Source organism: Mixophyes fleayi, chromosome 5 (assembly GCF_038048845.1).
Source record: "Mixophyes fleayi isolate aMixFle1 chromosome 5, aMixFle1.hap1, whole genome shotgun sequence".
Taxonomy (NCBI): domain Eukaryota; kingdom Metazoa; phylum Chordata; class Amphibia; order Anura; family Limnodynastidae; genus Mixophyes; species Mixophyes fleayi.
In genome coordinates, this window is record NC_134406.1 from 238,625,324 (window position 1) to 238,697,412 (window position 72,089).

The 72,089-nt window shown below is 39.4% G+C and overlaps 1 protein-coding gene across 1 annotated transcript; it reads left to right on the forward strand.

The window, feature by feature from the left end:
• The first annotated feature begins 18,422 nt into the window (after nt 1-18,422).
• On the forward strand, nt 18,423-59,905 carry STMN2 (stathmin 2). The gene is made up of 5 exons (XM_075213692.1): nt 18,423-18,569; nt 49,376-49,471; nt 54,699-54,871; nt 57,000-57,191; nt 58,592-59,905. Exons 1-5 carry the CDS (start codon nt 18,551-18,553, stop codon nt 58,649-58,651), a joined length of 540 nt encoding a protein of 179 aa, XP_075069793.1. The 5' UTR covers nt 18,423-18,550; the 3' UTR covers nt 58,652-59,905.
• Nucleotides 59,906-72,089: the final 12,184 nt, after the last annotated feature.

The following is a 72,089-nucleotide window of genomic DNA, read 5'->3' on the forward strand; positions in this document are numbered from 1 at the left end:
CTCAAATAAACAGGAGAGCCTCTATTTCTTAATATTTGCATTATCCAAACAGCATGTCAGAGGTACTTTATTCTTTAAAATCAATTTTAATACATTTGCAAAGCAAATCACTCTTCCAGTTAAATCTGATATACCTGCTTTTAACGCTGATGGGATCCAAGTATTACCGACATCTAACACTGAGTCATTTCACATTACTAATACTCAGCAAAGACAAAGATGCTTGTAAATAAGACTAGATGATCTGGATAACAGATGATACAATAGTAATATAAAGATAAAAAGCCTCATTGATTCAGTAGAGCAATCCACTGTGTGCTCCACCATGGTACAACTTTTGCAGTATATTTACAAGAACACTGCCTCCTCCTGTGACATTACCCTGGATAGGGTACATAGGGCTTTGAGAATGTATGGGACGGAAACAGAGTGTCCCACAGATGTCATCTGTGGTCCATTTATATCAAACCAAAGAGAACATACTAGCTAAAGCATGCAGACAAGTTACAGTGTTCGGATGTCCAGATATACCCTGACATCGCTTAGTCAAAGGTTTTTGTAAATTCTTGCACAGTAGACCAACTGCCTAAACAAGTGTATCATGCCTTTCCATAGGGGTTACCCTCTGCATAGGCAAACAGAGAGGGGGTTTCCTAGTGCCTGGAAACCCCCCTCCAAGCCTCGGGCACTGTATAATTGAGGTGGTTGGACCCTGCCCCTGCTTCCCACAGCTCTGCTTGAAAAGGGAGAGCTGCGTGTACCTAACAGTAGTGCATGCTGAATTGCCCATGTATATTATAGGGATAGAAAGAGTTGGAGAGCAGCCAAGCACTGTCTAAAATTATAGCCACCCCCCATGCATGCTGGTCACGCCCACTGGCGGAGTGGTGTGGAAACCCCCATCTACAAATCCTGCGTTTGCCCCTGCTCTGAGTGTAATTATGCATATCTAACCTCCTGACTCAGTGTGTGTGGTCCATGGGTAGGTGATGCACCTCCTCACCTGAGCTTTCTTCTCTGCCCTGGTTAGTTATTGGGTGTGGGCATAAGTGACTGGAAGGTCCCCACACATGCAGACTTTACAGCAATGTGCTACGTGTGGACACAGCTGTTGTTGCGTTGTGGTGCGGTGTAATAGATGTCACAGTAAGTTGGGCACCAGACCATCTCTTTATTGCAAAATAGAAACTCCTTTACACGCCTTCTTCACTCCAGCACAACACATCCCCCTCTGCGGGGTGACTATCCATTTATTTGGGCTCTGAGACTTACTTGCAAGTGTTTTCTCAGCCCTGCTAATCCCTCCTCTGTGACGGGTAGTGTCACTCACTTGTTTGGGCTCTGACATTTACCTGCTATTGTTCTCCTGTTATATTCTGAGGTAATAAGACATAATCCCCCTGGTTGGGCTCCGTTCTCTATCATACAGCCACATTCTGAGGTAATTTATCCCTCATATCTGTCCCATGTCACTCATCCTCTCTCTGTCACAATGTACTTTGGCCCTGTGGCAGCAAACCACGTATCCAAATTTGGGGGATCCAGGTACCTCCTCTCCTCCTCCTCTGGCTGCCACTCTCTCACCACACAGCTTCTGATCAGGGTTACCAACTCTGAAATGAAAAACAAGCAACCGCTAAGTGGAAAAACAAGCCCAAACCAATCCTTAAAAGCCCAAAAAAAGCCCAACTTACAGAGGACAGGGGTGTTAGTGTACTGAAAACCACAACGTGTATTTATTATTAAATACATACATATAAAGATTTCTACAAACTGTCTTCAATGTTTCCTCAATAGAACATTGGATAAAATACCAATAAAATAATATACCATGTTTCATACAGTATCTGGTACAGTAAAACATTGACCAATTGTGTTCTCACTGCTATTAAAATGCATTGAATGAGAGTTAATAATTCCAATACTTTATTCATCTACTATGAATGGTGACCAGTCAGGGACAAATACAAGATTAAAAGTGCAGTGGCGCATGCAGGGGGGTTTCTGAGTCTCCAGAAACCCCCCCTTGCTCTAACTAAGTGCCCACCATAGCGGCACCGTCCTATACCGTCCTATAGCAGCTGCGGTGCTGTCAAAGAAGCGTCCGTGGCGGTGCTGTACAATAGAGCAATTTGACAGCGCCGCGGCTGCTGTGTAGGACAGCGCTGCCGAAACGGAGCTGTGTGGGCGCATGCGCAGCAGCACTCTCTCGCGTCATTTGTTTTTGGGGTATTTTTGGGTCAGGGGGGGAAACCCCCCCTGACAATTCTGCGTGCACCCCTGAAGTGAATGTAAATAGAATAATACTCGGTTCCATGCAGTTTCACCTTAGGCAATTAATATGTTAATATGTTAACCCTTAAACAAGGTCACATCTTAAATCCTGGAATGGTCCCGACTGTGCCCTACATCTGCCAGGCTCAGTGATACTAGTATTTTACATACAGACAGAGCACATATAAATATAATATACAGTATACATAGAGAATATCCGGTACAAGATACATACTATAGACAGATGTACCGACACAAGTGACTCCTTTCTCCATTTTGAACTTACTGGTTACTGGGACTCTCAGCTATACTCACCCTGTGCATTCCTGCACAGGTTCCCCACTAAACCACACATGGAGATCTGAATTTCACATGTTCTTAAATCCCCAGGCTTCTCTCACCTCTTCCTAGTTCTGCTGCTTCCATCAGCTGAGAGCTCCTGATAACAAACACCTGCCAACAGCTCAGGTCACGCCCACTTAAGAAGAGGCCAGCAGCGTCCAACACTGAAGCGTCCCTACACTCAACAAAGCAATAAAGCTTTTTTAAAAAAAAAAATTAAAAAAAGTGCCGAGCGTGGAAGCCCAAAAAACCACAACCCGCGGCAAAGCAGAAAAATAGCGCAACTCAAAAATAAAACAAGCCCAATTCCGCTTGTTATAAGCGGAATTGGCAACTATGCTTCTGATAAGCTCATACCAGCCTTTTGTTGCTAAGTGACCATTCCTTGTGTGTCTCTTCTGGGTCCTAGTGCCCGTGCCACAATTCAATCATCAGGAGGTATAAATAGCAACTCCAGAGTGGGCATCACACAAATAACAGAAGACGGCATGCTCTATGCAGCTCTGTGAGTCTCCCAGTGTTTCTACAGTAACTGGGTGGTCTGAGGTAGAGGGAACCCCAATGCCTTTAGAGGGTAAAACATTTCTGTTTTATCCATATTATGTAATCCCTCTTAGCTAATAAGCCATAGATATACTGATAAGGCCTTTTCAATGAACAAACACCAGACGCTTCTAACATCCACTGAATTACAATTACATCTTTGTTCAAGAGATATGTACAGTTTGTTTTCATCCGGCTTTTAGAAGTTTCTGTATACCAGGTTATTACCAAATGGCAGGAAATGTATAGAATTTATAGAATATTAAAGCGCTACAGGGGTTCCTGTGTTTGTGGAACTGGCCTTCTATCAGCTGTGAATTGACTTTTTAGATGGGGTTATTTTATCTCTTACAGATAAACTTTGATCTTCATCTCCTGACATGTGAAGATGCGTTAGAAGTTCCCCTTTGAGATTTTGCTCTACGATGTGTTTGATCCATGCTTACTCCATTGGAGAACCGGCCTATTTGGCATATCAGGAGGATAGAAAATTATTAATCATGACTTCCTGACATGTCCTCTCAATATTAATTTTGTTGTTTGTTCGTTTCTTACATGTTTTTCTTCACTGACCACAGTTTAGTCCCAAGAGTTAAACAATTGAACACTCCTGTGATGTCCCTTCAAAGTGGAAATTGTCCTTTGTCTTCTTTAATGTAAATCCTTCCAGGAAGGGGTGGTGGCAGGACCAGATTAAGGGCCAAATGCTCCTGGAGCTGACAATGATGGAGGGCCTACTGTGAGCAGTAGCATGCTATGGACGGGATGTGGTCAGCATAGTGGAAGGCATAGGGAGCACCCATCTCCCTCTCCTCTTCCCATACATCATGCACACACAACTAACTGGTTCACGCAACGTTTGAGGAAAGTGGACTGCAGCCAATACCCCCCAACTCTTCCTCATGTACCTGACTGAGTAGGGCAGTCCCACAAAGTTGAGACTATCCTTCTGGAATCAGGACAGTTGGGAGGTAAAGTTATGTTATTTTACTGACCATGAATAATGACAAAAGAGAAACTGCAAATAAATGCTATGGATCAAATTAATGAGAAGTAATTAATTTCAGTATAGGCAGGAGACTGTACATTGCATCCTCAAGGAGAAATAACAGGGTTGTATTACAAGTAAGACAAAGCAGCTGTTAGAATTTTATGCATAATAATTTCTGCAGTACCAGTATAATACTAAGAGCATCATATTCAGGTGCAGGCTGGGCTGGCGGGGAGGGGGCTTCTGCCCCCCGGGCCCATCCCATAATGGGATTTTTTCTCTAAAATAGGCTGCTGAGTCGAGTCTTGCCCCCTGAGCTGAAATTTGCCAGCCCTCCCCTGCTCCTATTGACTGATATACAACACAATGTTTGACATAAAAATAATAATTCAGCTCAGTATCCATAGATCCCCACAAAACTATAGTAAGCAATTCTGCATGGCTCTGACTATAGCGGCTACACAGCTATGTTCAGTCAGTTGTCTGAGACAGATGTACACTATTCTTTGCCATTATTTCACCAAACCAAAGGTTTCAATGAATATAAAGGGCAATGCTCATCTATGCCACATTTCCCTTATACCAGATTTGCAAAACATGCTTTAGGATTTGTCACATATTCAACTAGTGATGAAACATGTTCATAGAGATAAAGAAAAAGACACCATTATATCTGCTCAATGCGTCAGGTTCACTGGCAGAAAGGAACAGCAGGCAACTTGCGGTGTCACTAACATAGTGTTTCTATACTGAGTGGCAGCTGATTGGAGTTAAACGAGTGTAGAACTATGATCAATGACAAAACAGGTTTTTATGGTGACTGAAATGCATTACAAGTGAGTATACAATGAGCAGTCTAACTTGCCAAGCAGCTGTATATGGTGGGAAAATTATTTTACATTATTGACATGCATATGCTGGGTATTAGGAATAATTATGTTGATTATAGTTCCTGTGTATGCTGGGTATTAGGACATAGGCGGGTGCAGCAAATTTCATTGGGGTGTGCACCCAGGAAAATCTAAAGAGGCATACTCTGCAACACAGCGTCTGGCACCTTGTAGGGTGGAAAGTGTCTAGAACTGTCCTCCCAGATCATTATATGCCACACAGAAGTGCACCCAGATCATATTATGCCACACAGAAGTGCGCCCAGTTCAAATTATGGCACAGTAGTGTCCCCAGTTCATATTATGTCAAAATATTTCCCCCAGACCATATTATGCCACACAGTAGTGCCCACAGTTTATATTATTATGCCACAGTAGTGCCCCCAGATCCTATTATGCCACAAATAGTGCACCCAGTTTCTATTATGACAACAGTAGTGCCCCAGTTCAAAAGATGCCACACAGTACACACTCACATTGCACAATTATTAAGCAATAATATCATTTCACAATGTCCTATATTGGCGCATTAACTGTGCAACAGCCAGAAGGTTTAACTTGATCCTCCTTTTTTTCTAGCGCACAGACAGTAAGCAACGGGAAGGTGCCTGTTATGCTACCAGAGCGCCTCCGGGGCTGATGATTACCTACAAGTGAACCCAGCTAGGCAGGAGGAGCATAAGTTATGTGTCATAGCTATGACTGATAACTGAAGGGCCTGCCCGAGAGGGACTTTCCTGGTCCTTGCTCTAAGTAAAAAACAGCATGTAAAATAAAATAAATGCAAAATTGCCACAGATCGCCAAGGGCCCGTTTCAATGTGGAGGCCTGGGGCTGCAGTCCCAACAAGCCCATTATTATTCCGGCCCTGGGTGGTGGTGACAGCTCATGATTTCAATTTAACATTGGCACCTCCTCCTGACTCCTCTAAAGGCTCTTCAAGTATAACTCAGACCACTTTACGCAGAATTAAATTTACGTTAAAAGGTGTACAACTTAAAGACTGATGGAGAGTGTTGCAGTTCCCTGATCGCGATTACTCCTTTTTCTATAATCCACATCACTGTTATTTCAGACTTGGTTATTTCTTTTTAAAACATCACCAGATCATGTAAAATCCATTTCCTATTATTTGGGAAAATGCTCTTTGACCATGACTATTGACACCTCGTATATAATGAAAACAGAATGAATGTGGAGATTATTGTCCTCCTTATTATCTGATGTTTCAAACAAAGACACAATCAGAGAAGAAATAATCCATTTTTTCCCCGAAAATGTTTCTGATCATCTTTCATAAAGCTATTTATGGAATTAACTAATGACCTACTGAAGATTAAGGCTGGGTACACACTACAGGTTCTTCAGCCAACCATCGGACCACTCACACGATAAACAACCGTTGAAGGATTATTATTCCAAAGCACACTGTATCTTTTGATTTGATTTTTAAATCAAACTAAAAATCTCGTTCAACGATGACACAATGTTGTTCCAATTCTGCAGTGTATATGCACTTAGAACCAGCAGTGTCCATAGATCTCTAATCACTGTGCAGAGTCACAATCTTTTCAGCCGATGGTTGGATGGATGACACATGAAGAGCACAGATCTGAAGGTAAATCTTGTAAACGTGTTTGGTGTGTACACATGAATCGCATGCTGATCGAAACTTTTGGTAAAATTTTCTGTAGTGTGTACCCGGCCTAAGACACATATACAAACCGTTAGTGATAATATAGAGGTCACAATAACATTATGCATGCCACACATACACGTACACACAAACATTGTCACTATTTAGAGAAACATGAGAGAGAGATACTTCAAGAAGTACAAAACGTTAATAATTTACTTGCCTTTAAAAATGGTGATCTTACAAGAAAAACAGCCAAGTGCAGACCCAGCACAAACACAAACCTGTCCTTTCTTTATCTACTCAATATTATACACTATACAACATTTCCAGTTTATCACCAAGTGCATGCAATTGCGTTCTTTAAAATACATAAGATTAATGATAATGAGCTTTGCACATTAACTATTTTGACACACAACACCACCGTGCCATTTGCAGGTAGTATCAACTTCTACCATCATCTATGCACATGGCCCACTGAAGCTATGTTGTTTTGATGGCTCATGGCTTAGGTATTAAGCAGCTACAAAAAGTTTAACCCCCTGTTGTCAGTTACTGATAGCAGCTCATTTTATATAATACTTTATTTATAATAGTCAAATATATTATACAGCACTTTCATGGTGTTTTTTTTTTTTAAACAATCACCTCAGGCCCTGTCCCATTGACAGTTTAAAATGGGCATCACGGTGGCTAAGTGGTTAGCACTTCTGCCTCACAGCACTGGGGTCATGAGTTCAATTCCCAACCATGGCCTTATCTGTGTGGAGTTTGTATGTTCTCCCTGTGTTTGCGTGGGTTTCCTCCAGGTGCTCTGGTTTCCTCCCACACTCCAAAAACATACTAGTAGATTAATTGGTTGCTATCAAGATTGACCCTAGTCTCTCTCTCCATCTGTGTGTGTGTGTGTGTGTGTGTGTGTGTGTGTGTGTGTGTGTTAGGGAATTTAGACTGTAAGCTCCAATGGGGCAGGGACTGATGTGAATGAGTTCTCTGTTCAGCGCTGCGGAATCAGTGGCGCTATATAAATCAATGGTGATGATGATGATGATACCACACTAACATAAACTAACCAGTATTTTTGGGCTATGAGAGTAAATTACAGCACCTAGAGGAAACCCATGCAAACATGAGAAGAACATACAAACCTTACACAGTTGGTTCCCTAGGAGTGGAACCCCCGGCTCCTGCGCTGTGAGACAGCAATGCTAACCACTGCACAACTACGCTGCCCTGTACATGAGTTACACAAACGTTGTTAGACAGGTAATCTCCGGCATTCAGATGAACATAAAGACCAGCCTCAATGGCTAAGCTGCAGTCTCAATGGCAAGCTATAGTCTTTAGCAATTATTCTAGTGTTCAGAAAACTGAAAATGGAGCACTTGCCAGGGGCTACAGCACAGAGCTTTTTAATCAGTACACCAGCACATTCTGGTTAGGGAGTTGATCTCCAACTCATAATAGCAACATTAGCCCTCTAGAAATCTAGTGTTGTACTATAAATATTCATTAGTCTTCTGTAAAATAGCAGAACTTCCCAGTTTAACGCAATGAGCACAACCTATTAAATAAAAGGCAACTGGTTAATTAATACGTTAATGTTAGTGTTCAGAAAGGTGGTGCAGTTTAAATGAAAACATAATATATTCAATGTGAATGAAAGTAATCATTAGGGATCGTTTTCTGTATCATATAATAGGTGCAAAAGTACAAATATGCTATAAACCTGATTCACTGCTGGAGCACTTCTAGGGGGGGGGGACCACATTTAAGAAATGCAATGCATACGGGCTGCAATTCACCTTGGTTATGCACCCATGTGCCTAGATGATCTGCCCTGAGCTTTCCACTCACAAAAGACACCTGTCAAACTGATAGTGTCAAAAGTGTAAGTGTCACATCAAAGTCCAACCACCTAAAACTTTAGAATCACCCCTTTCAGTAAATAAAACTTTCAAATTCAACGGGTATATTTACTAAGCAGCGTTTCCGATGAACAGTCGATTCTTGATGAATTGCTGTAATTTTTTTAAAACGGCAATTTTAGTAAAGACAAAGCCCATTTTAAAAAATGATGACAGAGCGCAGAGAGACCGTCACTTAGTAAATATACCCCCAAGTGTTTTTGAGGAATCAAAAATATAGGTCCTTCAACGCAGCAAGAAACACCCCTAAAATGCACCATCTCCAACTCTTTATATCATTACACTGGTGAAAAACCAATGCAATTTGTGATACCCATCTAGTGCTATTACATAAATGTGGTCAACTATTGGCAATTTATGATCTCTTGCTTTAAAACAGAAAAGCTGTATAGTGCAGTACCAAAATATACAGTTATAGTACATGAATAAATATAAAAAAATTATAAGTATTAAAAACATAATCATACCAAGGGGTATATTTACTAAACTGCAGGTTTGAAAAAGTGGAGATGTTGCCTATAGCAACCAATCAGATTCTAGTTATCATTTATTTAGTACATTCTACAAAATGAAAGCTAGAATCTGATTGGTTGCTATAGGCAACATCTCCCCTTTTTCAAACCCGCAGTTTAGTAAATATACTTTAAAGGAACAAAATAGTTTAAAAAATGCAGATTATAAAAGGGACCAATCATTCAAGTACAATTTGGATATGATTGTACATAGTAATAAAAAAATGCAGACAGCTTTCGAAAAATATCCTTGTATGTGAGTCTGTCCTGAACCAAAACCCACTTTTTTACAGGGCTTACATGTATAATGAAGCAAATTAAATGCAAAAAATAAATGTGTCAATTACTATAAGTGCTTTAATAGTTGTTCTGTTACAAAGAAATTTGATTTTTTGACTAAGGGATTGTGAAATTTGCTGCACTGGGGAATTATTAGATGATTTTGTTTTTCTACAGCCTTACTTAGCATAGTATTTTCCATGCTTACATAATGTGGGAAAATGAATAATTCTGGATATAAAATCATCAAAAAAGTTACTTTTTAAGTCTTTGCAGCAGATCATCTGTGCAACTTATACAATTATATTAAAGAGTAATGCAACTTTTTTCCTCTCTCAATTGCCTATATATATAATGGCACTTGCACCCTTCTAGTGATGAGCAAACAGACAACGTCTTGTTGTATAAACAACACTTTTGTCGTTCCATCACAATAAACGGCATACACTTCAGGCTGACACTTGGGCAGCCTAACACTGAGTAGACATTTTTTTCCTGTCTGGTCACTGCCCACTGTTTAGAATCAGTCGCCATGCATAGTAGCACAATACAGGTTTTTACCCTTGAGACTCCTCCCACAGCCCTAGCTTGATGGACAGGTGACACTCCCATCTTGGCTTAAACAGAGAGTTTTCTGCAGGTGTTCTGTAATAGCTCTTCACTGCAGACACACTGTCAGCTTTGCTGTTTGCTGTGGAAAAGACGTTGTCAAACCATTTTCAAAGTATGCAGGGGCGGATTGGGAACTTAAAGTGGCCCTGGAAAAAATTCTTGAAGTGGCCTCGTGTGGGCTGGATCAAATCAACTGTAGGTGGGGCCAACACAAAAGTAGGCGGGATTTAGAACTACTGGAATATGCCCAGTGATTGTTGGTGGTTTGAATCAATAACAGTGCAAGGAGGGGTGGCAGAAAATGGCATAAGTGAAGGGGAGAGCTATTCCAAGGGATTGCTGGAGATATATTAAGTACAAAGGAGGCAAGATTAATGATATTGTCAGTACAATGGGGGCTGGCTATATGTTCAACTGATCGGAGAATGGGACCAGTGCAAAGTAAAAGGCAAAAGGCAGAAGGCAGGAATGAAATCAATACAAAAACCACTAAAGTATGACCAGAGCTGGTACAAGGCTCTTGGGGGGGGGGGGGGGAGTTTGGGGCACTTAAAATGGAGGGGTTATCATATTAGATACATTTTAGACAAATACACAAGCAAAGCTGTGTGCACTACTGTTAGTTGCACGCAGCTCTGCTTTCACGAGCAGTACAGTGTGAAGCAGGACATACCTCCCAACTGTCCTGGTCTCTCCTACCTGTTCTTGTCACTTTTACCACCGGTGGCTGTTGGTGTCTTTAGATCAGTTGCTGCTTGTCTGGATCCTGGAATGTTGGAGGCCCTATTTGTAAAAAAAAAATGGGTACATGAAATTTAGAAAACTCCAAACATTCCCGGCATTAAATCAATAGCATCCACATTTAATAATTAGGCCTCCCTCTAGCCCCAAAATTAAAATTATAGTATTCACATTAATAAATAAACCTATTTCCCTCCCTTCAAGCCCCAGCAATAAATTAGTAGCATTTACGTTTAATAACTATACCCATTTCTTACAACCATCCCAGCATTAAATAATTCATATTCACATTTAATAAATAGCCCTCCTTTCTAAACTCATCCACACATTCAATTAATAGCCCCAAACAAACTCAGCATTAAATTAGCCATATGCCCCCCTTGCCATCACACACACACACACACACACACACATTACATAGCCACATGCCCCCCTGCCATCACACACGCATCCACACATTACATAGCCACATTCCCCCCTGCCAGCACACACACACACACATTACATAGCCACATTCCCCCCTGCCAGCACACACACACACACATTACATAGCCACATTCCCCCCTGCCAGCACACACACACACACACATTACATAGCCACATGCCCCCCTGCCATCACACACGCATCCACACATTACATAGCCATATGCTCCCCTGCCATCACATCCACACATTACAAAGCCATATGTCCCCCTGCCTTCACATCCACACATTACATAGCCATATGTCCCCCTGCCATCACACACACACACACACACACACACACACACACAAATTATATATCCATATGCCCCCCTGCCCTCACACATTACATTTAGAGGCCCCCTACACAAACATTACATTACATTAAGAGGCCCCTCTAGACAAATATTACATTACATTAAGAGGCCCCCCTAGACAAATATTACATTACATTTAGAGGCCCCCTACACACACATTACATTACATTTAGAGGCCCCCCTAGACAAACATTACATTACATTTAGAGGCCCCCTAGTCAAACATTACATTACATTTAGAGGCCCCGTAGACAAACATTATATTACATTTAGAGGCCCCCTACACACAAATATTACATTGCATTTACACACACACACAGACTTACCTTCCAGCCACGCTTCTCAGCACACATGGGACGGCACCTGTCATGTGGTGCGCGTCCCATGTGACCTCTGCAGCCACACAAGAGGGATTAATCCATTTGCAGCTACGAGGGGGAAGGTGGCTGCTCCCGGGCAAGGGGCCAGCTGCCAACTATACTACGCGGGCCAGCATCTCGGACTGGTCGGGGTGCACCCTTCCCCCTCATTCGGCATAGTTTCGGGTTGCCCGGATTAAGTAGATCCGGCCCCCCAGTGATCATTCAAGAAAAAAAAATAATGTTCGGGGAAAAAAAAGCAAGCAGCCTGTGGGCGGCCTCAGTAGGCCATCGGCCTACCGGTAAAATTCCCGGTAAGGCCTATGGCCAATCCGCCCCTGAAAGTATGTACGTTAAATCAAACCTTATACTTTAACTTTGTCACACATGTGTTACACTTGTATACCTTAACCTAGGTGCACTGCTATACCTGTGTGTAACCCTGTCTGCAGCCTATATACAAAGGTATGCCATACCACTTCTCCCATTGGTTTGATAGTACGGCAGTGTGACTCACTCCTTTCCCCCCTAACACAGTCTCCCTCCCCTTTGCTGTTTGGCGCAGACAGCAAGAGTAGAAAGTTGCAATCACAATAGCTACTACTATTCACCTGTCACCACGTTCCCTGTGTAGTAGCGTCCTCTTGTCCCTCCCCTTCTACTGCCTGTCATATTATAGCTGCTCATTCCACCTAACAGCTAGCGCTGTTCCTATTGTAGGCAGAAGTCGCTGTAAATATGAAGGGGGTGAGCTACAGAATGGATATAGCGCTACTGGTGTTCCTCTTGGTGCCGGGACTGCCGATCACAGGTAAGCTGTGTAGGAGGTGGTGACAGGTCGGCTCAGCCAGGCACAGAGAAGCCGAGACATAGACCTCTCCAGGGCCATCTTTACCATTGGGCACAATGGGCAGGTGCCCAGGGGCCCGTCAGAGGCAGCGCAAAAAAAAAAAACCTGAAAAACAAAAGAGAAGAAAATACTTACCTTGCGGTCAGCTGGGGATCCGGCTCCCTCCCTGGTCTCCTCCTCCATGCAGCGCTCGCAGTGCATATCGGGCGTGACGTCATCATGCCCGCCCGACATCCGGAGCGCGACGGAGGAGGAGACCAGGGAGGGAGCCGGATCACCAGTTGACCACAAGGCAAGTATTTTCTTCTTTTTTTTTCAGTTTTTTTTTTTTGCGCTGCCTCTCACGGGCCCCCTGGACTGCAGGGCCCATATATATATAATCACTTTATATATATATATATTTATATATATATATATATATATATATATATATATATATATGTGTATAGTGGCCCCGGTGAACTGCTTTGCCCGGGGGCCCAAAAGGTTGTTAAGAGGGCCCTGGACCTCTCTGCTGGGTGTCTTTGCCTTCCCGCTCGCTGTCACTGACAGAAAACATGCAGACATGTGGTGTCTCTGACAGAAGACATGTAGACATGTGGTGTCTCTGACAGAAGACATGCAGACATGTGGTGTCTCTGACAGAAGACATGTAGACATGGGGTGTCTCTGACAGAAGACATGCAGACATGTTCTCTGTGACAGAAGACATGCAGACATGTGGTGTCTCTGACAGAAGACATGCAGAAATGTGATGTCTCTGACAGAGGACATGCAGACATGTGGTGTCTCTGACAGAAGACATGCAGACATGTGGTGTCTCTGACAGGAGACATGCAGACATGTGGTGTCTCTGACAGAAGACATGCAGACATGTGGTGTCTCTGACAGAAGACATGCAGATGTGCGGTGTCTCTGACAGAAGACGTGCAGACGTGCGGTGTCTCTGACAGAAGACGTGCGGTGTCTCTGACAGAAGACATGCAGACGTGCGGTGTCTCTGACAGAAGACATGCAGACGTGCGGTGTCTCTGACAGAAGACGTGCGGTGTCTCTGACAGAAGACATGCAGACGTGCGGTGTCTCTGACAGAAGACATGCAGACGTGCGGTGTCTCTGACAGAAGACGTGCGGTGTCTCTGACAGAAGACCTGCAGACCTGCAGATGTAGGTCATTTATGAAGTGCCCTCGATGTACAGAGGAAAACGCCATGGCCCGTGTGCCTAGATGGACCCGTGTGCCTAGATGGACCCGTGTGCCTAGATGGACCCGTGTGCCTAGATGGACCCATGTGCCTAGATGGACCCGTGTGCCTATATGGACCCGTGTGCCTAGATGAACCCGTGTGCCTAGATGGACCCGTGTGCCTAGATGGACCCGTGTGCCTAGATGGACCCGTGTGCCTAGATGAACCCGTGTGCCTAGATAGACCCGTGTGCCTAGATGGACCCGTGTGCCTAGATGGACCCGTGTGCCTAGATGGACCCGTGGCCTAGATGGACCCGTGTGCCTAGATGGACCCGTGTGCCTATATGGACCCATGTACCTAGATGAACCCGTGTGCCTAGATGAACCCGTGTGCCTAGATGGACCCGTGTGCCTAGATGGACCCGTGTGCCTAGATGGACCCGTGGCCTAGATGGACCCGTGTGCCTAGATGGACCCGTGTGCCTATATGGACCCATGTACCTAGATGAACCCGTGTGCCTAGATGAACCCGTGTGCCTAGATGGACCCGTGTGCCTAGATGGACCCGTGTGCCTAGATGGACCCGTGTGCCTAGATGGACCCGTGGCCTAGATGGACCCGTGTGCCTAGATGGACCCGTGTGCCTATATGGACCCATGTACCTAGATGAACCCGTGTGCCTAGATGGACCCGTGTGCCTAGATGGACCCGTGTGCCTAGATGGACCTGTGTGCCTAGATGAACATCGAAGTACACATCTGCTACGGCTTATGGGGGATGACTCTGCAGAAGATGTGCAGAGAGGCAGAAACATCTTGAGAGGTGCACTGTACACAATTGTACATATCATATCAATGTCCAACCACCTACAACTTTATAACCACCCCATTCCTTAAATAATACTGCACAGTTCAACCTCATGTATGGTTCTTATTAATCACAATGCTAAAGGGACAGTGGGTTTTTATAATGTGTACTTTGTGCATTTGAAGCTTTTTTTTGACATTTCTGGACGTACCCCTAGCAATGGACATCTATGCTTAAGGTCAACAGAAGTATACATAATACTCCACATTATAAGTGAGGGATGAGAACCAATCTCTGCAAACTCAATGTTGGTGAAAAAAGTCAAGACCTTTTGTGGGGTGTAAACGGTCATGCAACCTCCACACAGCAAGAAATGCCCCTAAAATAATAATAATAACAATAATCTCACTCCACAAATTGAAATTTCGATTTTTTTTTTGTACTGCTCCACAAAAACAGACGCACTGTGTGTCTATTTAGTACAATGCAAAGAACACGCCCAACTCCTCCCCTCAGCTGGTGTAATCTTCTGCTGCTCTGCAAATGCCACCAATTTGCTACGTGAACTCATGCATTATGGTGGAAATCTAGGTTGCTCTAATGTAAGCACACAACACTACCAAAGAGGCTTTTACACTGCACCTTGGCCATTGTGTATGTTGTAAAATGAACTTTTGAATATTTTTGTGATACAATTATATTTTATTTTTAAAGCATTTTGATTGGTAACACTAATAAAGCACCCATCAATTCCTCATGATTTTTTGGTCACTAGGTGGCACTATTATGGTTCTGGTTTATATTTAATTTTATATTTTTAGAATAATATGGTCATTTTCCCTTGGACAGTAAAATTCCTTCTTCCTTTCCACAGACAAGTGCTTTATATCTACAGACTGATTTTAACATACTTACTGATGAATATGAGGGCTCATTCACACATATGCACAGGGAAAATGGTAAACAATGTGGTAAGCAATTGTTGACTTATGACTTTCTACATGTGTTTGTCTTAAACAAGATGACAACCTTCTGTTCTGTGACACACGCATATTTTAAAAAATTTAATTTGAGTATATTTCTAAACACATCTAAATGCCCAATAAATGCATAAAAACCATACATAAAAGCAATGTTTTTTCAAATACAACAAATATTCTTTGCAAATGCCAGTGTGTATGTAGCCTTAGATATTACTGCAAAAGTCTTATTTGTTGACTGTATAGAATAATACAAAGCACTAATTAGTGCTGGGATACAATAAAAGACATTCATGTTTTACATTTTCTGTGTACACTGTCACATAAATATGCAAAATGTCATATATGTCTTATTATAATTGGAGACAGGGATACAATTATATCATGTAATTCCCTTAACATCCTTTTATGCTTGGAGATCATGGTTTTTTTTGGGGAATATCAATGATTTTTTTTCATCTTCTCATTTGGCTGCTTTTATCAGTGTAAACTTCTCCTAAAATAATAAAATGTATGATATTTGGAAATAACAATTCCTCTTTCCTTGCTATATTTACATATCATTTTCTAGGATGTTTTCAAAGTAGTTACCATGTTACGTTATTGCTGTTGTTTGCTTTACACTTTAATTAAACTACCAGCTGCTTTGGCACGAAAGTTATATAATGTATTTTTACTATAGCTAGCATCACTGATTATTGCAATGATATTTGACAGATTTTTTTTTAGTTAGCAATGCAAACACCATTGGCCAAAAACAAAACTGAACAGAAAATGCCTTATTTTTTTTTTTATTTCCTCACTGTATTTTTTTGCAGCAGAGGGTATGCAGACAGGAAAACATGTAATTTGATGCAACTACATCCCCTATAATTTACATAATCAATATACAAAAGTAAATGCACCAGTGGTGGGGGATAGATGGTTTATTAAGCAATAGGGGCTAGTGACAAACTGCTTCCTACTCATATTTCTCTAGAAGCTTTGGAAGACAATAGATGATGCAATTAGCAGTAAAATGCTATTATAATGCATCCTGAAATAAAAGACTCTGATAAGGTATATAATACTGGATATAACCAGTCTAATGTAGGAATTTTCGGTAATAGATGTTATTCACTTATATTATGCATACTGTTATTGTGGGCAGCTGTCAGCTAACTTTCCCTTTGCTCTGTTAGAATTTGAGCACCTAGCATAAGGATCAATGCAGATTCACAGCATCCAGATCTGTCACATACCCATCCCATGGGGGAAGGGAGGGCTGGCTTGTCTCTTCTCTCTCGCCTTTTACACATGTCAATGCAAATCCACTAAACAAATCACGCTAAACAAGAGGAAATCAGAATCGTTCCCACAATGAATCACACTAATTAAACATGCTTAGTGGAATTACCCGTTGCTTCCTCCTGCACAGGTGGCATTACTACCAGTCACAAGTCAGATTAGCCCTGTTGGCTCTTCAGAATAAAATATAATATCGCATCTACAAAATATCCATGGTTTTGTAAATTTTAGCCTGCGAATTATAGGATTTACTGATCCAGAATAGCGCATGCGCAAGGGTGTGGTCGGGACCTGAAACTGGCAGCAGATGCCAGTCACACAATGCTGCACGTTACACTTGTGAGACGTCTGTGCTTTTGTCGTCTACTAAAGCATTGCACTTATTATCTGTGCTGGGAAGGTCGCTTGTTATTTCAATTCGGTTCCTATCATCCTTTTTCTCTCTAGAGGGAATTGGAAGCAGGGGAAGGGTTAATCACTCCTTTCCACACCAGCAAGTGGGCATTGCCAAATGCACTGCAAATTGGTGTCCTGCTGGGAATGTGCAGGACCACTGCTGCAAAAGAGAAAGGTGGAAACAAAAGACGTTTTTAGTCCTGTGGCATCTATGATGTTTATGTGATTTTAAGCTCTAATTTGTGGCATGGTTTCTTATACTTTTAAGCTATAGTTGCTTTTATGCAGACGTAGCTGTGATGATTAAAAAAAAAAAAAAAAAGTACCATTAATTTCACAAAATCACGCTGTTGTTATTTCCTTTTTCGTGTCTTTCATGACATCAGTAATGAGGCTGCAGTTCTTCCCTGGCGGCCTAGAGAGGAGATCAGCGCTGAGTGCTGGCAGCCTTTCAGCACCAAGGACAGCTCTGCTGAGGCTTTAATGTCATTTATAAACTGAAACCAAGACCTCCAATGCTGTACACTACAACATATTGCAGGATGTCTTATGTTAAAGAGCAAGTGTAGGACACAACAGGTGCAAATAATTGTACAAAGCCTCTTTGAAATAGATGTCTATTATGTTTGCAGAAACAGGACTAGATAACTACATATAACCACACACACACACACTTATATGTGTAATAGAAACATCCATTATTACCGCATCAGCATTATTGTAATCCAATTTCACCATTTCAGCACAGATATTATGGTAAATTGTACATGATGCTGACTTGCCAGTAGCATCCAACTTCCATTCCAATTTTTATGTAATGCATTTATTTTGGACTGTACTAATGAAATAAAAGGGGGTGTTTTCAAGATTTCCAAGACAAGCTGCATTATTTCATTTATCTCTCAGCCCTATTGGTGGATCAATATTTAATGCTTAGAGATTGAAACTTCAAATGAATCATATCAGGGGACTATAGGAACCAATCTGCTGCTGCCTAGACCTGCTAATTATTCATGGGCTCCTGCCTCTCGCTCTTTCCTTTGCACAGCCTCACAGTGCTGACTCAGTGCCTTATTCAGTCTTTTCTCGCTCTCCACTGCTGTAGCTGGATCTCTTGCATTCACAAACCTCTGAGCATCTCTATACATCGCCATGGCTAAAACAGCAATAGGTAAGGACTTCAGTATATTATATTTTTTACTGCTAGCATGTATTATCTTGGCTATTGGTTTATTCTATTTCATTTTGCAATGTTTCAATTTGGCAATGTTAGTATCCATGCACATAAAGGATTCATATTTTAAGGCTTTATGCTTGATATTGCCTTATCCTGTATTGTTATGGCTGAATTTTTATTTTTGGTATATTTCATTCATAGGAATGAATGTTTTGTTTAGTGATCCCAGAACTGGCAAATGATTTTATATTCATTTTACAGTGTTATTTCCTTGGTAAGTCTATTGTGTATTACGTGTCGTTAATGTAGGCATGTGTGTAAAATAGAATAGGATCACTAAAATTGTTAGAGCTGTGAACAGGACACGCCCTATTCACTGATGCATATATCCCTGATATGTCATGGAGCTGAATCTCTTTATATTATATAACTCAATCTGCCCTAATGCTGATAATGTTAAATGTGCATTTTGCTGCGTCAGCAATTATCTCAGACTTTGGGGTGAGACAATGATATACAAAGGATATACAGTACCTGCACTTCTATATTGCTAGCACTATTGCACAATGCAGACAGACCCCACCCATCTGCCTCCTTTCTTGTTCACAGGGAGCTGAATGTGGAGCACTTTTCTATCTCTAGCATGTTTCTGCTTTCTTTTTCCTATTGTATAAGATAGGGTAATATCTACCATGCAATTAAATTGTACGTTCAACACATTCCAGTTAAACATAAGCTATTTTAATGCACATCCCCAATACAAATGTCATATAATGTGCAATGATTATGATCTGCATTTGATGTTAATAGAATACATGTTGCATCTATCTAACATGTATCAAACTGATATAACTACTTTCATTCATCCTTCTTCCTGTAATTCATTTACAGTGACAGTGCAAAGTAAAAGAATGAAATTCTTTTTTTTTTTTCTTTGCTGGTGTGTTTTTCTCAAATACGATAGACTGGAAAGCCAGATATTCTGTCATTTTGTAGTTTAACTCCTGATGTTCTATAATAGAACAGATTCATTATTCACATTATTACAGGTATGATTTTTTCATACATTGAAGAATATCAACATTATACTGTCCAATACATAGAGGAAAATGACATGGATGTGATTCACTGTAATTCTATTTTAGATATTTATAATTCTATAGGGCATGCTGTATGCAAATTAATGGTCATTAAAAGGGTCAAAAACATAATTTTGCTAATGTATTGTCATGGACCCCACTTGCCAATTAACAAGTGATTTTGACTCTCTGGCACCCCTATAGAGGGCTTTATGGGAGTGGTTAAGGCCACAATGACAGCTGTATATATAAATGGAGAGAACCTAAGCTATGGGAGTCTGGCCAGCCCTGCAGTGCTAAATTTGCCACCCCTCCCTATTGCAGCAATGTAGTAATCAGTATTGATAATTTGTAGTCAGTGGGAGACTGATCACTGCAGAAGGCCACTCTTGTATGAATTCTGTCGCTGTGTATAGCTGTCATTATTTGATATATGGATAGACTCCTCATCAATCATCCATGTGTCTCTGGGTTTGAAGGAGGCGTTTCAGATCATTAATATTGCTTATCAGACTTAATGATTTGACTCTTTAAGTGTGTCTGTTAATTGGATCATGCCTGACAAGCTGTAAATTTCTGTTGTAAAATATAATAACTGAGAAACCACATTTAAAAACAATAGTGTTATCATTAGAACAATGTATGTATTCATTAGGGGAATGTTATTGCTATTAGTCATATTTTATGCAATGACTGATGTGTATATATTTTATTAGCTGACTTGCTCAAAAGTATGTATACATATTTTCTTCACTAATCTCTTGCTCTGCAGAACATACATATTATATTTTCAAGTTACATAACACTAGGGATTAATGGGCGACATACAGCGATTTATATCATGTGCATGTGGCACTATATCTATGATCATGGATGTTCCAAAAGGATAAAACAATGGATTTTGCAATCTTGCTCTTGGGAGTGTTTCAGTGTGATCAGCATGACAGGGGAGAGAACTGGGTAAACTGCTGCCACCTGGTGGATGAAAAAGAAACAGCGAGTTATTTGAAAAATTAAAAAATCACTGGTTTGCAATTTTTAAGAAAAACTCTGGAAGTCAATCAGAAGACTGAATAAAATATGAAAATATAAAGGATTATGCTTTGCCAGTTTATGCATTAAATGGATGAAAGTACCTAAATAGGGCAATATCTCTACTGAACCATGTGTACCGGAAGCAAGATACATAAGCTATACATTTGTAATACATGTTTTTAGCAATGCAAAGATTTAATTGAAAGTAATGGGATTTACAACACAATAGTATTGCTGTCTTTTTGCTAGCAAGGCATATCGTGGAAGTATATTCCCTCTAAGTCCATTAATCATATGTCTAGAATAACATATTAGGTTACGGAGTACCAGAGGCAGCCATTTTCTAGGATAAAACAATATTCATTGGAATGCAGCCTTTATGTTGACTAGAGCCAGTGACATCACGGTGGGGAGCCATGACCATTATCCCTGAGTCACTAGTTCCTAGTGAATCCATAGGCTGCATTTTCCTGAATACAGACACTTTTCGCAAAGGGCTTTCTTTGAGAAAATTCATTCTTCTGTAGTTTTATATATATATATATATATATATATATATATGTATATTTATGGAATAGTTATGCATGGTTAATATTAGTTTCTGTGAGCTGTAGAGTTAGCCCTTCTAGAGAATTACTTGCTATTGTTTTGTAATACCATTGGAACAGGTAATATCACGAATAGGCCAATGTTTCGCCGAGTATCTGAAATAGAACAGTAATATCTTATGTTTGCTATAAAACAAATCCCTGATGTAGTAATTTAATGATTAAACCAAACCATAAGTTGCAGAGACAGTGCATAAAGATGCCTGCACGGCTCATAGAGTGTTTATAGGTAGGACTAATTAAATGAGTATTTGGGTGTTTTTCGACATCATGATTTGTGAAGCGAGTTTATTGAGTTCTCTCACCCAGAGACATTGACAGGCCAATATTTTATGCTTTCTGTAATTAGCAGGCTATCCAGGCCATTAATCAGCTACCGGCATTTATCACCGAACAGTGTACTTATTGCTACGAAAATGTGCTTTGCCAATAATGTTCAAGGCCAGGAGTCTTGTCACAAATCTGTGACACGAGATATGGTTAAGAAGGGTAACAATGGCCAGTCTTTAAGGGCCACTTAAAATACTGCCCGGGTTCTGTAATAACAAGAGCAACATAAGTCATTTTGCTTTGCTTTTTATGATTCAAGAAAACGTTGTTTCCTTTCCATGATGCTTGTTTTGCTCATAATTCCAATTAAAGTCACATTCAGTCCTACTTTGGATACATCAAAATGCTGGGTACACCATCCAGAGATTAGGTGCGGCTGTTTGGTTTGCACCATATAAGGTAATCTGACCATAACCTTTTTGGGATCGACTATATTTTTATCTGCCATGCAAGGTCACTGGCTGAAAACACTGCTCGGGCCCCAGGGACAGCTTGATTGCTCAACAACTAGATCTATACAATCTATACAAACCATCACATCTGCCCATACGTGGCCAAGTACAGATGTGTATAAAGACGATAACAGAAATTTACATCACACAGTCTATTGATAATATTTATTTTAACTTTAGCTATATAAGCAGCTCACATTCATGTTATTAATGAAAATGTAGAGAAAAATAAGGTTATCCACTGCAAATGACCTACAGCCTTACAATCTGCTATCATTTATAGAAAAAGAAGATTAAAATAGCATTCAGAAATGAAACTGCATCCATGGTGCACACTACCAGTTTTATGTTGTTAAACATTTATTTGAAAATTAATTTGTCTTTATGTAATTTAGAAAATATTAGTGTAAATATTATCACTTTGATAAAAATGTTTTTTGCTCAATTTTATATTATATTGGCTAAGCCCACAAAATTGCTGCCTCTACTTCACAAGGGAAGCTGATAGAACTCAGATATTGAGCATTGATGAATGTTGTTGAAAACATTATAGAAATCATACATATTTTATGTAAATATGCACCAAAAATGCAAACTTCCCATTATATATACCACATAGACATTATGGGCCTGATTCATTAAGGAAAGGAAAGCAAAAAAATGAGTAACTTTGCACCTTGGAAAAACCATGTTGCATTGGAGGGAGAGGTAATTTTAAAATGTGGAGACAGATTTATAGTTGGGGTAGGGCATGTCCTAGATCAACTGTAAATTTCAGTGTATAAATAAAGCTATCACATATTTATATGCTACATGAAAAAACAGCCAGTATTTAACTTATGTGCAAATTAATAAACTAATTCACACCAATGTGCAAATTAATAAACCCCTTGCACTGTGACATGGTTTTGTCCAGGAGAAAACCTACTAATTTTTGTGCCTTACCTTCCTTAATGAATCCGGTCATACATATATATATATATATATATATATATATATATATATATACAAGTTAACCCGTGCATGATACTCATGCATTCTAGTCAAATCAAGATACTTAAGGTCTTAAAAAGGTTCTTGTCATGCATTTGGGCCTAGCCCAGGCCTCCTCAGGGGAAGATCGTTACTTCCCGACGCAAGCGCTCTTTTTAATGTGTGTTCATGAGGTAAAATTACCTCACGAAAATGAGTTTGACCCCTCAACTCGTAAATTTAGCCTTTACTACCCCTCCCACGGGGGGGGGAGGGGGGATGATGGAAGTTAACTGACTTGACTATTCTAATTTGTTTGTCAAATAATGTCAGTATACCAAATTTCAGGTCAATTGGATGAGCCCTTTCTGAGAAAAGTTTTTTACACACACACACACACACACACACTAACGCACGCCTCTACACATGTGTGTTCATGAGGTAAAATTACCTCACGAAAATGAGTTTGAGCCCTACCAAATTTCAGCCCTTTTTGAATTTTTTCCCCCACACACACTAAGAATTTAGTAGGTCAGTGTATAACTCTGCCCAGCAGGTGGCGCTGCAACTTGGTTGTTTTTTTTTCCACACACACACAGACGCCACTAAGCATTTATATATTATATATATATATATATATATATATATATATATATATATATATATTACAACAATAACTTTATTACACATACTAAGCTAAAAAGTCTTGCTTCAAAGCCCTGAAATGAAATCAAAATAAAATCATATCATATCATTTTATGTAAATATAAAACATGAAATACAATGTGTACTTCATCACCACTTCACAGCAAGAACTAGGGGTATACTTCCATTCATCAGTTATTCAATTATTCAGATTTACTGGTATTACATTTGCATCTCCAAAGCAAAATGTTATGTTATTTAATATATACCAATGACAATGGCAGTAGCTTGTGTAAGTAACAGACTGCACTGCAGATATACTGTAAACACTATAATCTTGATGTGGCCAAACCTAGTTTGTTTAATTAGAGACTTTATTTTATATATTGGATATAGGACAAATACACCCACAATAGGATATAGGACAAATACACCCACAATGACTGATGCTGGTCATACACAGGCCGACTATGCAGCCTGATACAGATATAGGTGGTCATCTTAGACGAGATCGGCCTGTTTGGCACATTATAAAGATGACCACACACAGACCAATATTGGTCAACTGTCTTTACCAAGATACCTGACAATGATCCAATTGATTCCAGTCAGATAATGTTTGGACATTAGGCTTGTAGTATATCCACAGACTCTACACCAATTGTCTAATATCAGGAGCAATATTGTAACGTGCAACCGACTGGCCACAGTGCATTTATATCAGACTAGACACTCTGTGCCTCTGACCCTATAACTGTATTAAACTTTGTATACATTACACAAATATGTGGTCATCTTATACCCATACATGGTAACCTTATACCCAAGAGAACAAGTCAATTACCGGGGGTATTGTTATTTTGGTAAATAAACTATGGGAAGAATCATAGAAAGAAAAAAGCACATTTTTAATATTTTAGCTACTTTTCTCTATATAATGCCCATAAAATATATTTATTCTAATGTGCTAGCAAAAAAAAATTCTGCCTGTCCTGACAATAACAGCAATTCACTTTTATGAACTAAGAAATAAAAAAAAGTCACAAAATGTGAGATTTGGCTTAGTGATGAAGGGGTGAAAGCCCTGTGGTCTTAAATTAATTAAGCTAAGTGGCCTTGATACATTAATTATGGTGTAATCATTGAGCTTAGAGTTAAACATTATTCGACATAGGCAGCATGAAAACATAGGATCGTTTCTATTTGTGCTCCTACATGATCATACTCTATTAGAGAGCCTTTATGTTAAACTAGTATATTATGCTAAGTATTTGCTATCTCACAGGCATTGTATACCTTTGTATCTGTCTTTTTAGGTAACATCTCTGTTACATTCATACTGACCTTTATTGAGAGTTACATTCAAATTATTATGATTACATTAAGCACCAAATAATATATACTGGGTTAATACAGACATCAGATCACAGTGAGACCTTATCAAACTATTATTAAAAAAATATTTTAGAACAACATTTAAGTGTGCTTATGGAAATGTTTGCTTTTGTGGCAAGATAATTCAACTATAATTGTACTGCTGCTTGTTTGGTATTTGGTACCAGCAAATGTCATGTAACGCAATATGCAGAAAGAAACAGACATTAATGCTATTGTAATTTAACCAGGGAATATAAATCTAGTGGAACTATAATGATTGCATAATAACAGTCTCTGAATCAGACATTTTTGGCTTGCTATCTTTTATATTTAAACATTCTATAGTGAAACTGTTTCGAAGATGGATGGTTTACTGATTGTTCTGGTGCGGGATAAAACACCAGGGGGTAAATTAATCAAGCTGCCGGTTGAAAAAGTGGAGATGTTGATAATAGCAACCAATCAGATTCTAGTTGTCATCTATTTAATACATTCTACACAATGACAGCTAGAATCGGATTGGTTGCTAGAGGCAACATCTTCACTTTTTCAAACCCGCAGCTTGATAAATTTACCTCTAGTGGTCTTGTCTCACTTACCTACACAATGACAGCTAGAATCTGATTGGTTGCTAGAGGCAACATCTCTACTTTTTTCAAACCCGCCTCTAGTAGTCTTGTCTCGTTTAGATAAAACCATATTTATGTCCTGAAAATATCAATTAGCTGGGTTATCTTACAGTTTAACATATTACAATGCTTGCTAAATTTCTCTCTCATTATCATTGACTACCGCTGACATTAAGGAGGGACTTCCAGCCAACACAAAAATTGCAAATAACCAAAGGACAAGCACAGTGAGGAATAGAGGTGCAGGAATGGCCTCTCTGGTCCAGACCTATTACTTTAAACATGGGGAACAACTTTTGCATTGCCATTTCTATCACTGGACCAGCACTTGTACTGACTTCAGTTTGTGAGGCACAGTGATTTTTTTATATGATTTTTTTTTTAGAGCAGGTCCTTCTGTGCATCACTGGTTGTATATACAGTATGACGTACACAGTAACACGTACAGATTGGCTTACGGTACTAGCAGAGACTTGCTTTTATCATGTTCTACAGTGATTTGAATCACCTCTAAAAACATGTTTTCTAGATGTCCTCAAATCTATGGTATCCGTTGGGAAGCTCAGCTGTCTGTCAGTAGTCTGGTGGGATTTTTATTACATGCTACATTTATTCTGAAATCAAAATATTATATGACAAAAAAATAAAATATGACAGCTTGATATTTCGGTCAGCCATATAATTGTCTCAGTCTAACACAGTTAGTTTGTATCTGTAAATCAAATTGTTTTCTTTTCAAGTCTTTTAACTGAATCTGAAATTACTCAAACGATAGTACTTTTATATACACATCTGTGAAGTTGTGTGTTTTTTTAAGTAATAATAGACAAGTAATGGCAGTTTAATTATGAAATTAGATAATAGTAAAATATTATGTGTATTACTACGTTTGCCTAAACAAATCACACCAGCAAACTGATCAAATTCACATTTTGTCCATTTTATTAGGATTTTAAACAAGAGACTAAACTTTTTTTTAAAAAGACTCATTTAAACAAGAAAAATACATCTTGTGCTCATGTGCAGTTTGCATGTTTAATTTGCTTTCTGAAGTATTCTCACAAACATTTATTAAAAAAAACAAATTGAAATAGCAGTAATGCTTTGTACAGCTAAGTAAATGAGGAGGGAGGAGAATAAGGGATAGTAGGAACATGTAGAATAACAGTGTTTATCTTGCATCATGGATACATATGGTGACATATAGGAAAACGGGTGCACAGATAAAAGGCGGTGTAATCCATAGCTATTATGAAACATTTGCTTTAATTTTATACATAGTACTAGGGAATGGAAGTTGAACTTGAAATGTAATGGTATATAGCACCAGGTGATCAAGTCTAAAAAAAAACACAGAAAAATTATACTTTGAACATAGTAGCTTAACAAAAATCAGCAGAAATGCAGATGTTTGTGGTGGAAAAACTAAGCTCCTTTCTTTGCTGATTCTTGAACAGATTGAAAATTACATTCGGTGTATAAAATCATTAAATAGTAGCTTTAAGTAATCAAAATTCCATAACTTGTTCTAACCAAGGTGAGCGCAAACTCATAATATTAAAATCAATAGAGCTTTCACGTGCCCTCAGAAGGATTCTGGATGCCAATGTGTCTGGGTGGTGTTACGGAAAAGGTCCAACGGAATTCCACGTCAATTATCCCACAGAATGTTGGACTATATATATCTATATAAACAGGTTCCAGATTGCTGACGTTCTACCAAGAGCAGACCATCGCACCAAATTCAGAAAACAAAGAAGAGTCCTGCAACCACATGTTGACATTAGATCTTCAGTCATTTCTTGCCACCATCAAGGCCAATGCGCATGACTTAACTGTCACAAGAGGTTGAAGTGGTCTACATGGAGACTCACAAAAGGAAAAAGCTTTGCTCTCAAATATGCATGACTGAAGTCTGCTAGATATCACCTGGGTATAAATCAAGATTTCGAGAAATGAGGTGGACATTTATGAAAACTATTCTACAGGTAACAGTGTAGACAATGAGTTGTTGCCTGTAGCAAAAATAACACATTATACGTTTTTTGTTTCCAGTTGACTTTACAGAATGAAAGCAAATGTCTGATTGGCTGCTCTTGGCAACACTGCCAATTCTACTTGTGAACCAGATTTCATAACTGTCCCGCAGTGTCTTCTGAATGGACAAATCAAAAATGAAGTTATTTGGCCGTCACGCCAGCTGTCATGTTTAGTGAAAATCAAAAACTGCCTTTGGTCTGAAGACTGTCATGTCAACTGTAAAGCACAGTGCTTGAATGATTATGATTTTGGGCTGCTTTAGAGCCTGGGCAGATTGCTATTATTGGGTCAAACATTACTTTCACAATGTACTAGAGAATATTTGAGCAGAATTTGAGGTCATCTTAGAAAAAAGCTTAAGCCAAACCAAAAATGGACCAAACATTCTATCAAGTTTACAACAAAAAGGCTCAATAAGAAGAAATGGAAGGTTTTATGGAGGTCAAATCGAAGACCAGTTCTAAAGCCTGTTTAAATGCTGTTAGGGGTTACATGCAAGAAAGCTCCCTTACATCTCACAGATAAAGAGGTTCTGTGTAGAGAAGTAGGCCATAATTTGCCAAGTAGATGTAAGAGATAGAGTTACAAGAAACTAAAGAGAGTACATCACCAGCTATTGAGGTACTTAATTGTTTTACTCTAGGAAATTACATTTCTGTTTATTTGTTTTGTATAAATGCAAGTTGAAATGTTTCTGTTTATTAGGTTAGGTCACCTTAATCTGTTGATTGCATTGAATTGATTAGATATCTGTAAATATCTGTATCTAAATGTGTTAAAAGGGACACACATTTATTGGGCATGTACAAACTTTATCTCATCACTGTATTATTAATTAACATACATAAATAAATTAATTAGGCCTACCCATTTAGCATAAATTGTATTAGATCATTACTATCCTCTGCAGTATACAATCAGTAGACAAGTACAGTGTATATCTGTTTCTATGGAAACAGGAGGTGTGCTAGTTTGCTAGTTCTACAGTCATTTCCAGGTATTTCAACCTGCTTACATTCTTCTGTATACATTAAGGACAAGCAAAGTTTGGCGCCGCACTTGATGTTGAATTACATCTCCCATGATGATTAGCCAATCACATTATTTCAAATCATATGGTAGATGACGTTAGTCATTAGGGTGAATGGAGCGTGAAGATTCCACCTGGAATCTTCAACTATAGGGTCTCACTACTGAAATGAAATTAGTTTATTTTATGTACAATATCAAATACATTGTAAACTCCAAATACAAAATACTATTTCAGAAGGTTGTGTGAGTACAGTATGTTAGTTTGTAGCAGTACATACAGACAACTTTGCTTACCGTGTCGCAGGCACCAAAGGGTCCTATTAGTCTCATAGGTAGACCACATTATAACTTCAATAGTCAGTTCAGGCCAACAACTAATATGCTCCAATCAGGGGCCAATTATTATTGTCTGTTGGGAGTGGTGTTGAAGGAGTAATCAAGCTATTTGAGTGGTCACCTTTGTGAATTTCGTGAATTTTTGGAAATGCGTTGCACAATGACCATGTATTTTTATTAGGAAGAAAGTAAGTTTTACACTGATAAATATACCAAACATATGCATTACCAATACGCCAATAACCCAACATAAAGTTCTGGTATGTTGGGGGAAAGGCATATGAAATTATTATATAGGGCTTCTGCACAGAATCAGCTATTTAGCTTTGTTTTTCAAAAGACAATAACATACTCCCAACATTTTAGTGCTCGGCATCAGGACAGGAGCCGTGATGATGTCATGGTGTAATCACTCCCCCCAGAGGAATGCCTAGCGCTGTTAAGCACTAAGCTGCCCCTTAGAAGCCTCCTTTCCCCACCAAACACTGCAGCACGTACCAGAGCAGATGCTATGCAGAGCATCAGTGAATGGAAGATACATGTGAGAACATTCTGAGATAGAAATTATTTTATTAAAGCTTTCCATAGACAGCTTCTCTTGTTAAATGAACACTACAAATAAATTATATACAGAACAATCTGAGGCACATTGGTACATATTGATTAGCCCAGTAAATATCTATCAGCTCTTGTTGATACAAAGCGACAGACAGATGCCGTCTGATGTATATCTGCGATACCACACTACCACATCAAAGACCAGTGCAGAAGCCAAACACGGAACATGTCACTCTCTTCTATATAGATTGCCCCTTGCACAGCATTTCAATAATAGCAAATTAGCACATAGCAACACATCTTATAGCATGACAAGTGTCATTAACAAACCATAGGCACAGTGCCAATTTCCTGGTGGTGCTAATTCATACTTGCCAACATTTCATTTTTTTTTTCCGGGAGCTGCTAGTAGGAGGTAGGCGTGTAAGGGGCGGGGCCCTGAAAAATCGCGTCGTAATGACCGTTACGTAATGACGCAAATCGCGTCATTTTACAGTGGGAATCGCGGCGTTTGAACCGTATTCTGCCCACTTCTGGACAGATCAGGGAGATTGCCACACTCTCTCGGGAGTCCGGGAGACTCACGCAAAATGCGGGAGTCTCCCGGACGTTCCGGGAGAGATGACAAGTATGTGCTAATTTGCAGATTAGTGACCTTGCACTTGCTTCCTGTGAAGTAAGGAGGAAATAAATTTTGGGGGATTCCTCACTGCCTCAGGACAGCTGCAGTGATTGCTCCTATAATGTGCAAGATCCAGAAAAATTATATTTTTTTGTGTGGGCTGAAATATTTGGCAGGGTTGAACATATTTGAATCCTGGTTTCATGTGTTGGTTCTGACTTGCAGCACTTCAAAAGTGGTGGAAAGCAGTAGTTTTCAATCTGTTACTCCAAAATGTAAAACTTTCAATTATGGGCTGAACGTGTTAGCAGGCTATACCTAGTGGTGACAATTTCGGTTGTGCAAGAGATGAGTTGCACTATCCCACCTTCCAAACCACAGTGATCACACATATTGACCACAACCATACCCACTGAGGATGTGTGCTTATCAATGCACTGAATTGTAGAAGTAGAAGCAATTGCACATATATAGATGCACCTAGAGCCACCGAGGGGACTCCCAGACCCCCTTTGTAGCTCTTTATGCTACCTGTTCGTGCCTCATAGGGTGCGGGACTGCACTACATCCCTCCAAGCCTATGTGTGTAGCTTCAAGAAAAGCTGGTGCTGCACATGCAGCCTATGGGAGTGTGACTGTGTGCACCAATAGGATGCTATCTCTCCATACAGTCTCTCTACCCCACTCACAGTCTAGCTCTGACAAGGCCATGGATGAGGCCACAGCCCCAACCGTCCTCACCTAATCCAGCAAGAAGCAAGTAAGTAAGAACTAGATGAAAAAGTATTGCAGACAAACATGCGTATTTAATCATATTGGACCTGATACATCAAGGCACACATTCTTAGCGGAATGTGCATTTGTTTAAAAGCCCTGTGTAAATTGGCTCTGCTTACTCCTATATTCAATAAGGAATGGATCTTAAGATATTTGCGCTGATGAATTCGGGTGTAGGTCTGCTCAGCTCTACTACACAAGACACTGCTTGATACGTCCAATATATATGTGGAATATAAATTTGCTAAAGAACACACATAAACAAAAAACTATTGCATTAATGTTACCTGTTAATAACATAGGCATGAATGATAACACAGTATAAAAAAAGTGTTTTATTTTATTTTTTCTCATGCAATACAATGGGATGATCTTAATGTGTACTGTACATAAAATACATTTTTACACTTTCTCCTGTTTACAAACACATGTTATAGCATGCATACGAGACTGTCATCACTAGTACTCAGGACTTAGACTAACCCTGTAGCTGGAGCAAGACATACGCAGAAAAACAAGTAACTTTGCGATGCCCAGAGCTTGATTCGGACGTGGCTGCGTGCACTTGAGTTTGGTACGACCCCACTGTAAATTGACTACGGCCAAACGCCCCTTCCCTGAAATCATAGGCTGTAGCAAGTGTCCTTTGCATATGAAGATGGAGCGGACATGGATGTGTTTACTGGCGTACGATACGCTCAAAATTGGCAGATACATACCTTGATGAATCAGGCCCATAGTGTATACAAAACAAATTCATTATAATTGGTATTAACCAATCAAGTACAAACTTTATTCAGTTTAGTGCAGTACTATGCTAAATTAATAATCTGAATTTGTTAATAGGAGATAGATTAAGGCCACACAGAAGATGGTAAGATGAGGTGTCAGAATGGAAACACTGCTTCCCTGCCACATGAGAGCATAACAGCTTGATTTAGACTGTAAGCTCCAATGGGGCAGGGACTGATGTGAGTGAGTTCTCTGTACAGCGCTGCTGAATCAGTGGCGCTATATAAATAAATAGATGATGATGATGATGATGAACGATGAGATAAACCATGGTTGACCATAAAATGTATTAAGATAAATAAATGGGAACTATGAGCAAGGTTCAGTTTTGTAACATGTAATTTGATTTACTGTACTTAAACTTTGTCATTTATATTATTTGAAAACGCATATAATTATTTTATTGTATGCCATAGTTTGTTCTGATTCTCCTCTTAATCAGTACATTGCTGTCTATGAAGAGCATTAATCGTCATTAATCACACTGTCAGCTTTTCACAAACAGTGATACCTACAGTCAGAAGCCATACAAACATTAAAACACTAAAAACAATGTACAATATACAATTAACTATTTATATGCATTTCAATTCATATGTAGCTTCATTTTGTCCTTAAATACTGTAGCTTAATTTAAGCCCAGTGCCCCTATCTGAAATAGCATGGCTTCAGTTGTAAGCTCTATAGGCTTACTTATGAAAAAAAATATTAATTGTATTAACCGATGATAGAACCTTCAGCAACGCTGTGTAAGGGCTAGATTTACTAAACTGCGGGTTTGAAAAAGTGGAGATGTTGCCTATAGCAACCAATTCTAGCTTTCATTTATTTAGTACATGCTACAAAATGATAGCTAGAATCTGATTGGTTGTTATAGGCAACATCTCCACTTTTTGAAACCCGCAGTTTAGTAAATCTAGCCCTAAGAATACAGTATATTTAAAATTGTATTGCATCTGGTCTAGTTATACCATCAATTCATCATTTCAATCATTCAATCATTTTGCATTGAAGCAAATGGGTTTGAAGACTTTTTTTTTCTTAAAACACAATTGTCAAAAGTTAGAGACAACATCAGAAATGACCAGACCCTGTTATAAATTCCACTTTTACTGCATGCAGTGCTTTAGCAATAAATTAAATGATTCAAAAAGGATATAATAAAATCTCCAGAATCCCATTATTGATTCTCTAGTCAAAGTACTAAAAAATCAATGTTTTCTGACCTTTTAAAAAGTTACTTTAAATGCATAAATCACAGTACAAAGCATAGCCAATTTAATGAAATGTAGCAAGTTATTGGAATCGTATGCTTGCTGAGCTGGCTTAGGTCTCCAGAGGTCAGGTCTCCTGAGATATACCTCTAATACTGATTACCTTCTGCATAACATGCCAAGGACTCCGGGAGCGTATGATGGCTTTTCTACAATCTGCTAACTTGTCATTTAATTTCTTCTCTTCAACCAGGAATGCACAGAAGTTTAATTTGATCTGCTCTATTAATTATCCTATAAATTATGTAGATCAGCCTGACATTTTCCATAACAAGTATCATTTGTTATATAACTTTTTAAAGTATAGCTCCACACAAAACTGGAAAAAAATGTGTTGGGTGGAGCACTAAAAACCAGTGCCGTAACTAGACATTTTGGTGCCCTGGGCGAGACAGGGCACCGGCGCCCCCCATATAAGTGGGAGTGGCATTTAACAAGTGGGTGTGTCCAACCTAATGTGGGTGTGGCTAGCACTTTACTGAAAGAATTCGTGTATATATGTAATATATATATATATATATATATATATATATATATATATATACCTACACAGTGCACTGTGATAAGCTAAACATATTAGAAGGTATGCATACCATATTAACACTACTAATAAGTATGTACCAGCTGGATACAATGTAGCTGAATGATTGCAAACAGAAACAATAAAATAAAGATTAATAAAAATAGCTCCACATAGATCGTCTTAGTTTTGCCTCAAAAAAATCAAAAAGGCTCCATGTATTGCATAATAAGGCAAGCCGATAAAATAACAGTCAATATTATGGAAGCAATTATCGGAACTCCTAATGCGGTTTCCGTATATACCATATATCAATTTGAAGTAATGCAGTTATGACAGTAAGTGAAATGTTACTGTATTGCAATGGTACAGATACTGCACTTTTGGTAAAAGATGAGGAAGACTGTCCCACTCGTGTAAGAGCTGTACGTGGGGAAGTGGGGTCACTCTCTCACCTGCAGGGTGCATGGTGACTTTGGGCAGCAGGAGGGCAGCTTTATGTGTGCAGAGATCCAGCGTCCAGATGCGAGGTCTCCCCAGCGCTCGAGATACTATTTCCTTTAGTCTAGTCTAGTCTAGTCTAAACCAATTGCACTATCTAATCGACAGCCAGATCCTTGCTCTCCCCTCACAATGACGTATCCGGAAGCTGAGCACCTGCCCTCTCTGGTGCGGGTTACGGTGACAGATGCAGCATATGACACAGCTAGTGGACATGGTACGGAGGTGACAAGTCATGTGATGCGCTCACCAGTTGTTCTGTGCTATGCTATAGAGCACAGAGCGACTCTGCAATATAGCGCGAGCCGGCACTAATTCTGTATCAACCCAAAATTTGTACTTGGGGCTGTGATTTGTTTAATAATCAGGGGCCATGGCGCCCCCTCAGCATTGCGCCCGGGGCGACCGCACCGGCCGCACAGCCCTCGCTACGGCTCTGCTAAAAACTATTACAAAATATTACCCAGTATTATATTAACATTAGGTAGTGCTATAATATGGTAAGGTAGGCAGTGCTGTAAAATATAGAGGTAGGCAGTACTATAATAGGGTGATGTAGGGATTGTTGTAACATAAAGAGGTAGGCAGTACTATTATATGGTGATGTAGAGATTGTTGTAGCATAAAGAGGTAGGCAGTACTATAATATGGTGAGGCAGGCATTGTTGTAATATAAAGAGGTAGGCAGTACTATAATATTGGGAGGCAGGGATTGTTGTAAGAAAAAGAGGGAGGCAGTACTATAATACTGTATAACGAGGCAGGGATTTCTGTAGCATAAAGAGGTAGTCAGTACTATACTATGGTGAGGCAGGCATTGTTGTAACATAAAGGGGAAGGCAGTACTATAATAAGGGGAGGCAGGCATTGTTGGAGCATAAAGAGGTAGGCAGTACTATAATATTGTGATGTAGAGATTGTTGTAGCATAAAGAGGTAGGCAGTACTATAATATGCTGAGGCAGGCATTGTTGTAATATAAAGAGGTAGGCAGTACTATAATATGGGGAGGCAGGGATTTCTGTAACATAAAGAGGTAGGCAGTACTATAATATAGTGAGGCAGACATTGTAACATAAAGAGGTAGGCAGTACTATAATATGGGGATGCAGACATTGTTGTAAGATAAAGAGGTAGGCAGTACTATAATATGGGGATGCAGACATTGTTGTAAGATAAAGAGGTAGGCAGTACTATAATATGAGGAGGCAGACATTGTTGTAAAATAAAGAGGTAGGCAGTACTATAATATGGGGTGGCAGGGATTTCTGTAACATAAAGAGGTAGGCAGTAATATAATATGAGGAGGCAGACATTGATGTAAGATAAAGAGGGAGATAGTACTATAATACTGGGAGGCAGGCATTGTTGTGAGGTAGGCAGCACTATAATATGGGGAGGCAGGCATTGTTGTAACATAAAGAAGTAGGCAGTACTATAATATGTTGAGGCAGAAATTGTTGTAACATAAAGAGGTAGGCAGTACTATACTATTGTGAGGCAGGCATTGTTGTAACATAAAGAGGTCTTTAGTTTTACAACGTTATATAGTTATTAAGGTTAAAAAAATTAAGTTCTCTTCTAATTCCATATTTTCAAACTATCGTTGAATAAGTATAATTTATACATAAAAAAATAAATATTAACATTTTATCACTATCAATTTACCGAAAAGGTAAAAACCCCTAATATAGACTTTTGCAGCAAAAATAACTTTTTCAAAACTAATTCCCTTTTTTTTGGTCGACCTTCCAAAACCTGCTGCCTTAGACAACTGCCTCAATTACTCCATTACAGGCCCAAACGCAGTCTCTCTTGCAAACTAGACACAGTTTGTCATTTCAAATTTCTTTTTTGTACAAATATTTATAAAGTGCAGTGGATCAAATTTACATAGACAGTAGATACTAATTAAATACATGAATATGTCATAGTATCATATAATTGCATAGTATTATTAAGTTAATTAAATAAATACAAACAAGTTTGTAAAAACCATAACAGGGGTTTACCAAGAAATACTGAAATATCATTCATTCATAGTAACCATAGTAACCATATGATGTGGCCTCCTAGCAGTAATGCAGATACGTATGTGTAGCACTGACTGTACTGGTAGACAAAAACAAATGCTAAAATAAAATAAATACAATAAATGAAATAACAGTGTCCGTTACTACTATTATTATTATTATTATTATTATTATTATTATTTTATAAAATCTCAACATTGTAACTAGTTATATACTCTTAGATAAAAGCATACCGTCCTATACCTAAGGTCCAGTTGCAATCTTTAAATACATTTCTTTATGATTTGTCATTCTGTGTTCTAAATAAATAAATATTGCTTTATATTAGAAAGAACACAAAAATACTGTATTTAGATGATAATTTTTTAATTGTTTATTGTACATTTGACAAGGTGTGTTTTTAGATGTTTGTAGCATTTGTCTGTCATCAAATAAATATGTTCTTTTAAGAAGCCACTGCTAAAATGAAACAACTATTTGTCAAAAAAAGTGAAAATCTTGAAATCGTATGCAAGAGACAGGCATAAGCACAGAGACACAGACATGGAAACACACACACAAATATGTATTTTAGGTAGGGGTGTGCACCGGCCACTTTTGGTGTTTTGGGTTCTGATTAGCTTGAGGTTTTGGGCTCTGATTTGTTTTGCCAAAACACCCCACAAAAGGTTTTGGTTCTGATTTTGGGTTTTGGGTTCGGATTTATCCATATTTTTGGTTTTTTTTCACTCCTACACTATTATTAACCTCAATAACATTCATTTCCACTCATTTCCAGTCTATTCTGAACACCTCACACCTCACAATATTGTTTTTAGTAGAAAAGGTTGCACCGAGGTAGCTGGATGTCTAAGCTAAGCGACACAAGTGGGCGGCACAAACACGTGGCCCATCTAGGAGTGGCACTGCAGTGACAGACAGGATGGCAGTTTGCAAGAGTTTGCTAGAGGTGCAAGATGGAATTGTCCTTGGGCCCTCCCACCCACCCTGATGTTGTTGAAATAGGACATTCGCACTTTAACAAACCAATCAGGAACAGTGAACGTAGTTTAATCTCTGGTACTAATATTTCTGGACTGCAGGAACAGTGAACGTAGTTTAATCTCTGGTACTAATATTTCTGGACTGCAGGAAGAGTGAACTTAGGTAAATATTGCAGTACTAATATTTCTGGACTGCAAGAACAGTGAACGTATTTTAATATTGCAGTACTAATATTTCTGGACTGCAAGAACAGTGAACGTAGGTAAATATTGCAGTACTAATATTTCTGGACTGCAAGAACAGTGAACGTAGGTAAATATTGCAGTACTAAAATTTCTGGACTGCAAGAACAGTGAACGTATTTTTATTTTGCAGTACTAATATTTCTGGACTGCAAGATCAGTGAACGTAGGTAAATATTGCAGTACTAATATTTCTGGACTGCAAGAACAGTGAACGTAGGTAAATATTGCAGTACTAATATTTCTGGACTGCAAGAATATATTGCACTAGAAAATTTTTTATACTTTTTAAATAATTTTTTTATATTTTTTTTCATTTATTTTTGTATAATTTTTTTGTTTTTTTTTTTAAAAAAAATTATGATTTTTTAAAAATTTTAAAATAACTATGGACTTAGCAGAACAAAGCACAGGACACAGCACCACTGGACTCAGCAGGACAGAGCACTGGACAAAAGCACCACTGGACTCAGCAGGACAGAGCACTGGCCAAAGCACCACTGGACTCAGCAGGACAGAGCACAGGACAAAAGCACCACTGGACTCAGCAGGACAGAGCACTGGCCAAAGCACCAATGGACTCAGCAGGACAGAGCACAGGACAAAAGCACCACTGGACTGATCAGTAGGACAGAGCACCACTACAAACTCCAACCTCCCTCTTCCCTGATCTGAGCCCGAATGAAGATGGCGGGCGCAAGCGGCGAATTTCTGCAATGCGAGTCTCGCGAGATCCGACGCGAGACTTGGACGTCAGAGCCTCTGTTTCATTTTTTTTTGCCGCCGGAAATACCCGAACAGTGCTCTGATCCCGTCGGATCCGCACTGTTCGGGTGGGCTCGGATTAGCGCAATCCGAGCCCGCTCATGCCTAATTTTAGGTTGTGTTGTATATTTATTGGATGCTAGTGCAGAAGTGCTTGCAGTGGGCCTGTTTATAAAGCACCAAAGGGCAAAGGCGTAATGCAAAATTCACTGAGCGCACTTCGAGATGCACACCTAATTCATGGTCTTTGGAGACACATTTGCAAACTTCAAGGACATCAGACACCTTAAATCGCGCTGTTACGTCTAGAATTCTGCCAAAGACTAGTGGTTTGCACAGCAAGAAGATTGTGTTTGCAGAGTGGCAGAAGTTTGCACTGGCTCATAGGCATGAAATAGACCATTGCACCTAAAACTGTGGAAGAGTGCAAAATAAAGTTTCATTTTGTGGAGCAAGATTACTAAAATCAGATAGAGAGGGCATTTTCAGGTCCTTGTTTTGCGGAAGGGTAAAAAGCCATTTTTACTCTGCAAAAATTTTTGCATTTTGCAGCATCTGTTGGAGATTATCTTTCCAAATATATTCTTAATGGGATACATTTGGCACCTTCCTATTGCATTTCTAAAGAGAGGCACATTTTTAGGCCAGCTTTGACAAATTATATTAGAATCTTAAACACACAAATGTGTTACATGAGGCTAAACAGAGTAGTATTTTAGGAGAAAATGGAAAGTTTCATTCAATAAATGTGGGGTGTTCCAAGGTGGTAATTAACACTTTTCTACAGTGCACCTCTTTTGATTTGTCACCCTCCAGGCACACCTAGGCACACTTGAAATTTGCAAATGTGTCGCCAAGGACCATGAAGTAGGTGTGCATCTTAAAGTGCGCTCGGTGCAACATCTAGATGTTCCAATGCTAAACCAAAATGATTTGCGGTGAGCATCCAGCATTCCGTAGTTTCATACATGCTTATCCACAGCAATTTTCAGTGACATGATCTCTGGCTATGTACCTCTCTCATATTTGCCAATAATTACTACAGCCACAGCCATAATCTCTGATAGGAAGGTACAAGGTGGTATTTATGAAAAGGCATTTACAACCAGAAGATGTTAAATAACATCACACTGATAAAATTCAGTAACCCCATTTAAATAAAATCTCCATGTCACAAAATACCTTCAAGGCAACCGCTCCTCATTTGCAGCACCAGTTTCTAAACCACAAGGATATTGCCGTGCATCATTATTTTGGCAAACAATTGGATGAGCTTGCACAATGATCATCAGAAGTTAGCTGAAGATGCAAACAAAGATTCCCCCGACAGAACTTCTCAATGTTGATGAATGGTGGAGGAAGGCTGTGCGATGGGTATTATGACATATAGATATTTTTTAAGTACATTGGCTTTAATTGATTCTTTGCAAGACACTTGTAATAGGAGAATGGACTAGTATTAACAATGTATTATTATATAAACTGACACAATAATGCATGTAGGACTGATAAAAGAAGTAAACATGCTTTTGCACATTAGTATACTGAATGTTAAAAGTTGCTTTTGACTAAGCTAAATAAAAACAACTCATGTGATTATACTTAACTAAATCTGTCCAGCATGTTGTCTGCTTTGCCATTTAGCAAAAGTTGATGTTGATTGGGAAGGTGGTGCTTCCCTATCTTGCGGACGTTAAAACCAGACTTTGTTTGTGTGATTGCTTACAGATCTCTGCAGTAACAGAAACACTCTGTAAAGGTGGTAGTTTGGTGGATTTATAGAAAGTGGTAGGAATTGTAAAGTAAGAACAAGACTAATTGGCATATAACATTTATGGCCCCCATCATTTTGAAATGTAAAATCAGAACAGTCATGTGACCTGAATATTTGTTCAGGCCATAAACTCCATTGGAGACTTCATTTTAAATCCCAAATATGGTAACATAGTTATTGAAAGTTACTCCGACTAATCATGTTAATTTGAGTTCATTAGAAGTCTGGAGTATGGGAAAATAAATATTGTGAATTCAAGAAATAGGGAGAAAAATGGGGGGAGAATTATTAGTTTATTAACTAGTGCACAGTTATGGTAAGACCAGTGTAGTTTACTTTCTATATGAATATTTTAATGGTTGGATTTATTTGCCACAAATTAAGCCACTTACGAATTGATTTGATACTCACCTTGATAAACATAGATGTACTTTTGATTGTTTAGATGACAAAAGATTGATTATGTATGTTTGGATAGCAGCTACTAGATTGTATGTCATCAATATAACTTGAAATACTAAAATTGAACATTCACCATCATCTATTTATTTACATAGTGCCACTAATTCTGGAATGGTGTACAGAGAACTCACATCAGTCCCTGCCTCATTGGAGCTTACAATCTAAATCCCCTAACATACACACACACACACAGACTAAGGTCAATTTAATAGCAGCCAATTAACCTACTAGTATGTTTTTGGAGTGTGGGAGGAAACTGGAGCACCCAGAGGAAACCCACACAAACACGGGGAGAACATACAATCTCCACACAGATAAGGCCAAAGTCAGGAATTGAACTCATGACCCCAGTGCTGTGAGGCAGGAGTGCTAACCACTAAGCCACTGTGCTGACCATCATTAAAAATAATTATTTGGTCACTTAGCCTTCTTAAACAATATCAAGTGATCTTTAATCCCACTAGAATTCTGTGAATGTCCATGGCATTATCCTATATGTAACATTATATGTCTTATGTGTGAACCCACATAGTTCATGAATTAGTGTCAGGTTTCATTTCATTTACTGATAGGCCGTGGTTAACTTAATCTATTCCTCTGGTAGCAAGTTCATTATATTAGTAAAACTAGGAGCAAAGATCTCACTCTAAATGATGTCTGTCTCATACAGGCTGATAATGGTTTAATAATCAGATTTATGTCGAATAACCAAGAGCACTTTGAGAAAATAATGAGATTCTGCAATTCCATCTACACTTCTTTCTTAAGATGTTATAGAACATGAAGCTTTGCAAGTGACATATCTAGGTTAACCTGAGGGATTGCTTCAAAGCTTCTGCGCAGAGTGTGTGCCCTAAAATATATTCCCTAAGTAATTACAAACTGCAATAAAGGGGCATACAGGGGAAAGACAAATGTGGCATAATTCAGATGACATTTTTCTTTGATCTATTGTCGATACATTTTTTGCATTACATTTATACATTTTCCATTACATTATAATACCAGACATCAGTTGTTCCAATCAAGAATGGATAAGAAACACCCAGCTGTAAAATGGCCATGTATGCAAATATTGTAAATATTCAACATTTATTTACAGTAATCTTCCTTGGCATTTTAGCTGGGCTGGATTTGGTAACACTCAACAATAGAAAGCAAGAAGACAACAAGACATTTCCCCCAAAAAATATGTTTTAGCACCATAAGATTTTCACTTTTATTTTACTAAATATTTATAGCCAAAAATGCAACATACAGTATACAAAACACACACCTATATCTAGACTTTATGCATCCAATGTCTCTACACTAGGACCTCATTAGTACTGGGGACCCCTGCTGGTCAGCTTCAATAATAATCTCTCAGCACTGGATCCAATGCAAAGCTAATCAGCTGGATCCCAACTAGAACCACAGCTACCCAAGCTAAGTATTAATAGTAGCACTGTCTCGGACCCTCTGCTGCTCAGAGGTAATTACAGAGGCTGACCAGGAGAGGTCCCCGCTAGTTGTAAGCACCGGATGACAATGCTGAATCAAGCAAAAAGAAACTTATTAGTAAAGGGAAATGGGGTTATTTTGAAAATATTTTTTTAGGTTGGTTTATTCTGCCAAATAAACTAAACAGAGCTATTCATATAATCATAAAGCAAAGTCAGTGCAACATAAATAAATTTACATCCATGTACACTCGACTTACATGTGGGATGAATGTAACCTGTAAGTGCCCAGATACAAAATGCGTTATTTCCCAGAACTGGTGTCCTCTAAAGGGCAGCTCTGGAAATTAGTCCTAAAATCTGTATTATAGGTTATCCTCTGCTTTGGTCTGCAGCAAGGAAGGTGGGAGGAGGTGAAAATGTTTTACTTGTTAATTCACTGCCGCTATTTCAACTATTGTGCTGCAAAAGGAGTACAAATGCATGATATAATTAGTTCCACCAGAATGTAATTGGAATGTGGCATATGGAGGGCTCTAGGTGTCCAGTCCCACTGTGCTAAGCACGTTGACAGATTAGTATGTACCTTCTGTCATTCTGAGCTCCCATTGTGTGTCTTAGCTGGGAAGTAATAACTTTACATAACCAGTATTACGGGGATTGGTAAACATTTTATTTATCAATATAATTTTCCTTTCTTTACAAGTTGTTATCTTAAGGTGAGTTTGACTAGGGTCTAGACACCATTTTCTTATCACTCCTTATCTCCTGTTCATCCACATGTGCCATGTGTTGATGGGGTCCAGGAGAGCCGGCAGCCAGCTTATTGGAATGTTCCCAACAGCTCATAATATATTGTGAGATTATTCTGTTGATGCGCGGAAGGCGGTGAAGTGTCCCCTTGTGTGAGGACAGGGCTGCATGTGACCCCAGCAGAGTCATGATATGAGAAAGGAAATGAAGACAGTAAGTGTGGTGATAAACTAATTAAATATAAATGGATGTTAGACACTAGATGGTACTATCACATATACTCCCACATCTTTTTTCCTCTGTCCTGGGAAATGCTATGTTTGTTACACTAGTGTGTGAATAAACATGTCTACCTAACTGAAGCATGGTTAGAGTCCTCTATAAGACATAGTATTAGAAGTCCACTCATAGACACAGAACCTAGCAATCAAGAACATAGTGGCACAGAAAGACCTGGGGGTAAATGTATCAAGCTGAGAGTTTTCCGGCGGGTTTGAAAAGCCTATCAGATTCTAGCTATCATTTATTTAGTACATTCTACAAAATGATAGCTAGAATCTGATTGGTTGCTATAGGCAACATCTCCACTTTTCAAACCCGCCGGAAAGCTCTCAGCTTGATACATTTACCCCCTATAGTTTATAAGAGATCCTGTTTCTATCAAAAATCTCAGAGTGCTACATATGATGCCTATATAATATAGTCAAACTCTGCAAATTTCCTTAAAAGATTAACATTTGAGGGACAGGTTGGTGCCAGGCCAGATCAGAGATCCCAGATAAAGCATATTTCCCAACATAAAATTTATCACAGAGATGTGGTCACACCATAAGGAGGATACTACCCAGCTAGAGAAGCTCAATGCTAAAGTCGGACATCTTGCAGCCATTAGGCCTTGCCAGAATGGTACAAGAGCTGACCACAAGGAACATGACACACTCATCCCTGGTTGTATTTATGCAAAGATAATGAGCTTGTATGGAGAACCGAACTATGTTTACCCATATTCCTATTCCTGTGCTGCAGAAAGTAGAGAAGATGTGGTATGCACCAATGGTCCCAGATATTAAGAAACATGGAAATATCTATATGTGTAGATCTTAACACAGATTCTGGCAAATTTCTCTAACAGAGCAGAGTACCAAACTCATTCCATTTAACCCTTAGGAGCTTTTGTTTTCAGAAGACAATCCTTGGGAATCACTAGCGCTCCAGACACTTTTCAAAGGCACATGGCTGAGTTACTTTCAATTTAAAGAAAGTCATTGGTTTAATCGATGACATTTACATTTTCGATAAGACACTAGAAGATCACAATGACATACTTAAATTTGTCAACATAATTAAGGTCTCAGGTCTAAAATTGAACAAGGAATAGTATGTTTTCTGGAAAGAGGAAATTCAGGAAAGATTATTACCATGCAGGATATAAACCCATGGCCTAAAAAGATGGTGTCTCTCAGTAATTTAACAATGCCAACACATAATACTGAACTTAAATGTTTCTTTGTAATTATCTACAAATTTGGCCAATATTAGAAACACCTGGGGGTGTGATAAATACATACCACTTCACCAGTCTTATAGTTTTATCATCATGATAGACCTGTAGTGGACATAGATGATGCAATCTACAATGGTCTCAGATGACTATTGCTGCAACATGAGTCATTGTGGTAACCAGCAACTTTCTGTTCAAGAACATTGTCTCAATCAGAAGAACACTGCTCAAATTGAGAAGGAGTCCCTGGCAAGCGTATGGGCTCGTGAAGCTTTCTATCGATACATGGGTTACATTTTTTAAAGACTCTCACTGACAATAAGTCACTGGCAACTCTGATGAAAATAAAGATTTACCAGCCAGATTTAAACTTCTGTTGATCAGACTTATCAATCAATTATTGATGTGGGTGCATCATTTCTAATTTAAGATGTATTCTCTTACAATGCCAAAGACAGTAATGGTCACCTACGAGCAACTTACAACTCTTTTTATTTTGCACAATTTCCCCCCATGTGCATAACAAGAAGCACTTCTACAGTCTGATTATTTGGAACTGTCCCCTGTAGAAATTCTCTTAGCAAACTCTTTTTGGGTTTGCAGGTATATATACCTTCTGAGGTCTATAGATATACAACATTCCCTCTAAAATGAGACATATGGAGATTATAATGTTAATAAAAGGACTGCACTATGGAACATCAATGTCATTGAACAGTAGAATCTAAATGTAGCTCTTGAGAGGTGTCCTGTCATATGCAGGTGGATTATTATATGTTAACCAGCCTAGTTTGAAAGAAATGCTACCACTACCAGGCCCAATGACCCTATGTGGACCACAACGTGCAGTTTCCTCATATCTTATATCATTATATATTGCTGCATGATACCATAGGCAGTCATGTCCTATGCCATTATAAGATACCAGTGTGATGAGGCCCTTTAACCATTGTCACTACTTTGTGCTACCATAATTACAAATTGAGGCACCTACAGTCCATTATCCACCAAGGTCCTGAATATTCTACTTACACTAATGTCAACGCTGGATTTTATACACCACTGAAATTCTCAACGTAACATTTAAATTAATTTCCTAACATTTAAATCTTGCTTTTTTAATATAATTTTAAAAGAACATTTACAGAAGGAGAGATGACTGATGGGGCTTGATTAATTAGTAATGAAACAATCTGTCACTATATAACATGTAAGACTTAGTCATACAGATGGTGCCATCAGCCCACAGTAATGTAGTTTTTGGATCTATAATTATATTTTTTCTTTTTTAAAAAAAAAACACAAAACAATGCAAAGTTGTGCCAAACACTGCTCTAAAGCGTGTCCCATCTGTCTGCTGCTAACAGCGTCAAATCATAACACTAAGTATGCTAATCCGTATCGTCACTAAAATGCAGTCTTTTTCTGTCTTCTTGCCTGGCTAATTTTAGGTTTAATTTTTTTATTTAGTAAAAAAAATAATTAATATTTAGTATATTTTTTGCTTTGTTGCTTACAGGGATCCCAAGTTTCATATTTTCATTCCATGTCTCTAGAAAGAGAAAATATTTTAGGAATGTCTTTCTCAAAATAATAGACCTGTCATAATGACACTTACTTAATGGCAATATGAAAACTATATATTGATATTTGTTTTAGGAAATCTTACATTTTGCGTTATTTAACTTGTATCCTCTATTTCCTTTCTCTCTAATGCCAATGGCAATCTATTGAAGGAGACAGATTCAACAGACATCTTAACAGTTTAAATAGAAAGATCACCTCACTTTGGAAGATAAATTTGGTTTTATGTGGAGATTTCAGGATCACTTTTAGTTTTATGTCTATTGTACGGTGATTGTAAGCTTTCGCCTTGGGGACTGTACACTTATGTCTGTCAGTGCTAGTGAATAATTGTTGTACAGAACTACAGAAACTATATGTTCTATATACTTCAGAAACAATTGCTTATATTTCCTTGTCATGCAGATGCCTATTGTGCCAAAGATAGTTGGCAAAAATCTGCAGGACAACATATTATTACCGAGCTAGACAATGACTTTTCATTTAATCCCTATCATTATTTTACAAGATAATTTGAAAATATACTAAGTAGGGATTCATATAGATCTTACTTGTGTCTATATTATGTCAAAAATATCAAGTTGAAAGTAGGGTGGAATTGCACCCATAAAAATTGTTGCCCATTTCAACTATACTAAAAATATTCGGAAACTGAGACCCCGTCCAAAAGAAAGAAAGGTAGAGTCATAGTAACCCCTGTGTGAGTCATGTACTGCAAAGGTAATGAATGGTTGTAATATGATAACACAGAAATTAGTGCGTATAAGGCTTGAAGACTATTGAAATATATACACTATTAATTAAACTACACAGCTGAATTAAGGAACATTGCAATTTGTAAATTAGACATCATTGCAACTTACATATAACGTATATATTACGTATTATATGGTGGCACGGTGGCTAAGGAACAATGTTTAGCACGGTGCAGCATGGAGGCTAAGTGGTTAGCACTTCTGCCTTACAGCACTGGGGTCATGAGTTCATTTCCTGAAGATGGCCTTATCTGTGTGGAGTTTGTATGTTCTCCCCTTGTTTGCGTGACTTTCCTCCGGGTGCTCCGGTTTCCTCCCACACTCCAAAAACATACTGGTAGAACTGCATACTAGTTAATTGGCAGCTAACAAATTGACCCTAGTCTGTGTGTGTGTCTGTCTGTCTGTGTGTGTGTGTGTTAGGGAATTTAGAATGTAAGCCCCAGTGGGGCAGGGACTGATGTGAGTGAGTTTTCTGTACAGCGCTGCGAAATTAGTGGCGCTATATAAATAAATGGTGATGATGATATATTAACATTAAGGATGTGGCATATATTGTTATACAGTAGTTCCCACTGATCTCCCTGGATCGCTCTGTTTAAGAAGATGTCAGATCAAGCATTAACCCCATACAGATAGCATGGCTTGCCTTTTCTTTCAAAGTTGAATCATTAACTAGAAAAATGTTATTGAACTTATGGGTGTTATTTGTTCTCTTTTAAATAACGTAAAGAGCAAGCAAGGCCACTATTTAAAATTAATAAATATCAAAACCTGTGTATTTCTGAGCTACAAAATATACATTATGAAATAGCTGGAGTGTTTATCTAAATAAGTCCATCATGATCCCTTTGATTCCCATGCAGCAGGATGCCATGTTTGGAGGGAATTGCTTCTCTAAGCATGTGAGTAACAGCTAGGCAGGATTGCTATGCTTAATTGCAGTTTGTGGATTGGTGGATTCAACAAGGATGGAGCCAGTGATTTAACAGTAACTTAAATGACTTATATTTCAGTTTTATGTCCAATATCAAATTAAAACAAGGACACAATCCTAAAGATGTGGGAGGAGCTATAACTGTCTTTTGGGAAGTAAACTTCTTCTCTTTAGCAGAGCTGCAGTGAATGTCGGTTTTGCACTAAACAACATTAACTTCATGGTTCATATCTGAATATTTTCATTTTGGGGTTAAGCGATACTTTAACGTGTTTCTAATATCATGTTAACCATCAAATTACATCATTGGTACAAAAAGAGTCTTTTTCATATAATATAATTTGAGAAATGTAAACAGATTTATTTTTCAAATTTGTAAATGTTATTTGGAATATTTACTGGAGCATTAAGATAATTATCATTTCAATATATTACAGTATTAAGTATTTTAGTTGAACAGATTGTAGTTGCCCCCAATCAATCCTAACTAATTCACTTTAACATGATCCCATTAAGGAAAACAGAAGTATTGAATAATTTAAGTATAAAGTAAGGTGTATGTGTTTTTCTGTTCATGTGTATTTAAAAAAGCAAAAAATAGTAAAAGTTAAAAAAAATAAAAATATTGCAAATGTCAGCATCAAGCATACCTGTCAAAAATAGAAGATGTTTGTGGGGCATTTCACATGCAGCCTTTTTCTGGGTGAGCGTACAGATGGAGTAGACTTGATTGAGAATTTCACAGCTACAAACCATACAATTCAATAAAAAGTTCCAATAATCTGTGTAATTGGGGCTAAATTCAATAAAGTTGACTTCAAATGTAAAGCACACTATCCCTATCAATGTTTAATTAGCTGTGGATTTTACTTGAATTATATTGGACATATTAGCTTAATTTTATAGACATGTATTATAAATACTTTATTAATGTATAGGAAATTATGAACTATATAGCTCTCCTTGTTGAGGGAAATAATGTAATTAGGATGTATTCAATTTACTTTTAAAGCCAATCAAGTATTCTATCAACACAAGTGATAATTTCACCAATAGGGGGTACCATTTCATTTGAGTTTGCTGAGAATATTCTACAGGAAAAGCAATATGGCAATTCATGCTCATATTAACATGCACTTATAGCATACACACGGTGGAGGCATGTTTTGGTAAACTGACACCCCCCCACCAAAATGGTCCATGAGCGTGCCACATCCCCTTGGGGTGTGCCTTCAACCCCCCTTAAATACAAACCTGCCCTGCCACATGTACCTGTGGCAGAGTCAGTGCTGTCTGCTGTGCAGAGTGTTGATGGACCGGGTGTAAAACATCACAGCAGTCGAGATAAAAGCCTGACTGGATGAACGCCAAGACAGCCGCTTAGAATTGGGGACAGTCACCTAAATTGGGACAGTTGGTAGGTGTGAATGTAGTCTATGAATAAGAATCCAGTGACATCACCTAGTCATTAAGCTCATCAGTGATGTCAGCGGTTCCTCATAGGGTGATAGGATATATTCTCATGAATGTTGCCTCAGCTTACAAAATGGCTGCCTCCACTGTGTGTAAGCAAAAGCCACACTTTAATAGATATCAATAACTGGGAAATTGCAGAAAAATAAGGTTATGTGGCCTGCTCCTGTGATTTATATAGAACTTTTGTAGTTAAAATGTAACAATAATAACTGTTTAGAAATAGGTTATATTTCCTGCTAACTATGAACATACAATTCCTTTTCACAACGTGTATTGACTCTTCCCAGTTTTCCTTTTTGATGTACATAATCTAGTAATTTTTTCATTTATTAGTAAATGCAATGATTTTGTTGTTAGTGACTAAACTGTGAAAATAAGTGTGATATATGTGACAGAATGTTCATCATTTTGTTTCCTACGAATGGTTGACATAGATTTACTTACATCTAAGTGCAGAGTAAAGAAATTGTTTAAAATGTCAAAACATATTTTCTTGTTTGTTTTTTATCTTCAGCCTACAAGGAAAAAATGAAGGAGCTGTCCATGCTGTCTCTGATCTGCTCCTGCTTCCACCCTGAGCCCCGAAACATCACTGCTTACACATATGATGGTGTGTGCCCAACCTTAATTTCTTGCTCTCTTTAACCATTTAAATCATACTGTAAAGAAATGAGAAGTGATGACTGACTGTCCTTATCTGAATAACAGTAACTAGGAATGGGTATTGAGAAGTGATACTGAAGCAGATGTACTCATGTTAGCAGGGCCGGTGCTAGGGTCCATGGCGCCCTAGGCATTTTTACAAAATCGCCCCCTTCCCCCCCCCCCCCCCCCCCCCCGCAAAAATCGGCGCACTCCTCCCCCCTCCCCATCTTTCCTTACCTTGTCTCACCACCGCCGCCTCTCTCCTCCGTCTCCTCCACCCCACTCACTGACACTAGTGAGTGGAGGGGAGGAGACGGAGCAGAGAGGCGGCGGTGGTAAACAATAGCCTCTTCCCCCCTCCCCGTGCATCTGAATGCTGAGCGGCGGCCGTGACAGGTATGGTCAGCGGTCGCCGCCCTCCAGAGCCCGGTGCCCTAGGCAAGTGCCTAACCTTGCCTAATGGGAGTGCCGGGCCTGCATGTTAGGACTCTACTGTAAATTGATAACCTACAATGTATGACACCTTCTCTCAGAAATAATGAACTTAATTCTATTTTTCATGTTTAAAATTAATAGTGCACCAATATTGCATCTAAAAAACTTGGGAAAATATTCTCTTAAACAGACAGATGCTTTCTTTGTCTCAGCAGTTTTTTTCTGACTATAAACGCCAGAAGTGCTTCTGTACCCGAGAGTAATAAAACTTTTAATAAAGAATTAAAACTTTTGTTTTGACTCCCAGAGCTGTCGCTCTGCATGGAGCCCCCACCACTGTACTTGCTCATCCCAGAGTATTATGGTGACATCATTAAGCTGAACAAAACTTTGTTGGCTTCAAATGTGTACACAAATGTGTCCTGGGGGGCTTTGCATGCCAGGGTTACTTTTGAGTCCCAGTCTGGCCTGGGTGCTTAGTCCTCCTGCTGTGCAAGTCACTGACTTTCTTGTGATTTATGCAAAATACTTTGAACATTATTATATGAATAATGTACACTATAAGAGATAAATATTGGCATTTGAATCATTAGTAGATGGATTTATTGTTGTACTGCACACCTGAATTTTATAAGGGATCAGCAATATAAAAAATAGTCTCTATCCTGTGTGAATTATGCGATGTTTGGGAAGCCGGGAACTGTTAGGGAATCCGTTTCCACACAGAATCCACCAATTTAGACTTTTGGAGGAAGAACATTTAAATTATTTAAAGAATTCCTTAGGCTTTGCTTCCACACTTCGTATTCATTCACTGTCTTTCTCCTCTAATCAGGGCCGGACTGGCCATCTGGCACTTCTGGCAAATGCCAGAAGGGTCGATGGCCAGATGGGTCGGTTGCTCAACGCACCGACTGTCATGCCGGAATCCGGCATGTAACATTTACTGTACATCACGTGCAGGGCCGTTGGAGGAATACTAGATCAGGAAAAAAAGTGGTTTATATACACCTGGCTGTTACTACCCAAATATTACTGTGCCTGGAGCCTGTTCATCTAGAGGAGCGGGCGAGTGATCGGGTTTAGCCAGCAGAGGAAGGGGGATTTCTAGGTGACAAAGAGAAACAGGTTTAACGTAACTGAACTGATTTTTTTTTTACTCAAAGTTTTATGTAGCTAAGAAACAGGTTTCATCGACTAGGTCCTTACACAAACTGTCAGCTGCGACAGGTAAAGGCCTGACCCACAATACATGGCAGATGGGCTGGTTGATAGAATCACGTCCCCTCCTCCTCCCCTCCGCTCCTATCAATGGTTCTGCCGATGAGTGTCACATGGGACGTGCACCATATGACAGGTGCCGTCCCATGTGTTAGAAAACACTACACAGCGCGCCGCGGAGCGCACAAGGTAAGGGGGGAGGGTAGTTTGTGTGATAGGGTATCTATGGTATGTTTTGTGTGTGACAGGGTATCTATGGTATGTTTTGCGTGTGACAGGATATCTATGGTATGTTTTGCGTGTGACAGGATATCTATGGTATATTTTGCGTGTGACAGGGTATCTATGGTATGTTTTGCATGTGACAGGGTATCTATGGTATGTTTTGTGTGTGACAGGGTATCTATGGTATGTTTTGTGTGTGACAGGGTATCTATGGTATGTTTTGTGTGTGACAGGGTATGACTACTGTATGTGTGTGTGTGTGTGTGTGGGGGCTGGTGTATGACTATAATGTGTGTGTGTGGGGGCCGGTGTATGACTATAATGTGTGTGTGGGGGGGGAGGGGGGGCGGTGTATGACTATAATGTGTGTGTGTGGGGGCCGGTGTATGACTATAATGTGTGTGTGGGGGGGAGGGGGGGGCGGTGTATGACTATAATGTGTGAGGGGGGAGGGTCTTAATATAATGTGGGAGGTAGGCTATTAATCTAATGGTGAATTGCAGGTAGGGGCTAATTATTGGGTGCTATTTTATTTGTGGGGTGATGGTGGGGCAATTTAATAGTGGGGCCTAACAATTTAAGATGGGGTGATCAGATTTTTAATTTAATGCTGGGGTGGTTTGGGAGCTATTGATTGAATGTGGGGCTGTTTGGGGAAAATTAGGTCTATTTATTAAATGTGATTATGAATTAATGCTTGGGGTGGTTGTGGGAAATGGATGTATTTATTAAACGTAAATGCTATTTAATTTCTTGCTGGAGTTGTTTGGAGAGAGGGAAATAGTTGTATTTATTAAATGGGAATACTATTTAATGTCAGGGCTAGTTGGAGGGAAATAGATGTATTTATCAAATGTGAATACTAGTATTTTAATGTTGGGGCATGAGTGAGGCCTAATTTTAAAATGTGGATGCTATATTAATTTAACACTGGGGCTAAATTTCATGTACTCATTTTTTTTCCAGACAGGGCATCCAACATTCCAGGATCCAGACAAGCAGCAACTGATCTAAAGACACCAGCAGCCACAAGTGGTGACCATGACAAGACAGGTAGGAGAGACCAGGACAGTCTGCCAACTGTTCTGAATTTGGTGGGTGACTGTTCCGCTTAGTCAGGATTTGGTCTGACTACAAGAACAGTTGGGAGATATGTCCTGCTTCACACTGTACTGCTTGTTAAGGCAGAACTGCGTGCACCTAACAGTAGTGCACACAGTATTGCCTGTGTATTTGTCAAAAATGTGTCTAATAGCCAAATTACATCATAGGAGCCCCCCTGACTTAAGTGCCCTGCCCCCCCGAGCCTTAATCCAGTTCTGGTCAGCAGGAGGGATCTGTGCTCCCAGTCCCGGACAGGGCACAGACTGCAGAGGAAGCCGAGGAGCTCTAAATTTCATGAGATTTATTAATCTCGTGAGACTAAGAGCTTCCCTGCTCACTCTACAGGAATGTCAGCAGCATTAGAAGCATAGATTAGTACAGCGGACTCGGGGTGTCATAATGTGTCTGGGGAGGTGGCGTAATGTGGATGGGGAGGGCCTAATAAATGTAATGTTTTATTATAATGTATGTATCAGCGCACCAATTTGACCACGCCCCCAACATAATGTAGTCACGCCCCTGGCGGCGCTGTTAATGCGCTGCTGCACGCGTTTTTTTCCTGCTCATCAACAGAGGTGGGCCCGTGTGCTTTAAATGCCAGGGCTGATTTTTAGTCCCAGTCCGGCCCTGCCTCTAATGCATCCTATAAAAAAGGCATATAGCATGTCAAAACAGACAGAAGAACAAGGCATAAATAGTCAAGATTTGTAAATTGACCTATGTACAGCAATTTTAACAAATTTAACAACTGTTCTAGAAATGTGTTGTAATTGTGTGGAAAAAAAAACTCCTGCATTTCTACTGTGCTTGGAACTGACTGTACTTATTTTTGAGCATTTATTATATGGTAAAACATCACAATTATGTAACACTTAGCTAATTTAAGCCCAGCCACTTCTTGCCATCAGAATCAGAAATGTCATGTTGTTGTTACAATGAGGAAATAGGTGATAGACCTATATAGCTGGTTATCACAGAACATGTAAATGTAAAAACATCAAATAAAGGCGCAAATACAAACAGTTTCACATAAGAATAAGATCAAACAACCTACATAGAAAATAATAATAAAAAAGTAAAATGGTAGAATACTAACCACTCGTAAGTGGTGGGGACAAGCACAGAATAACTACACTTTATACCATATTCTGATTATTACTTTGCATAGTTTTTATGATAGAAATGTATATAAGTCATGTTTTTTCAAAGCAGCTGCTACATTAGACACAAACACCTAGAAATAATAATTACTAATGGACTAATACAAAGAGACATTATAATTTGAGATGCTCAAAACTATTTCAAAGTGGTACTTGAACCACTTCTAAAATGCAAAACTGTTTATTTATATTAAAAAATTCTAGCGAACATGTTCAAGCTTACATGACTACGTTGTATGGTATCTTAAAAGTTTTTCCATGTGAAAGGTGAATTCTATCTTTGCATTCAAACACTGTAATGTTAGCTATTCATATTGAAAAAAAAACTTTAAAAATACTTCAAAACTGAGCCAACAGGACTCTATAGGTTATTTTGCAACATCTTTTAAATGTAAGCTGCAAATGCGAGCTTCATATTCAAGGTAACAGCTTAGAAACTTAAAATAAACACCATGGCATTCAAACCAAAAACTAATTTTGATATTTCGATATTTGTTCAACCAACATTCAAGGCCGTCAATTTTCCCCAAGAAAATATCCGTAAAAATCTGTAATAATGTATTCTGTTCACCAGAACAGAACGTTAGCATACCTTAGAATACCTTAGAATACCTTAGCATACCTTAGAATGGGGATAAATGGATCATTATGAGAACAATACTAATGAGACTGACTTCTACTCCAGACGGATTCTGAATGCAGATTGCTGCATTATTGGTCTGTCCAGCATTTGAAGTCAAAGTACTGACAGTGGGATCCTCAAACTGATCTATTTATAACTATTCAGAAGTCTGTACATGTTGCGTTCACATTCTGTTGGTTGCAGAGCAAAGTCATTTGGTTGAGTGTATAATTGATAGTGGGTACACACCTTAGACAACCTTTGGCTTTACAGATGGATACCTAACTCTATATTTGAGAAAAATATGGGTCTAAAATTAAGCCGTCAGTCTTGTTGTCAAGTAGAAAGGAAATATGTATCTATAGGAGGGTAACTATTCACTAATTACATTTTTCTAACTATGTTTTAAATTTGGTGCATTTTAGATATGGAAGTGAAACAAATTAATAAGCGTGCATCTGGCCAGGCTTTTGAGCTGATACTAAAGCCACCATCTCCAGTCTCTGAGGCTCCAAGGACTTTGGCCTCCCCAAAGAAGAAGGATCTCTCCCTAGAAGAGATACAGGCAAAATTGGAAGCTGCCGAGGAGAGAAGAAAGGTAAGTCATAAAAATATATCAATTTATGATAAAGGTCAAAGCAATCTATGCCTAATATTAGGACAAAATATGAGTAGAGATGGGAGAACTCATTTGGGGGGAATTGTTTACTTTCCTGTGGATCAACAGTGGCGTTATTGGGAAATGGTGATGTGCTTCACTCTATCTTAACTGGAGACACTCTTTTTCTAGTCTTTCATTTTATTACTTACCATGCCTCTGACATATTCAATGTCCTACCTTCCATATCCTCCAATATATGTATCTCTAATCATATTACTGAAAGTTCTTTACTGATGATTGTATAGACCAGATGTACAGACATGTCACTTTAGTACATGGGACAAACAATCTTACAAACAGTACAAATAAGAATCACTAAAGCGGCTCCCACATTCACACACAGCTATACAGTATAACTAATCTACAGAGTATATGGGTATAATCATTGCATAACCCCAAATACAATCACCAAAGGAGAGCGTGGGCAGCACGTAGCTCAGTGGATGATGAGTCTCACACAAGAACATATTTGTCTAAAGCTGTTTTCAGCCGGAAAGAGGTAAACATCACTTCTTATTATTCACAGTCTATACATTTTGGAACATGCGCAGTAGAGGGTATGGAGTACTGCTGTTGCCTAAAGGTCATAATAAATGACATGAGCTAAATTGTTATCAATGAAGATGTAACTTATCGTTTCCAACTCATTGGTAATCAAACAAGAAGTCACTGTCAGATGGCTTTCTCCTAAATATACTCCCTATCAATTTCCAATATGATCATATTTTCATATGTTCATATTGGGACCAGTAAAGGTTGGGATTGTATAATATACTTTACATTAATTATGACCTGTTACTACAAAATTAGATGATGGATTTATAATAAACCATGTCCCTTTTGTTTAGGTTTTGAAGTGATTTTCAGGGGACGTAAGACCTCGGTGGACTTAGTGTGCACTGTTTAGCCAATTGCATCTTGCTTGTGGGAACTACCACTGGGAATTATCATTTTGATAATAAGTACTCTATATACCTATATTTCACAAAAGGGTGAAATGCAATATAAGGATATTAGTGGTCACTGATGAGTCCCGTGACCATGTGAAAGGCCAATGTCTGCAGACTGAGTGCTTTTATATAGGTTACAGAACTCCTCCAAGTTGACTTCTGTTATCTGTACACTTCACAGTAAGGGATACGCTATTGCTTACAATACATTAGTAGGAGTTTTATCACATTTCAGCATTTTAACTACTGTGGTTTTAAATGATGTTTTGATATACTTAGTTTTTGTTGAATTGTGTTTAATTGTTTAAAGAGAAAGGAAATCCGTTCTGTCACACAGTTGTGTCTTGTGAGGATTCTGTGACAGGTTGCTGAATGGATGGGCCTGCACTGCAGGTGTTGTGCTCGGTCTTTTAGGGCCACTGTAATGTCTGTTTGAGGTAGTTTGGTGAAGGAAGTGTGGAATTAAATTGAGAAGCTGTAAGTATTGTCCAAACCCAGTGTATGAAGAAATGGGAAGCATTTTATGTTACCCTCTGGCATGGATGAGGCATGTCCTAACATGTCCACCGTAGTGAAACATATAATATTCTTTGAAGTCAAGTCATGTCATCTGCTGACAAAGGTAGGCATATCTTTCACAGCTGTTTATACAGGTATTCACATAGCTAATACAGTACTCAGATAATCTCTATAAACTACATACATCTCCACACAACTCTCATTTGAAAACATTTTAATTTTATTTTACAACTCACAACTTATAAAATGTCTGCTTGATAGAATTTTGGAGAATATAGCTTTTTAAGACTTGTACAATTCCAACAACTTCTAAATAATGAAAAGCACTCACTATAACCAACCATTTAACAGTATTTAAATCATTGCCCTCAGATATGAAAATGAAGAGTTATTTCCTAAAACAATTTGGGTAACCAGTTTTTAGAGAACTCTATATTGTTTTCCAGGTGGTATAAATAGAGAAACGCGTAATTGACTGTAAGCTTCAATATATGTTTTGGGCTTTTTTGTGTTTCAATTACAGTTTACTGATACAAAGAAGTAGATTTTTTTTGTAATGGTTAAATACTAATGTTACATTGTATTTTGCTCTACAGATTCAGGAAGCCCAGATCCTGAAGCAATTGGCAGAGAAACGAGAGCATGAAAGGGAAGTTCTCCAAAAGGCTCTTGAGGAAAATAATAATTTTAGCAAAATGGCCGAAGAAAAGCTGATATATAAAATGGAACAGATTAAAGAAAACCGTGAAGCTTATTTAGCTTCCCTTTTGGAACGTCTTCAGGAAAAGGTAAAGAGTCAAGGAAAAGATATTACCCAGAATTCACTTAAATTGTTATATTATTATCCTTATCTTTCAACCTTTAAACAGCAAATTTTTAGTACAATAAAATATACATTTTATTCCTTTCACTGGCATTTCCTATTGTATGATGCTACATATTAGTGTTTATGCCATACCCCTACCCACTATGTCCAAATACTTGGTCAGCAAAGGGTTTTTTATAGTCAGAAATTTCATCATTGATGAGACTACACCGAGGAGTTAAGGGTGAACCTAGGACAGCTATGTGTCCAGGATTTCCAAAGATGTCCCAGTTTTCACCAATTGAAATCTTTATAGTGTCAGTTTTCCTAGACTCTCGACTCATGTGTATGTGTATTGTATGTGTATTGTCAGAATTCATGAAGAATTTGTGCAGTATGATGATATAATTATTTTGCTTTATCTGGCCCTTTGAGAGAGGCATTGTGTGACTTTTGCAGACTGGGCAACCTTCATGAAACAAAGAGCTCATGGTAGACATGAACCGAGAATAGTTAGGGGCTACAACTATGGTTCATTTTATATAACTCTTCTAAACTGCTGGACTGGACTATGGCTAATGGCAAAATTAGATAGACACAATTGCAAGCTGCCCAATAAATTACATAATTATGACATCATTTTGGGCATGTACACAATTGTGTCCTGGTTTGACGGATGCCAGGACTACATTTTAGTCCCAGTACAGCTCTTGCCATTGGTGAAGCAGCTAATGGACAAAGATTCACCCTAATTTACCTAGACACTTTGCATCAGAGAGTTCACTATATAAGCAGGGATATAATCAGGATCACTGATCCCTATGAGGATCTTCACACACTTACATGCATAACTCCTAACTTTAAAAAATGCAAAAATTTAGATAACATAGCCCACGTACTTCCCACCACACCCCACTTTACATTAACATTCTCTAAAATCCATTAGACCATATTCTTTTAGCCAGAGGAGACAAAAATGATTGGGATGAGTAAAATTACTTTTGGGGGAGTGCTACATGTATTCACATAGAACTAAAGCCAATGAGAGGAAAAAGCTTGCATTGGCATTCAAATCTGGGGATAAATGTATTATGGTCTGATTTTTGCAACTCGCGAGGCAAACTTGCCTTTACAAGCCAGCGCCGCTTTAAACTTGAGCTGTAAGCTCGCCGATTTACGGCGAGTTGCAAAAATCGGATCATAATACATTTACCGCCTGTTGCTTCTAAATCACAGATAGGAAACCTACAGCTGTTCAGGAACTTCGGGCCCCAATATGCTCAGACATGAACGAGAGCTAGAGAGGCAAAGTTACATCAGCGTGACCTAAATCCAGTCTCAAAGATACTTCACATACTAATGTATCTTGCCGTTGTGTTTCAGGAGAGACATGCTGCTGAGGTCCGCAGGAACAAGGAACTCCAGGAAGAGCTGTCAGGCTGAAAACATGCCACCATTAGTCACTTATTTGCCTATATTTATGGATCTTGCGATAACAATATGGAAAATGTATGACATCACGAAAACAAAACAAAGAAGAAAATGAAAAGAACTCATTACGAACAAAAAAAACAACTAAAAAAACCTAAAAAAAAAAATGTGGTCTCTTTGCAGAATGATTTGCTTCATGTTAAAAAAAAATGAAAAAAAAATAAATTTGGGTCTTATTTTGTAAATATTTACATTTTTGTTAAAAAATTACAAGTATTGCATTATGCAAGTTATTTCATAATCTTACATGTCCTGTAACAGGCTTTAGGTGTCGTCTGTTTCTTCTAAATTGAATTTGCTGAAACTTTCCAAAATACCCACGTCTAATCTCATTCCCTGCTGTCTTTCCTTTGGTTCATAAACATTCAAGTATTCACAAGGTTGGGGGTGGTGAGAAGGACGGCCATCACTGAGCCATACTTGATATTTTGTAAGCTTTCAACTTTGTTAATTCTGTCTTTATATCCCAAGTACAATGAATGATGTTATTACATGTCAGTGTCCAGAGAGGTTCTTACGTATTGTCAGATAAACAAATAAACTCTTTCCTTGGGTGTCATGGTAAGACATTTGCAGTGATTTGCAGTGTAGGCTAAACTGCTATTCCATTAGTTTGATAGTCTGTAATTTCCGGGGAATAGATGTCACAGTTCTTTGGTCAGTAAATAAAGAACAAACAAGAGGGACATAGGATCTGGTGTATAATGCAGTATCTTTCACAAACACTAGTAGAAATAGTACAAGACAATTAAGCAACAAGGTTGTACAAGAGCCCTATAATAAGCCAATATGGCTCTAATTTTCCTGTATGCACTCTATTATACTGCAAGCATTAATTAGATTAATTAGGAATTTTGCCATTAAGGATTATTTTGTACACGTATTCTGTACATCACACCAAGAGGGAGTCTTTAAGATTATCATTGAACCTAGAGAATTTTGCCATTTGTTCAGCAGAATGAGGGTTACCTTTATTAGCAAAAAATAAAAATCCTGAATAGGTGATCAGTAAACCTACATTAGACAGGGTGCACGTGCCAAGTGTGGAATTGCCTAACAGCCACTGAGTGTCAAACATAGTTGCGATTTTTAAATTGTTCCTACCCTAGGAAAGTTGCTTCCTGCATATTCTACTCTTCATTAGTGCTATTTCCTGTATGTCATTGTGAGCAAGCTGTGGTTAATAAACAACTGGAGTTCAGAGAACTTACATGTTTGGTCTATTTTTTTCATATTTAAATGTATATGATGTTTTCATTGTCCATTAGTTATTCATCATAAAGCTCAAGCCCAGGTGGAATGTCCTATTAGTGATCAGTTCCAATCCTGTGTCCTCCTAACAGATAGCACACAGTGTTAATCAGAGTGTTATTCCACCAAAATGACACCCTGGCACCATGTACCGTGTATGAATATGTACAGGCTGTCCATGAGAGCAGACCTCTAATTAAAATGTCACATGCACTTCTATATAAGCACTCAAAACTTGCAGTATGCTGTAATGTACAGTTGATGTGCACAGGCCCATATGGTATATAAGGTGTATTATGCGTGGCACGGACCTCTGCGAGCCAGGCAGCAATTTGACTACTGTTTTTTTTTTCAACTAGGACACAAACACGTGATAGCTTTCTGTTTACAGTGGCATTTAAAGTTGATCTAGTACATGTCCTACTCCTTACCTCCCCCTCCAATGCAACATGGTTTTGCCAAGGTGCAAAGTTACTCAATTTTTTTTGCTTTACTCTCCTTAATGAATCAGGCCCATAGTGTGTGTTTGTGTGTGTGTGTGTGTGTGTGTGTGTGTGTGTGTGTGTGTATATATATATATACACACAAGTTAACCCGTGCATGATACTCATGCATTCTAGTCAAATCAAGCTACTTAAGGTGTTAAAAAGGTTCTTGTCATGCATTTGGGGCTAGGCCAGGCCTCCTCAGGGGAAGAGCGTTACTTCCCGACGCAAGCGCCCTTTTTTAACGTGGTTTTGTCCACATGTCACCACCTCATCATTTTTCTCCATCACCTCATCCTTCATCTTTATCACCACATCTATCCAGATGTCTATCCAGACACAGGGATCTCTCTCAGCAGTCCTGAGTATCACATTCCTCTCGCTCTGTCACCCCCGGCAACCACCAACCACTCCCAACTGTCACCCCCAGCAACCACCAACCACTCCCAACTGTCACCCCTGGCAACCACCAACCACTCCCAACTGTCACCCCCGGCAACCACCAACCACTCCCCACTGTCACCCCCGGCAACCACCAACCACTCCCAACTGTCACTTCTCCTTCAAGAAATATATATATATTTTTAAAATCTTTATAAACACTTTTAACAATTAACAAATTAAATGAACAAATTAAAAACATCTTAGTATACCAAATTTCAGCCCTTTCTGAGTTTTTTTTTCCACACACACTAAGAATTTAGTAGGTCAGTGTATAACTCTGCCCAGCAGGTGGCGCTGCAGCTTGTTTTTTTTTTTCCACACACACACAGACTAACACACGCCACTAGGCTTATATATATTAGATAGATATATATATATATATATATATATATATACTGTTTGTTGTCACTCGCCTTGACACCCATGAGTTTGTAGTGCTGAAGTGTCCATAGGGTGTCAGGTATAGCAGCACCACTTTGGCTGTAGATTGTTGTGATAGAGATAGATAGATAGATAGATGGATAGATAGATAGATAGATAGATGGATAGACAGATAGATAGATAGATAGATAGATAGATAGATAGATATACAGGGTCAGACTAGGCTTCCAGGGAGCCGGGGTATTCCCCGGCATGCCTTGACGTCTGACGGCTCCGCTCCCTTCATTGGTGGGAGAAATGGTTACTTTAAAAAAAAAACGTACCTCATCGCGGCACCAGCACCCTTCCTTCCTTCTCCGTGTTCCTTTCGCATTGAATGTCGGTTGTGACGTCATCACATCACGCCCGACATTAAGTGAGGAATGGCACAGAGAGGAGCCAGCACGCAAGAAAGAAGTAAGAAGACGGAAGACAAGAAGAGAAGAAAAGAGATGAAAGAAGCCAATAGGAGGTAAGTAAAGGAACTGAGGCAAGGGAAGGAAAGCAGAAAGGCACAGAGTGATGAAGAGGGGTGGAAAGCACCATGGCACATAGTGATGAAGAAGGGGGGGCAGAAAGGCACAGAGTGATGAAGAGGGGAGGAAAGCACCATGGAACATAGTGATGAAGAAGGGGGGGCAGAAAGGCACAGAGTGATGAAGAGGGGAGGAGAGCAGCATGGCACATAGTGATAAAGCGGCGATAGTCAGCATATCGATAACTACCCCGACAAGACTTATCCCGACGTCTTGACACCGAAGGGCTCCTTCCCGACGAGGCTGCATGATGACTGATGTGCCCATTGACTGCAAGCAATCGCGATGAATGAAGAAGCCGGCTTGACTTGATGACGTCACTGGGAACCGCAATGCTGTTATCGGTGCTGTCAAGGTGGTGACGTAAGTATGCGGCCATGTAAAATATAAAACGCTTTCTAAAGTACATTGGACATGGCCACATATTTACATTACCCCTTAACAGCAGCGTTAACAGCGTTGCGGATGTAAGTGACGTCATCAAGTCGCGCCGGCTTCTTCATTCATCGCGATTGCTTCCAGTCGGTTGCCACATCAGTCGTCATTGAGCCTCGTCGGGAAGGAGCCCTTCGGTGCGAAGATGTTGGGGTAAGTGTTGTCGGAATAATCATCATCATTATTCCGTACCCTATCCGTTATGTGAATATATGGATTTTATTAAGCATATTTTTTATTTATGTATATATTGATATTACTGGATAAGGTACTTTCTATCAGCAGCTAAGGATAGTATTTACACATTGCCATTAGGCCACACCACCAAGTTACTGTATTATGAGAATATTACAAGCCTCAATTTGATTGGCAGTGAGCCATTAAAGAGATTCTGAGACTAATAAAGCAGATGAATGGAAGTGTAGTAACTGGCGAGCTCGGCAAGCAGCCTTATTAGCAGTGTCTTAGTAATTAGATAAAGTCCTATTATAAGACGATTGGTGTACATTCATTCCTTAATATTTAAGTTAGATGAATACACAAGGAAAATCAGTACAGGGTTGGAGATCCTTTAAAAAATCTGACCCTAGTTGTACAGTAACAAACTGTGTCACTGGGGCCCTTATCACAGCCCAGCGATACCACTCGTCACTCCTGAGGTCCCAATAATCCATGTTGGCTTTATTCCAATATTTTATGCAAATCAGAATATAATGCCTGTAGCATATTGTGACTGTCACAGAATAAACATAGTTTTGTTTTTATGGTTATTTTTTTCTCTAATTCATCAGTCATATATTGTTTCTTTGTAAACTAATGTATATGTGTCTGGGTCATCTATTGATACTGTCCACTCAATTCATTTATACTTGTAAAGCAGGAGAAAAGTGGATAAAAGTAAGTACAGGGTAAGAAGTTCAATAACACACGGTCAAAGACAGAAGCAAAAGGTTATTTGCATCGGAAGCCAATTTTATTGACTTAGTAAATTAATTTAAATAGTGAAGCACAATTTAATTTGCGCATTTTCCGTTGGATCCATATTATGTATATACATATATTTCTGCTGAATGCTGATGTTTAAAACTTATTCTTTGTTTATATTTTATGCTTACACACAAAAGTAAACACATATGGGTGTAGGTGTACACAGCATTCCATTTTTTGCAAGTGTAGGCAAAGCAAAATGAAATCTAGTTTTTGTACTGCTCCACAAAACTAAGCACACTAGTCTGCCTATACTCTAGGTTCCCAAACTGTGTCACAGGGGTGCCGTGGACAGGAAGCGGAACAAAAACAAACCAACAAAAAAAACTTACCAATCCAGCGGCGCCTGGGACCCAGCATCCTCCTCGCTTCTCGCTGAATGTCGGGCGTGATGATGCCCGACATTCAGCGACAAGCGGCAGAGCGAGGATGCAGAGGGGGCAGAGTGAGGATGCATAGGGGGCACAGTGAGGGTGCAGAGGGGGCAGAGAGGGCAGAGCGTGGAGGCAGAGGGCACAGAGCGAGGGACAGAGTGAGTGATGCAGGGGCACAGAGAGTGTGGATGCAGGGGGCACAGAGTGTGTGGATGCAGGGGACAAAGAGTGTGTGGATGCAAAGGGGCACAGAGTGTGTGGATGCAGGGGGGGCCCAGAGTGTGGATGCAGGGGGCACAGAGTGTGTGGATGCTGAGGGGGGACAGAGTGTGTGGATGCAGAGGGGGCATAGAGTTTGTGGATGCAGAGGTGGCAGGGCCGCCATCAGGGGGGTACGGGGGGTACTGTTGTACCGGGCCCGGGCTCACCAGGGGGCCCGGTACAACAGCGCAACACATACTTACCTGGGGGCCCGCTGTCTTGCAGTCCGCTGGTCTCCGCTACTCTGTCTTCAACCTGGCTGTCACCGTGACAGCCAGGCACCAGGATGCGATCACAGGGGTGGAGGAATCATTCCCCTGCGATCATGTGATCTGCCTGTGACAGCCAGATCACATGATCGCAGACTATATAAACTGGACATTTTGCTCTGCTAAACATCATATATCCCTGAACTCTTGACAAAGTCGGTCTGACGAAACGCGTTGAGGGGATAAGGCGGTTCTGACTCTTTTTTCCCTGTGGATCATCATACCTACCCTGGCCAGGTGGATTCGAGGGATCCTAATTATGTTTTTTTATCATGTACGGGCACATCTTTTACCCTTGTCATTAAATTTTTATTTTGGATATAATATGCTTATGAGTTTATTATGGTTCCCACTCCTATCATCTTTACTCAGTTTGTTTGAAACACACTGCACTATGATAGTTTCTCTGAGCCTTCTAGCTCTTTTACTATCAAGAGGTCAGAAAGATCAATATATGAGAGGACTTCTATCATACAGACGCCTGGAAGCTGACTACGGATAAGCTGTTTATCTTTTTCTTTTAGTACGAGGCTAATCAACTTGTTCACTTAATTGGAGATTCATTTCTCTTTTACATGATTACACTATGTGTGGCGCTTCTACTTTTATTTTTTAGAAATACCTGGGCACTTGCAGATAAGTGCTAGACAAAAGGAGCTGCCTGCCACATGAAATTGTATGTTTTCAAACGTATTTACACTTTGGTTGGTGTACACGTGTTTTATATTTGGTTTTAATTTGTCACAATATCTGTGGTATAATAATCACAAAGCGCCTTTTGCTTATTATCTTTTCTCTCTCTCTCATTATATATATATATATATATATATATATATATATATATATATAATGTGTGTGTGTAAAAAGTGATTTTATATATATATATATATATATATATATATATATATATATATATATATATATATATATAATTAGGGCCCCCCTTAACTTACCTTTCAATCGCCTAAGTCTGGCCCCCTTCATGGAAAAGAGGACCAGGAAGGGAGCCGGATCGTGACCACCAAAGGTAAGGTTTTTTTTTTCTACTGGATTTTTTTTTCATTGAACCCTTCCCCCTGGGCCCCCAGGCACCTGCCCATCATGCCCCATCGGAAAGATGGCCCTGGTTCATTGGGGGAGAGGGGGGGGCCTGCCTGCTTCATTGTACTGGGCCCCACGATTTCTGATGGCGGCCCTGAGTATTTCTGTCCTGACTTAAATACTTATTAAGTTTTTCGACCCAGCTACTTATAAAATGGGACTGTTCGGTAATTATTTTGGAGGGGTGCCTTGAAAAATTATGGAGACTCTAAGGGTGCCGCGATCTGCAAAAGTTTGGGAACCACTGGCCTATACCATACTAGGAATTAAAGTCCTTGTTCCACTCAACTGTTCCTCTTAGCTTGTGTAAAGCTACTCTTCTGCACCATGCCCTGGCTGTTTTGCACGTTGTAAATTAGGTCCACTGAGTCAAGCCACTGGACTTATGTAAGGAGCAGGTTGGCAATTGAATGGCAATTGAATTCCCTTGGTCACTTCATGCCCTGCCTGCTAGCGTAGTCAGGACCTGGTCTTAACAAAACAATAGTGTAATACAGTGTCCTTTCTGCCCCTGCAACATCTAGCTTAGAATCAATCACTTTCATGTGTGCCAAATAGAAGATTTGCTTCTGTTCCTATGTATGTACATTACTTGTATGTTCACATGTAGCTCCTTGATTGTACAACACTGCAGAATATGCTGTGACTATGTAAAGTGTAACACCCCATGATTTAGGAGGTAACCCCTTCCCAGGGTGTGAGAGAGAGTGTATGGCTGGATCGTAGAATTTAATAGATACCTGGCCAATCTACGTGAGCTATTCTTCATCCAGTACACGTGGGAGTGCTGGGATATCGTTAGTTACTTCATGTCTGGGTATTGATGTACTACTTAATCCCTTTCAAGTGTAGTGAGATTGAGAGTTGTCGAGTGAGCTGACAGTCAAGTACCAACAAGGCTGAGTACTGAAGAGGAGGTCTGGCATTCACTGTACTGCTCTAATACACCTGTACCAGCTACTCAGCAGCTACCTTGTTACTAAACACATGGGCAATCTGAGAAAGGTTGATCTAGAGATAGGTAACTTGGGGTTATAGCTACACCACACTGCCTGTAATCAGGGAGGTACAAAGAGGTATAATCACCCTCTTTACTGATGAGAATGAGCTTCAGTGTGGACATCTAACAACAAGCTTAAATTATATTATACCTCTCAACATTAAGTATTCTCCAGAGCGGGAATATGATGCACAGCAGGTATGACAATGCCACTTATGCCACATCCCACATGCCAAATCCCACAGGGCATGCTTAGCACTTCAGAAGCGTTAGTCATTTTATCACTAAGGAGATTATATAATTATTTCCTTAGTACCCCTGATCCACCTAGGCATCTGATCCACTTAGACCTCTGATCCACCTAGACCTCTGATCCACCTAGACCTCTGATCCACATAGGTCACTGATCCACATAGGTTTCTGATCCACATAGGCAGCTGCTTCGTTTTGGCCACTGGTTCATCAAGGATACTTCACTACCTAAGTAGCTGCTCTGCCTAGGCCTCTGATCTACATAGGCCACTGCTTCCCCATGACCTCTGCTATACCTAGGCTCCATCAAGGACCCTTTCCACACTACAACTTCTTGTGCCCCCACATAAACTGCCACCAGCCTGTCCTTGTACCTCCTCAATGCCTCTGGTCTCCCCTCCATCTAATACACAACTAAGCCCTTGCTTCAAAGTGTCTGGTGCTCTTTCATAGTCTGGCCCTTCCAATCAAGTCATATGCAAATCCCACCTAATACTACTTTCTGTCGCATTACCAACTCTCATCCACAATCTTCACTACTAGTCCCACTAGTTTCTGTTAAGGGCAATATGGCAGGTCATACTCAACTACTAGAACTGCTTTGTGAGATGTTCACCCTTAGCAGCCTCCTTTCCAAGGAACTATATATGTTCCACAGAACTCAGTTGCCTCCAGCCTTAAGCATGGATAGCAATAGTTGTTGATATCACTATTGTCCAGAGGAGTGGATGGAACGCGGTAGAAGGTAGTGAGAAACCTAGATGTAACAGCAAAGTAAATTAAGAATCAGACTGGCAAGAGATAATGCAGAGTTATAGATAGGCCAAGGTCAGGATAAGGAGAAGACAGAAGTTCCTTAAACAAGCCAGGGGTCAGGGCAGGTAGAGATATATATGCACAACCATTCAACAAGCCAAGGTCAGGAGCAGCAGAAGATAGAGAATGCTTTAAACAATCTGGATCAAAGACTGAGAACAGAACAGATCAGGATACAAGGCACACTAGGTCAAGCAGGAACTATCACCAGCATTTGTATGCTAAAAAGAAGTGGTTAATAAAACCAGCAGAACCAATGAGATATTGCAGGATGATTAGCTGCATGAGTGCATCAAGTGATTGTACAGCTGATGCTGCCCGACTGAGAGCTGAAGAGACGCTGGTTGTCATTTACATAGCAACCAGCTGAATTAATGAAGTGCTGGCTGCATGGGAGGAGAGGACACTACTATTGTTGTTAAGCATCTAGTCCAGAGTGTAGCAGAGGACATCCTGCACATACACGAGACTTAGTACAATACACTGCCCCTTAACAAGGAGACATGCTGGTAACAGATCAGACATGCGGCTTTGACCACTGAATAAATATACACATCAGGACACACTCTACAGCCGGCTGACAATGAAAGGATGCCGGTACAGATCTGACATGTAGCGGTGATCATCAAATTGCTAAACACAAGAGAACGCAATCCACTGTCACCTGTCAGGGAAAGGAGACTGTTAACAGATCTGGAATGCAGTGGTGACCACCATACACTTTGTACATCAGGGTGCAATCCGCTGCTACCTGACAGAGAAAGGACGCTGGCTACTGTTGCTAGGAAACTGATTCAGATTGTCTTGTCTTTTTTTATGTACAATTTGTCTCTATGTTTACATATATTTTTACCTTACCTATTATAACCCCATAGAACCAATGTACAGCACTGTGTAAACTTTGTGGCACCTTATAAGCAATTATGATGATTGATGTGAAAAGTGCAGAAGCAACAGACTAACTTTCTATATTTATTACTGTTAACAATTTTTGGGATAATTTTTCAGAAATCGAACATAAAAATTGTTTTCAAATATACGTTTTCAAGCACTGTAGCTGTAACAAAAATGTGTCAATTCCACACAGAAAAAAAAACATGACAGTAATAAGTAGAGACAGTTGATGCGGTTAAAGTAGACTCAAGCCAGGCAAGGTCACTATGTCATAGACACACTGCAGGGTCCATCCTGTGTGTAACATCACAGATATAGCGGTGGGAAGCACAAACTATTAAGCACAAAGAAGCTCAAGGCTACTGAATAGAAATGTAGAAATATAAATGTATATATGCATTTTCAAATACAGAGATGTAATTACAGAGCAATACAGAATTATTATACTTAATTCTGTAAAATTATTAGTCAAACACAATATTGAATAGCTCAGTTTGGCACATTGCCTCCAACAGTCCTGGTTTTTACTTGGCAGCAACAATTTCAGAGGTGACAAGCGTTGTAGCTTGATGGAAAACGTGTCATCCCAGGAATGGGTGTGGTGAGCGTGGCACGGGCAGATCCGCTGTGTTATTTGCAGTTGAGGGACATGGCTAATTTGCTATGATTTTCCAATCGGAATGTTTTGTGGTATATGCTACGTTGTACATTGAATACATGACACAACATAAGAGAAAAACACAAACTGATTAAATGAAAGTTTCAATAATAAAAATACACTAGCCAAAATTGTTTGCCTGTCGTAGGACAGATTTGTGCCCAAAAGTGGTTTTGGATGTGTGCATGAGAGTGGAGAGCAACATAACTGAAGTGCCGTGGATGTTACGTGGTATAGTGCAGGCATTAATCTCATCTCTACCTACACTCCTAGCTGCCCCCTCCGCTCTGCCTGTGACTGCTGCCTCACTACTTCACTGATCACCTCTTCTCACTCCCATCTCCAGGACTTTGCCCGGGCTGCTCCCCAGCTGTTGAACAATCTTCAACGTTCCATCAGGGTAGCATCTACTCTCAAAGGCTTCAAGCGTGCCCTCCAGACTAATTTCTTTATTCAAGTCTATCAGTCCTCCTACTAACTCCCTTGCCCCTGCTCTCTCCCCCAGTTAGTACCACCTTATTTGTGTCTCCCCCTTTCCTTTAGGATGTAAGCTGTCAGGAGCAGGACCCTCTTTCCTTGTGTGGTCCTTCTACTATTCCATCACCCCCTGTACCTTTTGGCCTGCTTCCTTAGCCCTGTTTTCTTAAACTTAGGCCTACTTCTTGCTGATTTCTACCATCACTTTCACTCATTCTCCCAGAAATAATTTTATTTGCATTACCATGTTACCTGTGTGTGTATATATATTTTTGTTCTTCCTTTTTTGTTCTTTCTGTATCATGTCATGCCATGGGTCACTGTTTTCTGTATATGTCATGTACGCCACTGCGGACCCTTTGTGGCACCTTATGAATTAAAGATAGTAATAATAATAATAATTAATAAAGAGTCTTAGAATGTGGCCAATGACAAATTATGACAGTTATGGTGCACACCCGCTGGTGTTTAACAACCATTTTAGAGAAGGTTCTATAGTTTCAAATGCGTTGAAATGTAAGAAACACACTTCAATTTCATTGTAGCCATTCATTTTAATTCCCCATCCGTTTCAATGCCCCATTTGTTTCAGTGGGGTTGTGCGCTACATATAGAAACATATTTAAGTGAAAGGGCCATTGAAATGAATGGAACTCCACAGCATTGCTAATTGAATTTCTATTGATGAGGGAAAAAAAACAATTAGTCTCTATTGATGTGGGATCAAACCAGGGAGTCACCAGGACTTTCCCTCATCATTAGTCAATGACCAGCAGCCATTGTTGGAAACCACATGTGATTAGCCAGTGGAGAAGGGAAGTCCCTGGCACTCTCTGCTTTTCATTTAGAGGCGGGTAACACTAGTGTTTTGGACATGTTATTTTTTGTCTCTGCTTTCTCCCCCTCCTTATTGGACTATAATGCATCAAAACAGAAGAAGAAATAGTTTTTCCCATTGGAATATGATAGATCAGGTAAATCTGTGGTAGGGAACAATGCTTTATTATACATTCCGTACGGGTATATGAAAGCGCAGGCTGGTATGTCTGTGGCACATGACAGTCAGTTAGCAGACAGGAACTTGCTCCTCTGCATTGCAAGTGATATCTGGCAGGATAAACCATGAATCATTCCCTGCGTAGTTTTGTCTAATGGTTCTAGGTCCCTTTTGTTGCCTTCACATTCACAGTTGTCTAATCTCCCAAATTTCCCAGGAAACTCCCGAATTTCTAGGCATCCCTAGGGAGTCCCTAGGGAAGTGGATGGGGATGGGACACAAGGATGTGATTCACAGGAAATATCAAGCCATTGATCAGCGAGGGGCAGAGCCATGCCCCCCACACTCAGCACCAAGGGGGAGATCTAATATGTTAGATGTAATATAGATTAATATTACATCTACATATATAGTGTCACCAAAGTACAGAACCCTGTTCATTTGCGTTTCCAAATCACTGCACACTTCCATGCTCATATTTACCAGGTAAGCCAGGTATGGTGAGTATAAAGTAAAACATGGAAGAGGGCAAACAGGAGTCTTTCCTAGTAACTCCCTGTTGGCGAGAGTCATCAAACTGATTGGAACTAGCTTGAAACTGCCCTGGGCCTTAATATAATTCAATTGCTGAAATGCTTTACTTGTGCTTCCTCATTTCAAGTGTTTGTCGGGTCTAAAATATGCTGTGAGAAAAAAATCTGGTAAATACTTATTTCCTCCTGAAAACACAGAGCACTGAAATGGATTTTTCTTAGCGTGTTAAAGGCAAACCTAATGTCTTGTGAGATAAATATTACACATATATCAACTTTCATCCATTGGCTCAGTCGCTCAAAGCAAGCACTCCCTTTCAGTGTCTAACCAGATTGGCTCGTTCCCAGACTATCTCCAAACATAATACTTATCCCTGCTGCAGATATCCTGGTGTTAAAATTACCCTAAAATTATTATTTATTGTTATGTCAAAATACTTCCACTCCTGCCAATCTGTATCCTTTCGCAGTGGGATAGCAGTCTAAATATTCTGCTTTTTGTGCTTGTCTTACACCTGCAATCACTTATGTTGAATTATCTGAAGTTAGTGTACATATGCACTAACAAATTGTGCCCATCTTCCATCATTATTCAGCTGCCAGTGATCATAGAAGAGATGAGCGCAAACTGTCAAATGGGGGGTTTATATATATATATATATATATTAAATACATATATATATATATATATATATATATATATGTATATATATATATATATATATATATATATATATATATATATATGTACAGAGTCGGATTAAGGAGGGCCCGGACCAGGCACTGTGTTGTTCTTGGTTACTGGCCCCTCCTCTGGGACTAGTCATCTTCATGCGGTGCTGATCATATGATCCATTCCCCCTTCCCTCCCTTCCTCTATCTGTGGCCAGTTAGCCGCCTTCTCCTATCTGTTACTGACACGTCACATGACAGGTGCGCCGTCCTATGTGTGCAGGCTGCAAGAGATGCAGCCAGGAGATTCCGCCTCGCCAACATAGCGCTGCTGGAGAAAAGTAAGTGTGGGAGGGGGGCTATAAATTTCATGGTAGAATGTGGGTGGAGGCTAATTATTTAGTGGCTATTCATTTATTTGTGGAGTGTTGGTGGGTTATTAAATTTAATATTGGGGTCTACTAATTTATGCTGGTGTGATGGGTCCTTTAATTTAATTTAATACTAGGGTGGTTTTGGGACTATTAA

Coding starts and splice junctions, on each gene's coding strand:
- STMN2 (XM_075213692.1), top strand. Junction 54,872..56,999: donor CTGCCGAGGAGAGAAGAAAG/GTAAGTCATAAA, acceptor TTTGCTCTACAG/ATTCAGGAAGCCCAGATCCT. Junction 57,192..58,591: donor TGGAACGTCTTCAGGAAAAG/GTAAAGAGTCAA, acceptor GTTGTGTTTCAG/GAGAGACATGCTGCTGAGGT.